The following is a 72,089-nucleotide window of genomic DNA, read 5'->3' as shown; positions in this document are numbered from 1 at the left end:
GGTAAAATCATATCTTCTTCTTCTTCTGATTTTATTGATTCTTCTGATAAATCTTCTAATTCTTCAGTAGAATTTTCTTCTATTATTTGGTCTAATGTGTTTATTTTGGGTGTTGTTGGTTTAGAATCTGTAGTTAAGTTTTGTAGAGCTTGAGATATTTTATTTAATAAATTATCTATAGTATTTGTTTTTTGACTATTAATATTTTGTACTAAGTCTTGTTCTTTTTCTCTTGTCAGGCTTCTAGGTTTAAAATGAGGTGCTGAAATATCATTTGGGAATCTTAATTCTGGTTTCTTTATTGTATCTATTTTAGTATTTAATACTTCCATATGTTGAGATATTGTATGAAGAATTTGATTTGTATAATTATTTTGTTGATAAACTTTTTTAAGATCTTCTAGATTTATTGAATTATTTGTACTTGATTTCGCTTCTCTTCCCTTCTTAAAAGGTGAGGCAATTATTTCTCCCTGTCCTATATTAATTTTTACTTCTTGTAATGGAGGGTGTATTGAGGTTATAATTTGTTCATCTTTTAACTTCCATTTTTTATATAAATTAATTTGAACATTTATTTGGGGTGTACTATATATATCATTTATTCCTAATTTTGACATATAAAATGTTAACCATGTAAAGAAAGGAAAATCAAACTTTTGTTTTTCTATTTCATTTTTCCATTCTATTATTAATTTTTCTTTATACTTTGGTTCTAATTGAAAAAATCAAATTCTCTTTTCTGTGTTTTCTTCATCTTCAAAATCTTCTTGCAAATATTTATGATTTATCTTATATGGTTTATTTATAACATTTATTTCTCCTTTCATTTGTGAATGAGTTGGGGAATAATCTGATTGATTTTGATTTATGACTTCTGGTATAGGTGTTTTATATTTAAAATTTGAGGTATTTTTTACAGGAAAATTAACTTCAGTTGACTCATAATTTGAACGTCTAGCTGGTAACCATGAATAAGATGATTCTGGTCTTTCTCTTAATGATGAAAATCTTATTAAAGTACTTCCATCTTGTTTTTCTATAATATCTTCTGCAGTAGTCTGTTCTGTATTTCTTGCTACTTGTGGATTTTTAATTTCAAATTCACTTGGTATTGTTATTTCATTCCATTTTAATCTTTTTGGAATATATGTTGTAGGTCTATCTACATCTACTTGTAATAAAGTTGTTTCGTCTTTAAGGGTTGGAGTCATTATAAATTTTGAATTTAAATGTAAAGATAAAGGTCTATAATATATTCTGTATATTATTGCAAAATTCTTTGTTTGTTTTTCAAATTCATTTCCTTGTAGATGAATATCTAATATAACTGAATTTAGAATATGTGGGTCTGTTAGATCTATTGAAAAATTTGGAGCACAGTTAAAATATATAGGTCCATTACAAACATTTGTTTGAATCATAGAAAGTAAAGAAGTTTTATATCTTTTGAGTCTAGTATCTCTTAATGCTAGATATATGGGAGCATCAACTCCTAGATGGAATAAAGGTTTTACAGCAATTTGTATTAATCCTATATGAATATAGCGATATCCTTTACTTAAATATCTTTGAATTGTACTATGATTTAATAATTGTATGGTTTGATATTCTTCTTGAATAGATATTGTTTCTTCATGAGTTTTAACTGATAAAGCAGTTTTGAAATTTAAAGGGCCAATTCTATAAATGTGTTCAATTTTTTCCTCTGGGATTGTCCAATCTGAATTGTTTATAGGCATATGATATTCATGACTTTGTACTACATTTTCTTGTTTTGAATTAGATCCTATTTTTAATTGTCTAAGAAATGCAGCCATGCTTAATATTTAATTAAATTTTTACTTAGACGGGAACAACCGAGCACTATGCCTGAAACATCCTATCCTGGACTTACCAACGGTCTAACAAGGCATCAAGTCTTACCAACGTTTTCAGTAAAAGTTTAATAAAATATGTAACATAAATGCATGAAATAGCCAAGTCAAAATAGAAACATAATTCAAATAAAGTAAATGTAAATGCAAAGTTTAAATATGCGTATGCACTTTAAACCGGGGTGTGGCTCTGATACCACTTCTACCCAGGCAATATAATATGAGCATGCAATAGTTTGCAATAAGGATATAAGCTTGTAATAAGCAAAAGAGTTGGACTTATTTTCAAATTCATCTCAACCACTCTCAAACACCCTTGACTTCAAGCAATCACAAGAAGATTCAATTTGTCATAGCTTCCGTGTGTAACTCAAGTTCAAAATTTCATTATAAGTCCATATCTTTAATTTCAATATAAGTCCAACTCTTTTGCTTATTACAAGCTTATATCCTTATTGCAAACTATTGCATGCTCATATTATATTGCCTTTTTACAGGAAAATGGAACGTGAAACCCACAAAGAATACATTCGAAGATTACGAGCTGAAAGAGATAATCCTTTTCTTCAAAGAAAAGATTCAGGTATTTTCCATAGACATTTCACTTATTATATTAAACATTCTGAAAAAGAGATTCAACCTATTCCCAATCATCAAATTCAAAACCATGATATAGTATATATTAGACATAGCTATTGGTCTGCCATTACTCCAAAAGAACAAGCTTTTCTTCTCAGAAGACAAATCAATTCTTATATCATTTTCAAAGAAATCCTCAAAAAAGCCGGTCACCCTCAAGAGGAGATTCAGTATTATAACAACCAAATCCAACAGGTTTGGGAGAAATTCAATAAAATTATTTGCTAATTTTGCAGGATTATGGATTCAAAAGCAGGAAACTCTAGACCAAAGACTCCTCAAGACTATGAGATGAGTTTTACTCCTGTAACTCAAAATAGATTCCAATTATTACAAGATTTTCCAGCATTGACTTATAGTCAAGCTGCTCGTACTCCAACTTCTTCTCAAATAAGACCTCTTCAACAAATTCCAAAAACCTCAAAAAAATCCAATGAAAATTCTTATTTCACAAAGCCATCTACTCAACATATCACTCTAATAAGATTTCAAGAAGTGCCTCTTTATAATACACTTGATTTTTTCACTCAAAGACTTTTTCCTCCAAAATGTTTCTGGCAACCAGATGATCCATCAAAAAATCTGGATTATTATGAATTAATTCTCACTGATACTCAATCTATTGAAATTTTTCCTATTCCAGATAAAAAGAATCCAGAAATCATCAGCCATTCAAAATGCATTATAAAGAATGTTTGTTCTCCTAATGAATGGACTTCTCTTTATTCAAAGAAATCTTTCTCAGTCAGATTCATTCTAGATGGATTTACTTATCAAGATTACAAAATGGCATGGTATCGTGTTTTTTTGTATAGACCATTCAATCATTCCTGGTTCTTCACATTCAAAGAAAGTTGCAGCAGAGAATTCCCAATTTGGTTCAACCATTGGTGGAAATGGTTTGGTCCTCAAACAGAAATTCTACCGCTAAATGTCCTCATAGGATTTCAAACTTATCTCAAAAAAGCAGGGGGGGAAAGAATATACAAGGCCAATACTATTCCACATGAAATTTAAAGTACCATGAATTTTTTGCTGGAGTTTCAAAGTTCATCAAGAATTGGAAAAACCACTTCTAATGTCACTAGTCCGAGAATTCAAAATCAAATGGTGGATAGGATTCAATCAAGAATTTTGTGACCAAAAGAATGTATTAAGATTCCTAGAGATGGGAGCAAAACTCAAATAGATAAATCCAAATCAACAATCTACCAAAGGAGTTAATTTCCCAACTACTCCACAGAAGAAAGAAAAGGAAAAAAGTTGCTCAACATCAGAAACAACGGCAAATGATTTCTTAATGAAGAAAATGATGCAAATTCCAAAAATGTTCAAAGAATACCTAAACCTATCCAGGCATAAGATTGAACATAAAATTGAAGAAAGCATATAAGACTTATAGAAAATCAGAGTAAAATTAATACGGAAGCTTCTTGAAACCAAATCAGACTTTGAATCTTTATTGAACTTCTTCGATGAAATTGGTACAAAATTTAAAAACTGAGAAAGGTTTACAGAGAGAATTCTATGATTTCTAGAAACTCGATGCCCTTTCCTCTCATTTTGAATCCTATTTATAGAGACTTCTATCATTGAATTTCATTTGCATTTCCATGTCGACACTTTCATTTGAATTTCATTTTCTTTTGTTGCCGAAACCTTATCTTCTCCTGATTGATTCTTTTGAGATTTTTATCTTATCTTGAAATTGGCATCTTTGAAATTGGCCGACAACTTTATCAAAAGTCCGTTGGGTCTTGAGCACAGGGACCACCAAATGGATCAAAAGTTGATTCCAATGCGATCCAGCTGACTCATCTTTTTTATCTTCTTCTTTTTTGTCTTGACTTTGCAAATAATTTAGGTATTCTTTGAGCATTTCTGGATTTTGCATCATCTTCTTCATTAAGAAATCATTTGCCGTTGTTTCTGATGTTGAGCAACTTTTTTCCTTTTCTTTCTTCTGTGGAGTAGTTGGGAAATTAACTCCTTTGGTAGATTGCTGATTTGGATTTATCCATTTGAGTTTTCTCCCGTCTCTAGGAATTTTAATACATTCTTTTGGTCACAAAATTCTTGATTGAATCCTATCCACCATTTGATTTTGAATTCTCGGACTAGTGACATTGGAAGTGATTTTTCCAATTCTTGATGAACTTTGAAACTCCAGCAAAAAATTCATGGTACTTTAAATTCCATGTGGAATAGTATTGGCCTTGTATATTTTTCCCCCCTGCTTTTTTGAGATAAGTTTGAAATCCCATGAGGACATTTGGAGGTAGAATTTCTGTTTGAGGACCAAACTATTTCCACCAATGGTTGAACCAAATTGGGAATTCTCTGCTGCAACTTTCTTTGAATGTGAAGAACCAGGAATGATTGAATGGTCTATACAAAAAAGCACGATACCTTGCCATTTTGTAATCTTGATAAGTAAATCCATTTGGAATGAATCTGAATGAGAAAGATTTTCTTGAATAAAGAGAAGTCCATTCATTAGGAGAACAAACTTTCTTTATAATGCATTTTGAATGGCTGATGATTTCTGGATTTTTTTTATCTGGAATAGGAAAAATCTCAACAGATTGAGTATCAGTGAGAATTAATTCATAATAATCCAGATTTTTTGATGGATCATCTGGTTGCCAGAAACATTTTGGAGAAAAAAGTCTTTGAGTGAAAAAATCAAGTATATTGTAAAGAGGCACTTCTTGAAATCCGGTTAGAGTGATATGTTGAGTATATGGCTTTGTGAAATAAGAATTTTCATTGGATTTTTCTGAGGTGTTTGGAATTTGTTGAAGGGGTCTTATTTGAGAAGAAGTTGGAGTACGAGCAACTTGACTATAAGTCAATGCTGAAAAATCTTGCAATAATTGGAATCTATTTTGAGTTACAGGAGTAAGACTCATCTCATAGTCTTGAGGAGTCTTTGGTCTAGAGCTTCCTGCTTTTGAATCCATAATCCTGCAAAATTAGCAAATAATTTTATTGAATTTCTCCCGAAACTGTTGGATTTGGTTGTTATAATACTGAATCTCCTCTTGAGGGTGACCGGCTTTTTTGAGGACTTCTTTGAAAATGATATAAGAATTGATTTGTCTTCTGAGAAGAAAAGCTTGTTCTTTTGGAGTAATGGCAGACCAATAGCTATGTCTAATATATACTATAGGGTTAAATACCAAAAATCCCCATGTGATTTGCCTAATGTTCACTTTACCTCCCTATGATTTGGAAACCTACAATTTGACTCCCTGTCGTTTCAATTAAAGTAAAAGTCTAACGAAAAACATTTAAACTAACGTCTGAAAAGAAAATGTCAAAATTGCCCCTCTATAAGGGTTTTGGGTTAAGTACCAAAAACCCCCCTATGATTTGTCAAATGTACACTTTACCTCCCTATAGTTTGAAAACATACAATTTAACTCCCTGTCGTTTCACCTAAAGTGAAAATCTAACAGAAATTCCATTAAATACACTTTAATTGAAACGGCAGGGAGTCAAATTGTAGATTTCCAAACCATAGGGAGGTAAAGTGGACATTAGGCAAATCACAGGGGGGTTTTTGGTATTTAACCCTATACTATATCATGGTTTTGAATTTGATGATAGGGAATAGGTTGAATTTGTTTTTCAGAATGTTTAATATAATAAGTAAAATGTCTATGGGAAATATCTGAATTTTTTCTTTGAAGAAAAGGATTATCTCTTTCAACTCGTAATCTTCGAATGTATTCTTTGTGGGTTTCATGTTCCATTTCCTTGTAAAAACTCTCTTGTCAAGAAGTCAGGAAGAGAATTATTTTCTCCTTTAATAAACTCTATTTCAAAATCAAATACTGATAAAATTGTTTGCCATCTAGCAAATATTTGTTTTGAAACTATATTTTGAACATCTTTTTGTAAAACTTCTGTTGCTGATTTATAATCTATTCTAGGTAAAAAAATTTTATTGTATAAATCATCTTGAAATTTTGATATACATAATACTATAGATAAAATTTCTTTTTTAATAGTTGAATAATTCTTTTGTGGACCAAATCATGTTCCTAAATGAAATCTAACTAATTCTTCTTTTGAATCATTTATCCTTTGCTTTAATATTCCTCCATATCCTAATTCTGATGCATCTGTTTCGACTGTCATGAAAGCTTTAGGATGAGGAAGACATAAACATGGTAATGACTCAATTTTTTCTTTAAGATATCTAACCTTTTGAATATGTTCTTCGGTCCATGGTTTAGGATTTTTCTTTAGTCTTTCAAATAATATAGCACATTCTTGTCTTAATTTAGGAAAGAAATCTGCAATGTAATTTAAACATCCTAAAAATCTTTGCAATTGATTTTTCTCTTTTATTTCATCTGGAAATTTAATTACAAATTCTAAAGCTCTATTAATTGGTTTTATTGTTCCTTTATCTATATCATGTCCTAAAAATCTTACTTTAGTTTGGAATAGTTTCATTTTTTATGCTAAAACAACTAATCCATTTTTCTTAACTACTTTTAGAAATATATTTAAATGTTTAAAGTGTTGTTCTAATGATTCTGAAAATATTAATACATCATCAATATAAACTATGCAAAATGAACTATAAGGATTGAATATGTCATTCATTATATTTTGAAATTCTGAAGGTGCATTTTTTAATCCAAATGGCATTACCTTCCATTCATAATGACCAAAGGGTGTTGTGAATGCTGTCTTATATCTATCTTCAGGTGATATTATTATCTACCAATATCCTGATTTTAAATCGAATTTTGAAAATATCTTTGCCTTATATAATCTATTTAATAAATCTTTTTTATTTGGAATTGGATATCTTATCCATTGTAATACTTTATTTAATGGTTTATAATTAATAACTAACCTTGGAACTCCTCTTTCTTTTTCAGCTTGATTCATAACATAGAAAGCTGCACAACTCCAAGGTGATTTTGAGGGTGTTATTAATCCTTTATCCATTAATGCTTGTATTTCCTTTTTACAAAATTCCAATAATTCGCTATTCATTTGTATAGGTCTTGTTTTAGTTGGAATATTTTTCTCATTAAAATCTTTTTCATAAGGTAATTTTATTATATGTTGTTTTCTATCTCAAATGGTATTTGGAATGTCTGCACAAACTTCTTTTTAATTAACTCTTCTAATTCTAAAATTTTTTTTCATTTTTATTTCTTTTAATTGTTCTTCAATTTTTAAATAAGATTTTTCTTCTTTTATATAATTTATATGTTGTTTTACCTTAGTAATTGAATTTATTGTTTTATATATAGAGGATGATTGTAACATTTGTAATTCTCTTTGTTTTATTGGCTTCAAAAATTTAAAAGTAATAGTCTTTCCCATGATATTAGTAGAAATTCCTTCTTGTCCTACTGAGAATGGATATATTTGAATTAAAAAGGGTGTTCCTAAGATTATATCATTACCTATATTTTTTACAATTAAAAAGTTATATCTAATGCAATAATTATCATTACATATTGATCCTTTTGTAAATTTATATTTTACTTGTAGATTTTTTCCATTTGCTGCCATTAATGTTTCATTTGTTCTTTCACAATATTTAGTGGGAATTATTCCTTCTTTTATACAGCTTGAATCTGCTCCACTATCTAATAGAGCTACATAAGTTTCTTTGAAATCTTCTACTATTATGGTAACTAAAGCATACCATTTTTGAAATGTTATTTTCTCTATTGTATTTAAATATTGTTTTTCATCTATAGATTTTTCTGAAATAACTATTTCTTCTGTAGTTAATGCTTTTGAAGTAGAAGGTTGATTTTCTATTAATGTCATTTTTGCTTCTATTTCTAAATCTTTAGTTTTTAATTCTATAATTTCTTTTTGTAATTGTTTTACTTGACTTTTTAAATTATTGATCTTTGTTTGAAGATCTTTAGTAGTTTCTTTTTTCATATTATTTATATTAGAATATTTGTCTAGTAATTTTGAAATGCTAAATGGTTCTATTATTTTTGGCATCTTTTCTTCTTGTATAATTAAACTTTTTAGTTTTTCTAAATATTCTTTTTTAGCTAAAGGGTCTTCAATTTTTTCTATCATATCTAACAAAAATTCTTTATCTTCCTTTTTTGTAATTACATTTATATATTTTGGATTATTTGAACAATTACAATCTTCTTCACTTTTTGAGCTACTTACGTCATTGTAATAATCATCTTCTGTACTTTGTTCTTTTTCATTTATTAATAAATTTATTAATTTATTCTTTATTTCTTCGTCTTCTACACAGATTTCATTTAATTTTTCTTTTAATTTACATTTATTTACTTTATGTCCTACTTTCCCACATTTATAACAAATAACTTTCTTTTTATAATTTTTTTGCTTTTCTTCTCTGCATAATTTTTATCTTTATTAGATTTTTTATATCTTAAATATTTTTTATCCTTTTTACTTTTCTTTTTATATGCTGATGGTGATTTAATACTTTTTATACCAAATGCTTCACAAAAATGATCATACTTCTTTTGTTTTTGAACCATACTTAATTTGAAGTTTTAATTCTGAACATAATATTAATCCTTCTTTTTTCACAAAAGCAAATAGTTGTCCAAAAGTAAGATTTTCGAATGAAATAACATCTGTTCCCATTTCCTTTTGTAAATTATCCATTATCCTTTGTGAAAATAAACTTGGTAATCCTGTAATAAATCTTTCTTTCCAAAATGAAGCATTACAATCTGATCTTCTTAATACATTAGTTAAATACATATCTTTATACCATCTAAAGTCTGACAAAGTTGGACATCTTAAATTTGTTAAAAATGCTTTATTTGCATTTAGTTCTTCTTTTGGATTTTCTACAAAATACATTACTATTGTGACAATTAAAAATTCTGCAGCATCTGATTGTACTTGAATATTTCCTTGTTCATCTTCGACTTCTTGTGTATGATCTAATATAGATAATTTATCTTGAAGAGTTAAAGCATTATCCCACCAATTTTTTAATTGTCTTGTGAATCCTGATACTAATAATGTTGCTACATTTCTTTCTTGAATATTTTTGAGCTTATATGCTAATCTAGCCATTCCCATTTCTTGTAAAGTATTTAATACCTCATATTCTGTTCTTCCATCTATATTCCATTCATAAATTGAATCTCCATCATATTTAGTAGTATGAAATTTTGATCTTTCTTCATATTGAATGTTTGGGGGACTAGGTCTTGGATAATAATTTCTAGTGCTTACTATTTGCCAATCTTTTTTATTACTTCTAAGAGGTCTTCTTCTTCTTATTTTATTTATTTGATTATCTTCTTCCTCTTTAAATTGCTCTTGTATAGGTGAAATTATATCTTCATCATTTTTTGAATAACTCGACTCTTCTGATAATATTTCTTCATTTATATTGTCTAATGTGCTTATTCTAGGAGTTTGAGTTTGAGCTTCTGTTGTTAAGCTTTACAATGTTTGAGATATTCTATTCAATATATTATCTGTATTATTTATTTTTTGAGTATTAACACTTTGAATTAATTCTTGTTCTCTTTCTCTAGTTAAACTTCTAGGTTGAAAATGAGGTGCTGAAATATCATTAGGAAAATTAGTAACTGGTTTTTTAATACTATCTACCTTAATACTTATTACTTCTATATGTTGTGATATAGTATGAAGAATTTGATTTGTATAATTATTTTGCTGGTATAATTTTTTAATGTCATCTAAATTTATATTATTGTTACTACTACTTGCTTCAGCTTCTCTACCTTTTTTGAAAGGGGATGCAATTATATCTCCTTGTCCTATATTAATTTTTACTTCTTACAATGGAGGATGAATTGATGTTATTACTTGATCGTCTTTTAATTTTCATTTTTTATATAAATTCGTTTGAACATTTAGTTGAGGAGTATTATATACATTATCTATTCCTATTTTTGAAATATAGAATGATAACCAAGTAAAGAAAGGAAAATCAAACTTTCTTGTTTCTAATTCATTTTTCCATTCTAATATTAATTTTTCTTTACATTCAGAGGATAATTGAAAAAATCAAATTCTTTTTTCTGTATTTTCTTCATCATCAAAATCTTCTTGTAAATATTTATGATTTATTTTATATTCCTTCATTATTACATTTATTTCTCCTTTCATCTGGGAGTGTGTTGGAGAATAATCCGATTGATTTTGATTAATTACCTCTGGAACAGGAGTTTTAAATTTGAATGTTGAAGTACTGTCTACAGGAAAATTTGTATCAATTGATTCATAACTAGATCTTCTAGCTGGTATCCAAGAATGGCTTGAAGTGGAAGGTCTTTCTCTAAATGAAGAAAATCTTAGTAAAACTTTTGTGAGGACTCGAAAAAAAACTATTATTTTTAAGCCCTAATTTTGGCTCGATTAATTATTTATTTGGATTTTTGCCACGAATAATATTTTCTAGTCTTATTGGACCTAAATATATTTTATTATAACTTCGTTATAATTTTATAGAGTCTTGTTTCAAAAATTAATTTCCGGAAGCGCGTTTAATGAAAATAATAAATAGTGCTTGGAAATTTTATCTGCTTGAGAGTACGATAAGCTTGGAATATTGGAGATTTGTACAATAGTCCTAAAATAGGTAATTTTATGTTTAAGTACTCAAGTGATAGTTAGTAGTATAATCGTTATAAGAATTTTCGAAGGTTTCGCGTCATAGCGTTCAGATGGACGGTACGCGTTTTCACACATGCGACTTTATTTGAGAGACTTTAGACCCTTATTTCGGGACAATTAAGAGTGAATAATATTTATATGATTACAAGTGCATTAGAGGTTTAGTGCACTAGTAAATCAAACGCGAGAGAAAATCGAACCCTAATCGTGCCAAACGCACCTTATGAAGAGTTGACTTATGGGTGATTTGTGGCCACAAGCTTGTAGCTTCTCAAGGAAACCAATTTTGATCAAAATCACTCTCCCTCCTCTCTCTCTTGGTTCGGCCAGCAGCATTAGAGAAACTAACATTTGCTCTCTCAATTTTACTTCACAAATCTTCACAAAAACTCATTCAAATCCCACCAAATTTGAACTACACCTAGCCTATCACTTGGAGAGACCTTTTAGCTAGGAAGAAGGAGAGCTTTCACGGTTTTCTTGGAGCATTTGAAGGGCCGAAAATTCTGATCTAAGAACACCAAGAAGGTATACCATGGTCCAACACCTTAAACTTGATTTATGGTAGTAGAAATGCATCTCTAAGCACTTGCATGTAAGTGGGTAACTTAATATTGTTGGAAAAATTGGAAAGTAGGTTCTATGAACTCCCACTCTTGGGTTGTTGCTGATTTTGTGATTGATGATATTTATAATGTTGGTTTAGTGTTTGAAATGGTGGATTAATGGCGTATAATTAGTAGAAACTTCAAGGAACTCATGGGATAGAAATTTCTGATTTTGCCCCTGCCTTGTTTGGTTATTTTAAGGCCAATTTTTGATGATCTAATGGCTTGAATATGATGTTTATATGTTGTATTAGTTGTGTAAAAATTTTCATTGGAAAATATTGAGGTTTGGTTGGGCAAATGAATTTCTTTGTGAAACTAGTCAAGCTGGAAAACTGTTTCCATGTAGCTCTGTCCAGCGATTGTGTTTTCGCCGTAACTCTGTCCTCCGACATCGAAATCAAGTGCCGTCAGTGGCATTTGAAACTAGACATCCACACCTTTCCAACGGTATAAAATACATGTTTTGGTTCCAAGTGTGTGAGCCAAACCAATCATTTTAAGAAGGCTGCCCTGTTTCTCTGTTCTGCTGGAATGATTTGATGATGCTGCAACTTTAGGCTTAATTTCGAGCCAGTTGCATGCTGAATCTTAAAACGATTTCTTTTGTGAAATTATAGCCCTATGAATGTATTTTCCAACACTATCAACCATGGTCAATTCCGAGTTAAATTGAGTGAGTCATGATCAAAATACGGTGACTGCCTTGTTCTTGAAAACCCTTGGATTTGGACAGATTTGATGTGAGACTCGTTGTGGTCTTACTAAATGAATTTCTTGGTGCTAAACACCTACCAAATGTACCATGTATGTTCCTTAGACTTTTCTTGCACAAATGAACCATGTTTGGAGGTTTTCCTTAGCCGAATGTTTGGAAACGGAGAGAAATGGAGCTAAAGGCAGTTTTGCCTTAGTAATTTCAAAACTTTGGTTGATTGGTTAACCACCTTTCCGAAGGTATTTTTCCACAAAATTTGATAGAGAGATACCCTTGATATAGGAGTACTATACTGAAAAATTTGGCACCAATCCAAGTCTGTTTCGACAGTTAACTAAAGGTCCAAAGTCGGAGATCCAAATTTGGAAATTGTTCAACAGTCTTGAATTTTCCCCAACTTTGAGCTACCATATCTTGGTGCTCAAAACTCTGATTCTCGATCCGCTTATTCTGTCCTAAACCTTACTTGCACCTCTAATTGAGTTATAAATTTCAAGGGCTGGTTTGTAATGAGTGAATTCTGCCGAATTTCCAAAGTAAAAAACCAACCCCAACTCAATCCTGAACATTCTGGAACAGTGATTTCAAGCTCATTTTTAGTACTTTTCACTTAGATTTGTGGAAAATTATTTTCTAAGAACTTTTAGTACTTTCCAAGAGGTTTCCAATGGTATAAATTTTTCTAATTTTTGACTTGTATCGAGTGAGATACGATTTTTCAAAAATCCATATCAAAACTAAAATTTTTCCAACTTTCAAGGAAATAGAGTTTTCCAAGAACTCTTTATTCTTTCGACATTATGCAAACGTTTTAACCTCGATTTCCAAGATAAAAACCCAAATGCTCCTGTACTTTATGAAACGCCACTCGAATCTCGATTTACAAGTAATTAAGGTTCCTTTTCACGAAATTCCCTAGATTATTATAGTGCATGAATTATTTCTCGATAATTGGGTTGTGTGAATAATAATTCACTATTAATTGCTCAGGCGCACACGAGGACCTTCAAGAGGATCCCACGGTGGACGCTTGAACTTTCCTTGACCCTACTTGCACTTAATACTTGGTGAGTGTCAAGTGTATGAGTACTTGATACGTGCTTAATTGTTATGAATGATTACTGATTTTAGGAATGGAGACGAGTGTGTACTTTATCTCACTTGTTCTCATTTGAATAAATGATATTGAATGATATTGAATGATATTGAATGAGATTGAATGCAATGGCCGCATACATTGCTGGAGTGAATCTCCTCGACACACAATGGTAAATGGGGGACGCCCAAACTCATAGGCTGACTTGGGACTCGAGCCGGCATAGGTTTGGTCGGGAATCTAGGCGTGCCATGAGACAAATAAGCTCGACCTATTGAGAGGTTTTGCTTGGCATACTCGTGGAGTATTGCCTCATACATGTCTTGCGGGCCCGAGTGGGTGTTCGGTGGACGGAAAGAAGTAAGTGTTGATCTATGGATTGGAAATACCGACCCAATTGACGGAGTGTCATCGGGGGAAGGTATACGAGTGACATCGTCAAAGGGAGTGGTACTTAACTCCCGAGAGCTACTATATTCTTGAATTTTTTCCTTAACAGGATTGAATCTCGGGGAAGTGTGGAGAAACCCTCCTGATGTACTTTTGTTTTAGGATTTCTATTATATTTTGGCGATGCCCTTGGTTTGGGTTTTACTTTTGGAATTAAAGTGTAATGATTTGGGCCTGACGTATATTTGGGATTTGAGTTGTATTTTGAACACCCCATGTATGGGTTGGATAATGGATGATTGTTAAATTTGAACGCTTCCGCATTATTGTGTTTATGTTATTCTATCTTGTTGTGACGTTCGGTCTGGCATTAAGCTTGAATGAAATTGCTTGAGTCCTGACGAGAGTTAGGCAGGCGCCCCGTGGATACCCTTTGGTTCGCTTTAGGGAGAAGTGGGGGTATCACAGTTGGTATCAGAGTGCTAGGTTAGAGATCTATATGGGGGACATATTAGATACTTTACCTTTAAGACTCGATATGGGATGACTTAGTCATACCTAAAATGATACTCGGGGCAAACTAGCAACTAAGTTAGTTTTACCTCGAGTGATACTTGGAGATGAATTAGTGAATAAGTAAGCATGCATTACAAGATATCCGAACTAGATAGTGATTTAAATTTCTAACCCGAAAAGTGCTATTATTTTGCAGGGATGGAAAACAGAAATGGAGTTCCGGCAGTTGACGGGAATGGCCATGCGAATGGTCATGTAGTGCCTCCTAAGCCTATCTACTTCCGAGCTTTAGTTGGGGAAGCTCGGGTACGCTACTCGCCTGATACTCGATACCCCCGATGTGCTTGTAGGGTGATCTTTGCTTACCCAAATCATGTTGTACTAGCCTTGGACGGCGAGCGTCGTCAGTTGGTGAATGCCAACTTGGACTTACAGGCTGAGGTGAACGAGTTTCGACAGATGGTTAGTGCTCAGGGCGAGAGGATCGCCGAGATCGAGGAGGTGCTTGAGGGTGAGGTAACTACGTCTGCTGTGGTTAATGAGGAGTTTCAGAGTACTAGGGCTCAGCTTGCTAGGTTGAGGAAGGAGGTCCGTAGTCAGGTTTCCGATATCGTAGCTGATGCCACTAGGCTAGTGGATGAGGCGATGGGTGCGACTTAGGACTCTGAGGAGGAGGATCCGGAGGAGGATCCTGAGGAGGAGGTTCTTCCTGATAGTCCTACTGTGGACTAGGTCTAGGCAGTTTGATCTTTCTTTTGACTCTTTTGACTAGTATAACTAGAATTAGCTGGGGTGATGCTAAGTGCTGAGACCATTGTATTTTGCATGACTGTGTGGCGTATTTTGAGGCACTTGCATTTACTTTAGTCTTCTGTGACTAAAAGTACTCTTGTGACACCTGTGTGCTATATTTTTTGTGACTACCCCATGACTTGCTAATTGTATGAACTTGATATGCTAATGAATGTAAATTATTGTTATTCCCGATGTTTTCTTGATTGGTTCCTACTCTCTACTTTGCACTGCATAATTTATTTATTTCTTACACTAGGCATGCCTAGATTATGGAGGGACTAAGAGGTGGTCGAGGCCGTGGTCGAGGTCGTGGGCGAGGAACTAGACAGGCCCAACTTCAAAGAAATGACCAGAGATCGGCAATTGGACCGACCCAAGGTCAGGAAAATATTGAGGGTAATCAAGTGGCGACTGCCATTAATAGGATGACTGATATCCTAGAGCGCTTAGCTGATAGACAAGGCTCTGGACCGTTTAACCAACTTGGGGGTCAGGAAAGAGGAGAGGATAGAGTCTTGGAAAGATTCCTAAAGTTCAACCCGCCAAAGTTTATGGGTGAACCGGATCCCGAGGTAGCAGAGAATTGGCTTGAGAGACTGACTAACATATTTGCTGCTCTTGATTACACTGAGGAGAGGCGAGTGAATTTTGCCGCTTTTCAATTTGAGGGAGTAGCTCGTGCTTGGTGGGATTTGACAAAAGGAAAATGAGAGAGAACTCAAACCCCCTAGACTTGGGACAACTTCACGAGGGAGTTTAATGAGAAATTTCTCCCACCCTTAATCCAAGAGAAGAGGGAGGATGAATTTATTAAGTTGAAACAAGGAACCCTTACCATAGCAGAGTACGAGGGGAAATTCACTAAACTTTTCAAGTATGCCCCTGAGCTAGTGGTCAATGAACGGAAGAAGATTAGACGGTTTGTTCAGGGACTTAATGTGGAAATCCAGGAGGGCTTAGCGGCGGCCCAAATCTCTACATTTACGGAGGCTTTAGAGAAAGCACAGAGGGTTGAGAGTGCAAGATCTCAAGTGAGAGACTTTCACAACAGAAAACGGAACTTTTCTAGCCGAACTTCTGGACAGGCTAGTAAGAATGTACAATCTTCCAAAACGGGAAGAGGAGATGGAGGAGCAAGGATTACTGGAGCTTCTAGGGGAGCTCTAACTAGAGGAGGCCGTAGTGGGACAACTCAAGTTAGGAAAGCACCTTCTACTGGATCGGCTGTGACTCCTCAAGTCACTTGTGGGTATTGTGGTAAATTCAACCACTCTGAGAACGATTGCTGGAGGAAGTTGGATAAATGTTTGTTTTGTGGTAATACTGAGCATCAAGTCGCCAATTGTCCAAAATCACCAAAGACAGGAGGAAATGCTCAAAGGCTAGAAAAGTCAACTTCTAAGCAGACCAATGCCGGAGGAAACCGATCGAAAGTACCGGCTAGGGTTTATGTACTGGACCATCAACAGGTTCCTGAGGCAACTGAGGTGGTGGAAGGTACAATTCCAATCTTTCATCGACTAGTTAGGGTTTTAATTGATCCGGGTGCAACTCATTCCTTTGTAAACCCTAACTTCATGAATGGAATAGACTTGAAGCCAATTAAGTTACCCTATGACTTGAAGGTTAAAACACCCACTGGAGACAAAAGCTTAATTGCTAATCTGGAGTATAGGAATTGTGAAATCTATGTAGGGGAAAGAAAATTGCTGGCCGATTTGATAAGTTTAGCAATTAAGGGATATGATGTGATTCTAGGGATGGATTGGCTAGCCCGTTATAATGCCCAGTTGAATTGTAGGACGAAAATTGTAGAATTGGGTATTCCAGGGGAAGTAACTCTGAAATTGGACGTAAAGGAAAAATTGGTTTTGTCTGCACTTATTTCAGGAATTCGGGTTAGAAAATTGTTAAGTAGAGGAGCTCGAGGATATTTGGCTTTTCTTATTAACACTCCTAGTGATAAGGTGAATTTGGAAGACACACCGGTAGTAAAAGATTTTTTAGATATTTTTTCTGAAGAATTGGAGTCTCTACCCCCGGAACGGGAAATAACTTTTAAGATCGATGTGATTCCGAGAGTGGCACCTATTTCTAGAACGCTATATCGAATGGCTCCAATCGAATTGAAGGAGTTGAAATTACAATTACAAGACTTGTTAGAACGGGGTTTTACACGGGAAAGTGATTCGCCGTGGGGAGCCCCAGTTTTGTTTGTTAAGAAAAAGGACGGGAGTTTGAGGCTATGTATAGACTATAGAGGCTTGAATGAGGTCACCATTAAGAATAAATACCCACTGCCCCACATTGACGAGTTATTTGACCAATTGCAAGGGGCGGTAGTATTCTCGAAGTTAGATTTGAGACAGGGTTATTATCAGTTAAGGATTTTGGAGAAGGACATACCCAAGACTGCTTTTAACTCGAGATATGGGCATTTTGAATTTACCATGATGTCGTTTGGGTTAACAAATGCACCTGTTGCTTTTATGGATTTAATGCATAGGGTCTTTAAACCTTATCTAGATCAATTCGTGGTAGTGTTCATTAATGATATATTGGTGTATTCTAAGAATGTGAAGGATCATAAGAAGCATTTGAGAATCGTTTTGCAAACTTTGAGGGAACATCAATTATATGCTAAGTTTAACAAGTGCGAGTTCTGGTTAAAAGAAGTGACTTTATTGGGATACATAGTTTCTAAATATGAGATTAAAGTGGATCCAGCTAAAGTGGAGGCTGTTTCGAAATGGAAACAATCGGAAAACCCTATCGAGATTCGAAGTTTTATTGGATTAACAGGGTACTACCGGAGGTTTATCAAAGATTTCTCTAGAATTGCTGGACCCATGACTGAATTGACCAAGAAGAATGGAAAGTTTCTATGGAGTTCCAAGTGTGAAGAAAGTTTTCAGAAGTTGTAAAGACGGTTGACCAGAGCACCTGTGTTAGCTTTGCCAAACGGAAAGGATAGTTTTGTGGTTTACACAGATGCTTCTAAGGAAGGACTGAGGTGTGTTTTAATGCAAAATGACAAGGTGATAGCATATGCCTCTAGGAAATTGAAATCGCATGAAGGAAACTACCCGACTCATGATTTGGAATTAGCGGCTGTGGCCTTTGCTTTGAAGAAATGGAGACATTATTTGTACGGGGTAACATTTGAGGTTTTTACAGATCACAAAACTCTTAAGTACTTGTTTTTTCAAAAGGAGCTGAATTTGAGGCAACGTAGATGGATGAAATTTTTGGAAAACTATGATTGCACTATTAAGTACCATCCTGAGAAGGCCAATATAGTGGCCGATACTTTGAGCCGTCAAGTGCAAATGGCTGGATTGATGATTAAGGAATTCGAATTGTTGGAAGAAGTTAGTCAGTGAAATTCTCGACTGGAACCAAGAAAAGTAATTTTGGGGAATATTGTATTGAATTCCACTTTGATGGAACGTATCAAGGAATCTCAAGGAAAGGACACTGAAGTGCAGAAATGGTTGAAAAAAGTTAAAAAGGGGGACAAGTCGGACTTTAACTTGGGATCGAATGGTGTATTGAGATTTCAGAATCGGGTAGTTGTGCCAAAGGATGAAGGGCTTAAAAACGAAATCTTAAAAGAGGCACACTGATCAAAGTTTACGGTACACCCAGGAGGAAATAAAATGTACCAAAACTTAAAGAGTCTGTATTGGTAGAAGAACATGAAGAAGGAGATCGCTCAATTTTTCCAAACATGCTTAATTTGTCAACAAGTCAAAGCCGAACATCAAAAACCATCGAAACTTTTGCAACCTCTAGAAATACCTGAGTGGAAATGGTAGAATATCAGCATGAATTTTGTATCGAGATTACCAAGGACACAGAGAGGCTATGATGCGATTTGGGTAATAGTAGATAAATTGACCAAGTCGGCTCATTTTCTGCCGATTAACATGAAGTACCCGTTAGAGAAATTGGTCAGGTTGTATGTGGATGAGATCATTAGGTTACATGGAATACCTGTAAATATCGTGTCCGACAGGGATCCGAGATTTATTTCAAAATTTTGGCAAAAAATGCAAGAGGTGTTAAGGACTAAATTAAATTTTAGTACTACCTATCATCCTCAGACTGATGGACAATCTGAAAGGACAATTCAAACTCTTGAGGATATGTTAAGGACTTGTGTTTTGGATTTTGGAGAGAGTTGGAGTAGGTTTTTGACTTTAGTAGAATTTGCTTATAACAACAGTTTCTACTCTTCCATTCAGATGGTCCCATACGAGGCGCTTTATGGTCGGAAGTGTAGGTCCCCGATTTGTTGGGATGAAGTGGATGAACGGAAGATCTTAAACCCGACCACAATGCCTTGGATTGAGGAAACTAATGAAAAGGTAAAGTTGGTACGACAAAGAATTTAAACCGCTCAGAGTCGTCAAAAGAGTTATGCCGATAATCAGAGAAAGGATTTGGAGTTTACTGTTGGAGATTTGGTATTTCTCAAGATTACACCTTTGAAAGCAAGCTTGATGTCCGGAAAAAGAAAGAAATTACAGCCAAGATTTGTAGGGTCTTACAAGATTATCCAATGTGTGGAGAGTGTAGCCTATAAGTTGGAGTTACCGCCGAGTTTATCTCGAATTCATAACGTATTCCATGTATCCATGCTTAAGAAGTACCATCCAGATCTCTCTCATGTTTTGCAACCAGAGAGTGTTGAAATTGATGAAACCTTGACCTATGAGGAGAAACCGGTAAAACTTCTGGATCAAAAGGTGAAGGAATTGAGGGACAAGCAGATACCACTAGTAAAAGTTCTTTGGAGGAACCACGGAGTAGAGGAAGTAACATGGGAAGTTGAAGAAACAATCGGAGAGAAGTATCCAGACTTGTTCGTCAACCAAGGTAAATTTCGAGGACAAAATTTTCTTAAGGAAGAGAGGATGTGAGGATTCGGAAAAAAAAACTATTATTTTGAAGCCCTAATTTTGGCTCGATTAATTATTTATTTGGATTTTTGCCACGAATAATATTTTCTAGTCTTATTAGACCTAAATATATTTTATTATAACTTCGTTATAATTTTATAGAGTCTCGTTTCAAAAATTAATTTCCGAAAGCGCGTTTAGTGAAAATAGTAAATAGTGCTTGGAAATTTTATCTGCTTGAGAGTACGATAAATTTGGAATATTGGAGACTTGTACAATAGTTCTAAAATAGGTAATTTTATGTTTAAATACTCAAGTGATAGTTAGTAGTATAATCGTTATAAGAATTTTCGAAGGTTTCGCGTCATAGCGTTCAGATGGACGGTACGCGTTTTCACACGCGCGACTTTATTTGAGGGACTTTATACCCTTATTTCAGGACAATTAAGAGTGAATAATATTTATATGATTACAAGTGCATTAGAGGTTTAGTGCACTAGTGAATCAAACGCGAAAGAAAATCGAACCCTAATCGTGCCAAACGCACCTTATGAAGAGTTGACTTATGGGTGATTTGTGGCCACAAGCTGTAGCTTCTCAAGGAAACCAATTTTGATCAAAATCACTCTCCCTCCTCTCTCTCTTGGTTCGGCCAGCAGCATTGGAGAAACTAAAATTTGCTCTCTCAATTTTACTTCACAAATCTTCACAAAAACTCATTCAAATCCCACCAAATTTGAACTACACCTAGCCTATCACTTGGAGAGACCTTTTAGCTAGGAAGAAGGAGAGCTTTCACGGTTTTCTTGGAACATTTGAAGGGCCGAAAATTCTGATCTAAGAACACCAAGAAGGTATACCATGGTCCAACACCTTAAACTTGATTTATGGTACTAGAAATGCATCTCTAAACACTTGCATGTAAGTGGGTAACTTAATATTGTTGGAAAAATTGGAAAGTGGGCTCTATGAACTCCCACTCTTGGGTTGTTGCTGATTTTGTGGTTGATGATATTTATAATGTTGGTTTAGTGTTTGAAATGATGGATTAATGGCGTATAATTAGTAGAAACTTCAAGGAACTCATGGGATAGAAATTTCTGATTTTGCCCTTGCCTTGTTCGGTTATTTTAAGGCCAATTTTTGATGATCTAATGGCTTGAATATGATGTTTATATGTTGTATTAGTTGTGTAAAAATTTTAATTGGAAAATATTGAGGTTTGGTTGGGCAAATGAATTCCTTTGTGAAACTAGTCAAGCTGGAAAACTATTTCCATGTAGCTCTGTCCAGCGATAGTGTTTCGGCCGTAACTCTGTCCTCCGATGTCAAAATCGAGTGCTGTTGGTGGCATTTGAAATTAGACATCCACACCTTTCCAATGGTATAAAATGTGCTTTTTGGTTCCAAGTGTGTGAGCCAAACCAATCGTTTTAAGAAGACTGCCCTGTTTCTCTGTTCTGCTAGAACGATTTGATGATGCTGCAACTTTAGGCTTAATTTCGAGCCAGTTGCATGCTGAATCTTAAAACGATTTCTTCTGTGAAATTATAGCCCTATGAATGGATTTTCCAACACTATCAACCATGGTCAATTCTGAGTTAAATTGAGTGAGTCATGATCAAAATACGGTGACTGCCTTGTTCTTGAAAACCCTTGGATTTGGACAGATTTAATGTGAGAATTGTTGTGGTCTTACTAAATGAATTTCTTGGTGCTAAACACCTACCAAATGTACCATGTATGTTCCTTAGACTTTTCTTGCACAAATGAACCATGTTTGGAGGTTTTCCTTACCCGAATGTTTGGAAACGGAGAGAAATGGAGCTAAAGGTAGTTTTGCTTTAGTAATTTCAAAACTTTGGTTGATTGGTTAACCACCTTCCCGAAGGTATTTTTTCACGAAATTTTATAGAGAGATACCCTTCATATAGGAGTACTATACTACAAAATTTGGCACCAATCCAAGTTTGTTTCAACACTTAACTAAAGATCCAAAATCGGAGACCCAAATCTGGAAATTGTTCAGCAGTCTTGAATTTTCCCCAATTTTGAACTACCATATCTTGGTGCTCAAAACTCCGATTCTCGATCTGCTTGTTTGCCCTAAACCTTACTTGCACCTGTAATTGAGTTATAAATTTCAAGGGCTGGTTTGCAACGAGTGAATTCTGCCGAATTTTCAAAGTTAGCGAAAAACCAACCCCAGCTCAATCCTGAACATTCTGGAACAGTGATTTCAAGCTCATTTTTGAGTACTTTTCACTTAGATTCGTGGAAAAGTGTTTTCTAAGAACTTTTAGTACTTTCCAATAGCTTTTCAACGGTATAAAGGTTTCCAATTTTTGACTTTTATCGAGTGAGATACGATTTTTCAAAAATCCATATCAAAACTGAAATTTTTTCAACTTTCAAGGAAATAGAGTTTTCCAAGAACCCTTTATTCTTTCAATATTATGGAAACGTTTTAACCTCGATTTCCTAGATAAAAATCCAAATGCTCCTGTACTTTATGAAACGCCACTCGAATCTCGATTTACAAGTAATTAAGGTTCCTTTTCACGAAATTCCCTAGATTATTATAGTGCACGAATTATTTCTCGATAATTGGGTTGTGTGAATAATAATTCACTATTAATTGCTCAGGCGCACACGAGAACCTTCAAGAGGATCCCACGGTGGACGCTTGAACTTTCCTTGACCCTACTTGCACTTAATACTTGGTGAGTGTCAAGTGTATGAGTACTTGATACGTGCTTAATTGTTATGAATGATTACTGATTTTAGGAATGGAGACGAGTGTGTACTTTATCTCATTTGTTCTCATTTGAATAAATGATATTGAATGATATTGAATGCAATGGCGGCATACGTCGTTAGAGTGAATCTTCTCGACACACAATGGTAAATGGGGGACGCCCAAACTCATAGGCTGACCTGGGACTCGAGCCGGCATGGGCTTGGTCGGGAACTTAGATGTGCCATGAGACAAATAAACTCGACCTATTGAGAGGTCTTGCTTGGCATACTCGTAGAGTATTGCCTCATACATGTCTTGCGGGCTCGAGTGAGTGTTCGGTGGACGGAAAGAAGTAAGTGGTGATCTACGGATTGGAAATATCGACCCAGTTGACGGAGTGTCATCGGGGGAAGGTATACGAGTGACATCGTCAAAGCGAGTGGAACTTATCTCCCGAGAGCTACTATATCCTTGAATTGTTTCTGATAAATTTCCTTTGGTGAATTGTCAATTATTGGAATATATTATTGTTTAGCTCGTAATTGAGATTGTTATTTGAACTACGTGCTTGCATGTGTGTTTTTGGCCTCACGAGCGTTTTGCTCACCCTATAGATTTGTTTTCCTTAACAGGATTGAATCTCGGGAAAGTGTGAAGAAACCCTCCTGATGTACTTTTGTTTTAGGGTTTCTATTATATTTTGGTCATGCCCTTGGTTTGAGTTGTACTTTTGGAATTGAAGTGTAATGATTTGGGCCTGACGTATATTTGGGATTTGAGTTGTATTTTGAACACCCCATGTATGGGTTGGATAATGGATGATTGTTAAGTTTGAACGCTTCCGCATTATTGTGTTTATGTTATTCTATCTTGTTGTGATGTTCGGTCTGGCATTAAGCTTGAATGAAATTGCTTGAGTTCTGGCGAGAGTTAGGCAGGCGCCCCGCAAATACCCTTTGGTTCGCTTTAGGAAGAAGTGGGGGCGTCACAACTTTTCCATCAGGTTCTTCTATAATATCTTCCAGATTTGTTTGTTCTATACTCCTTGGTGCTTGTGGATTTTGAATTATAAATTCACTAGGTATAGTAATTTCATTCCATTTTAATCTTTTTGGAGTATAGGTAGTAGGTCTGTCTGCATCAACTTGTAATAGTATTGTTTCTTCTTTTAAAGTTGGAGTCATAATGAATTTAGGATTTAATTGTGAGGATAATGGTCTATAATAAATTCTATAAATTACAGTAAAATTCTTTATATGTTTTTCAAATTCATCACCTTGTAAATGAATATCTAATATGACTGAATTCAAAACATGTGGATCTGTTAAATCTACTGAAAAATTTGGAGTACAATTAAAATAAATGGGTCCATTACATACATTTGTTTGAATCATAGATAAAAGTGATGTTTAATATCTTGTGAGTCTAGTGTCTCTTAAAGCTAGATATATAGGTGCATCTACTCCTAAATGGAATAAGGGTTTAGCCGCAACTTGAATTAAGCCTATCTAATATATCTATATCCTTTACTAAGATACTTTTGAATTGTATTATGATTTAACAATGGAATTGATTGATATTCTTCTTGAATAGAAATTGTTTCTTCATGTGTTTTAACTGATAAAACTGTTTTGAAATCTAAGGGTCCTATTCTGTAAGGGAATTTCGCCAATTTGGTCCCTAAACATTTTCACTTAAACCAATTTCATCCTTAATGAAATATTTTAACCAATTTAATCCTTGAACTAGTTTTTTACTTCAAATGTAGGACTTTTGACTACATTTTACTCCCTTCGCGTGGACCAACAGGGGTATAATTGTCACACTTGCTTAATCTGCTGCAATTATTCGAAAGACACAGATTACAGATCATTACACAGCGTCAGATTCGCCATTGTCCATTGCCTCTGATGGTTGCGTTCCGTGTTCAATTTAAAAATTGCAAAAAACACCTCAAACATTAATACTAACTAGAAGTGAAAAAAGTTAAACGATCACAAAGACACCAAAAGGGCAAACGTACCTGGATCTTGGGTATGACTCTGCCGCAGACAGTCTCAGAGTAGTAATAGGCAAAAGCTGCAGGCCCAAATCCTTGTCAACGCAGGGAAACATATTCAAAAGCTTCGAATCCGTCTCGTACCTCGCAGCCGCTCCAATCAACCATACTTTGTCTCCATGAATCTCCACCAGCCTCGTCAATTCGCTAATCACAAGCCTCAGAACATCAACTGGCGCGTCCTCCTTAGCCATTGCCCTTAAATCACCAAAATTCACCACCACCCCTGCTCCGACACAATTTTCCACCATTTTATCAACCTCCCGAAACCTCAACTTCAAAAAACTCTCTTCACACGTGCCACTGACGAACCTCAAAATCTCATTCTCCAGACAAACTACGCCCACACCAAACAGCTCCAGAGGAAGAATACCCGAGCCCCGCCTCCTCTGCAGCGTTTCGAAGAAAGTCCTCAAAGCGTCATAAGCACATGCGCCAACAAGCAGAGGATTCCTCCTCCCTTTGATATTATCCCTCGGTACCATAACTTCCGCAATTCTCCTAACACAGTTCTCCTCTCCATCTAAAACCCCAGAAAAACCCACAAACGGAAAGCTAAAAGCTCGACTCCCCAGCTCATCATCGCCGCCGCCGCCTAAATTACACAAAAACACGGGTAGCCCTTTGTATTTGGGGTATCGAAACATCTGACGATGAAGTGGCCTGAGTATAGCTAGTTTAATTTCGGGTGTATATGATCTGTAATATGTGTCTTTCGAATAATTGCAGCAGATTAAGCAAGTGTGACAATTAAACCCCTATTGGTCCACGCGAAGGGAGTAAAATGTAGTCAAAAGTCCTACATTGGAAGTAAAAAACTAGTTCAAGGACTAAATTGGTTAAAATATTTCATTAAGGACGAAATTGGTTTAAGTGAAAATGTTTAGGGACCAAATTGGCGAAATTCCCATTCTGTAAATATGTTCTATTTTTTCTTCAGGAATAGTCCAATCTGAATTATTTACGGGCATATGATATTCATGACTTTGAACTATACTTGATTATTTTGAACTAGATCCTATCGTCAATTGTCTAAGGAATGCGGCCATGTTAAATATCTCATTTATGAATTTATCTTAGCATTGGTAAGACTTAGAAGCTTTGTAAGTCGGTTGGTAAGTCCAGGATAGGATGTTCCACGCTTAGACTCGGTTGTTCCAGATAAGATAAAAGATTAAATTTATATATTTATATAATTTATAATTTATAAATATATAATATATAATTTTCAATTTTTATAATATACATAATATAATATATTATACATACTATACATTTATACATTATTACATATTATGTATATTATATATTATACATAACATTATTATACATCATTATACACAATAATGTACATAATAATATTATACATTAATAATGTATATACTATAATATAATGTACATAATATATTATGTATAAATATTTATACATTTATGTATACAATATTACATATTGTGTATATTATATTATATTATGTATAACATTAATGTACATAAATATTTTTATAATATATAAATATATAATTTTCAATTTGTATATTTCAATTTATAGTAATATAATATATATATATATATATAATATACATAATTGAAATACACATATGGAGTTGTTTTTGATATAATGTTTGGATATGGTGTTTTTGGAGTTGTTTTGAAAATACACATTTACTGTAGCATTTGGAATGTGAAAACCAGTTTTTCAAAAACAGAAGCAAAAATAAGGAATCCAAACAGACCCTATTTTTGAAAGGTGAGGATGCTCACCTCGGCCACCACCGCACGGCCGAGGTGAACCCATCTCGTCTCACATGCGAGCATAGTCATGTCCTGAGCATGACCCCTGAGTTCGGCTGGGTCCCTAGTCTACCTCGTAGGCGGCCTCTGCTCATCAGGCTTCCACCTCAGCTGCACGCTGATGATGTCAACCCGCCTGACATCACCAGGGACCAGTACTTTATCTGAAAAGCACTGGATGGACTTAATAGCTACTGCATAAAGCTCCTCGTCACCCTGCTCAGATGGCTACAGTGTCAGAGTCAGACCTCCTGACAAGGAGTAGAGCCGTAATGTCAAGACGTGGGTCTCGCCAGCATAAACCCCTCGTCCTGTCATCCACTCCTACTCTATAAATACCCCACGCATACTCCAAACAAGTAAGCGCACTGTTCATTCTCATATACTAATATTTCTCTCGTTCTCTTACTAACTTGATCGTCGGAGTGATCCCAGGGGAGAAGTCCCGCCATCCACTTCGGACAAGTGCATTCACCTCTCCTTATTTCAGAGAGGACTGATTTAGGTCGGACCAATAACCAACCAAAAATCACCTCTTCAATTGGCGCCGTCTGTGGGAACGAGACTACTGCTAAAATAAGATCCACGCGCTCCAGAAGCGGAAGAGTTCCCTCAACCGGAGTTGGGCAGACCTCGGGATCCCAGCAAGATCGCATCTCTGAAGACCAAGGGTCCCCCAGGACCCAGCCCACTAACGAGGATGCCATCGCCAAGATGGCCGAGTTCGTAGCAGATAACCCCAATATTTTTGAGGAACTAGGAAGGTACTTTAAGAGGTAGGGTAAAGAAAAAGCTGAATCTTCCAAGAGGAGATCGACGAAGTCCCCTGAATTACCTTCAGGTAAGGACTCTGACGAGGGGCACCTTTCTCGGAGTATTTCTAGGCGCGCCTCTTCCAAGGCGACCTCCAAAATTGCCTCTATTTTCCGGGCATTTTCCCGGGGACTACTAGGAAAACGAGTTGAAGACCCACCTCGGCGTCCCGGAGGTTTAGCAGCCGACTATATGAGGGCTCCGCCCTTTACTGATGACATCAATGGGGAAATTGTACCCCCAAATTTTAAACTTCCAGCCTTGCACTCCTACGACGGCCGAGGTGACCCCGAGAATCACCTTCGCGCCTTCATCTCTGCCTTCCGACTCTACTGCGTCCCCGACGCCGTGATTTGTCGAGTTTTCCCCATTTTCTTACAAGGGACAGCCCGAAAATGGTTTTGGGGCTTAGAACCGAGGAGCATTTCCTCCTTGGACGAGTTGATAGATCGGTTCATCCACCGCTTTGTATCGTCTCGTCCAATCACGAAAACTTCAGCTTACCTCTTGAACCTGCAACAGGCTCCTGGCGAGTCACTGCGCTCGTATGTACATAGGTTCAACGAGAAGAATGTGCAGATACCTGATCAAAATGAGCAGGTAACCATCGCTGCCTTCACCAACGGGCTGATTGCTGGGATCTTCAATACCGAAATACATCGGGATTACCCCCGAACACTTCGAAAACTCTGGGAACGGGTAGACCAAGGAATCCGAAGTGAGGACCTAAACCGCATGAAGCGAGAAGCTCAAGCTGCTCGTACTGGGCAAGAGTCCCGGAGGAAAAGAGACACCGGCCGAATCTAGCAGGGCCCCAGTGGCTCATCGAACCAATTCCGAGACCGCCGGAGTGTCTTCGATCGGATTGTAAAAGGCAGGTCGTCCACTTCGGACGCCGAACTAACACCGCTCAATTCCAGCAGGTCTCACGTCTTGGCGGTGATGAGGCAAAATCACCTCGGCCGAAACCCTCCTGAGATCCCGGGGAGGAGAGATAGAAGAAACTCCAGCCTCTATTGTACCTACCACCGACATGTCGGGCACGAGACCGAAGATTACAACGATTTGAAGCGAGAAATCGAGAATTTAATCCGCCAAGGATACTTGAAGCAATTAGTCCGCAAGGATGGAGCTCTCAACCTAAGCGCCTCCCACCGGGAGAGCCGGGGCTCTTGCCGAGAAGACAGGCGGGACACCAAGATTCATTGCCGAGGTCTCGAAGACCGCAGGGAGGACCAGCGCCCACCGCGTGACGGATCATCGGGCTACGGCCCTAACATCGCCGGGGTGATCAACACAATCGCGGGTGACCCGACGGGAGGAGACAACCAGAACTCCAGGAACCGGACATACCGTCAGGCCGGCATGGAGGCGGCCGAACTGAGCTCCTGACTATCCGAGGTGATTACCTACGGTCCCAACGACCCTGTCCCTAGACTCCCCTCGCCCCTAAAGGAAGAAATGATCTACTTGATAAAGGACCATCGAGACGTCTTCGCGTGGTCCGTTGATGAAGTGGTCGGAGTGCAACCTGAGCTCATGATCCATCAGCTCAACGTTAATCCACAGGCCCGCCCTGTGAGGCAGAAACGACTGCACTTCGGCCCCGAACGCAGCAAGGTCATATCCGACGAGGTCAAGCTCTTGCCCGCCAAGATGATCTATGAGATCCAATACCCCACCTGGCTGTCCAATCCAGTCATGGTCAAAAAGAACACCGGATGATGGAGAATGTGTGTGGACTTCACAGATCTCAACAAGGCTTGCCCCAAAGATTGCTACCCTCTGCCGAGAATAGACGCTCTCGTCGACTCGGCAATGGGACACGAGATCCTCTGCTTCCTAGATGCCTTCAGAGGGTATCATCAAATAGGAATGAGTGAGGAGGACCAAGAGAAGACGGCGTTCTACACCGACCAAGGTGTCTATTGCTACACTACCATGCCATTTGGGTTAAAAAACGCCGGGCCAACCTATCAAAGGTCGATCAACCGACTCTTCAAAAAGCAGATCGGCTGTAATGTGGAGGCCTATGTGGACGACATTCTCGTCAAAAGCTTAACCACTTCTGCCTTCCTGTCGGATTTGAGGGAGGTCTTCGGCGTCCTGCGAGACTCAAGGATGAAACTAAATCCCAAGAAGTGCGTCTTCGGCGTCACCTCAGGAAAGTTCCTGGGTATCTGGTTTCCCGCCGGGGAATCAATGCCAACTCCGACAAGGTCAAGGCCATTCAGGACATGTCCCCACCTCGGAACTTCCGAGAAGTCCAGAGGCTAAATAGACGCCTGGCCGCGCTGAACCGCTTCCTGTCCCAATCTGCTGAGAAAGCTCTGCCCTTCTTTAAGGTGGTGAAGAAGGCTGATCAGTTTGCCTGGACTGAAGAGTGCCAGGCTGCCTTCGATAAGCTGAAACAGTACCTACACCACCTACCCACTCTCGCTTCACCTCGGCCCGAGGAGAAGCTGTACCTCTACCTATCCGCAGCCGACGAGGCTGTTAGTGCTGTGCTCATCTGAGATGAGGGCACTCAAGTGCCGGTTTACTATGTCAGCCGAGCCCTTCGCGGGCCGAAAACTCGATACACTCAGGTGGAAAAACTCGTACTGGGACTAGTCCACGCAACTCGGTGGCTAAAGCCCTATTTCCTAGCTCATCCCATCTCCGTTAGGACAGATCAGCCGATCCGGCAGATATTGGTGCGTCCCGAGGCTTCCGGGCACCTCACCAAGTGGGCTGTCGAATTGGGGGAGTATGATCTGTCATATGAGCCACGCACTGCCATAAAAGCTCAAGTTTTAGCCGACTTCCTTGCCGATCTCACCTTCACGGAAGGTCGAGAACCCACCTCCGCCATTGCCGAGGTGTCCACCCCACACCTGTGGACGTTGTATGTGGACTCTAATGGGGATGGCAGCGGAGCAGGACTGCTCCTAGAGGACCCTCATGGGGAAGTGTGCTCATATGCCCTCCGCTTTGATTTCCTCGCCACCAATAATGAAGTCGAGTACGAGGCCTTGATCGCTGGACTCCAGCTAGCCCGCACACTCGGTGCCCAGCGGATCCACGTCCGCAGTGACTCCCAACTGGTAGTATGCCAAGTTCTTAGTGAATATGAGGCCAAGGATGAGACCATGCAGCGGTATCTCTCCAAAGTTCACCAACTCACCTCATACTTTAAATCTTTCGAAATCCAAAGAATACCCCGATCCCAGAATAGGCGAGCCGACGCCTTATCCCGGCTGGCTTCCACATCGTTCTCTGACCTCAACAAGACCGTCCTGGTGGAAGTGCTGAACGAGCCGGAATACATGGAAGAGGTGGCCTACCCCGTTCACCCTGGAGATACGTGGATGAACCCGTTCATCCTTTTCTTAAGTCAGGGAATCCTCCCCCGAGGACCGAGCCGATGCAAGAAAGATACAAAGCAAAGCTGCTCGGTACGTTCTCCGCGAGGGAAAGCTGTATAAACGCTCCTACCTCGGCCCGTGGCTGAGGTGCGTTACGCCTGAGGCAGGACGCCAGATCCTTCACGAGATCCATGAGGGCCTATGTGGGGCTCACGTTGACCACAGAATGTTAGCTAAGAAGACTTTGTTTCTTGGGTACTTCTGGCCCTCCGTTCGACAAGACGCTCAAGACCTTGTTCTCGGCTGCCCTTCCTGCAAAGTCCACGCCTCGGAGCACCACCAGCCCTCAAATTTCATGGTTCCCATCACCTCACCCTGATCGTTTGAGCAATGAGGGACAGATATCATTGGTCCTTTCCCTAAAGCTGTCGGGGGTTATACCTTTCTTGTAACTGCAGTGGATTACTTCACTAAATGGGTCGAGGCCGAGCCTCTAAGGACCATCACAGGGTTGGCGGTTCAAAAGTTCTTTTGGAAATGCATTGTTTGCCGTTTCGGCATACCTCAGGTCATTATCTCAGATAATGGGAGACAATTTGCCGAGAACCCATTTAGGATTTGGTGCGAGAATCTCGGCATCAAGCAACACTTCACTTTCGTAGGCCACCCCCAGGCTAACGGTCAAGCGGAGAATTTCAACCGAACTCTCTTGCATGGTCTCAGAACCCGATTACATCGAGCTGGATCATCGTGGGTGGAAGAACTGCCCAGTGTTCTATGGTCATATCGGACCATGCCGAGGTCAGCCACGCAAGAGACCTCTTTCTCCTTGACCTACGGAACCGAGGCTGTCATACCTGTCGAGATCCTTACACCCAGTCCCCGGTTGACAGCTTATGTAGTTGAGGTGAACGAAGAAGAGAGACAGCTGGATCTCGACCTCGTCGACGAGAAAAGGGATATTGCCTCAACTCGAGTAGCTGCCTACAAGAACACCCTAGCCCAATATTACAATGCTCACGTCAAACACCGTCGATTTCAGTCAGGAGACATGATCCTCAGGAAAAACTCAGTCAACCGAGCTGAACCACAAGGGAAATTGTGCCCGAAATGGGAGGGCCCTTACTGAGTTGTGGAATCTAATCTTAGTGGATATTGTAAACTGAGCTACCGAGATGGCTCATTAGTGACGAGAACTTGGCACGCTGAGAACCTTAAATTGTATTATGCTTGAACATTTCATCAAGTTATGACTTCAGATGTTACACATCCGTTATTAAAAAATAAGGGGGATAAGCAGGGGACGAAGTGAGAAATAAAAAGTGCCGAGATGAGAAAAAATAGATATTTCATTTAATGAAAAAGGCAATACAAAAATACATGACCGAAATCGGGAGTGCTGCTAAGCACCTCCTACCTCGGCGTCCCACCTAAACACCTACGAGTCTAGACCCCCGTCTCGGCTCCCTCATGGGCAGCCTTCTCGCTGGTTTCTTTCCCGCCGGGGTGAAGCTCTTCACCCCCTCCTCCGTGCTCTTCCCCGACCTTCTCGCCGACGTCTCCCCCAGTTTCTTCTCCTTCAACATCCTCGAACACCTCGTCGAGCTTGGACAGCCACTTGTTGAACTCGTCCCGGACTTCGGCCAAGTTCCTTCCAGTTTGGAGACTTTCGGCCATCCGATCGCACAACTCCTTGGAGTCCTCGTTGTAATTGGCATGGTTTCTCAAAAACTCCAAGGTTTCGGAGGAAAGGTGAGTTGCGGCCTCGTCTATGGCTGATGTAAAACCAAACATAAAGCTCGGCGTGATCAGTTGGCCGAGGTCCTTGGTGAAGGTCTCAGACTTTCGGAAAGCCTCCACCGCCGAGGCTCCAGCGCCTTCGAGGGCTTGTTCATGGGACTTTTTCACCTCGTCCCCCCTCTTCTGCTCTTCCTCGAGAGCCGACTTGAGGCTGTTGATGGTGGCTTCGGCCTCCTCCTCCTTCGTCTCGGCTTGTTGAAGCCGTCGTTGAAGCTCCGCCTTCTCGGACTCAGACACCACCAGTTTTTTCTCCAACTTGGAGATCTGATTTTGCAACTTGCCGGTGTCCTGCTCCTCGAGTAGGGCACAGTATCGGTACGCCATCTCGGCCATAAAGGCTGTATTGGAGGCCGTGGTCACCATCACGCTTTGAATCACCTTGGCCGGTGTCAGCTTCCTTGTAAACTCCACGTCCCTCGGCAAACTTGACTGCATCACCAACTCTTGTGCTATCCGAGGATGGGTACACCTATCATTGACCGAAAGCTTCCACTCCGGGCACCAATAATCGCCGGAGTGGGTCTTGTCTTTTCCAGAAAACACCGGGGGGCTGTGGAAACGGTTCCACAGGAAAGTCCCCGTGACCGCATTGACCGGAACCTTCAATTGTTTATCTCGGCCGTGAGGAGGCGGAAGTGCCGCGGTAACTCCGAGGGGCACCCCTTCTGGCACAGAAGAGGTGGATCCCGTGGCTGCGGCGGCCGAGCTGCCGTGGCTGGAGTGCTTTTAGCAGCCGAAGTTTTGGACACCTGCCCTTGGGTCTTCTTTTTCGGCGGGGGCGCTGAGGTCTCGCCGGAGCTCTTTCTCTTTGACCTCTTGGCCACCTCGGCAGAGCCCGATGTGATGATGTCGGATAGTTTTACCACTGTACAAAAAACAAACATTATTATTTGCCACAGTCGAAGTAAAAAGAAGGCCATGAAAGAAAAATTACAAGGTTTCGTAAGTTTAGTGGAAATGAAGGGAGGCTTGTCAGGGTTGAGTAAAGCTCGGCTAATCCCCCCGTCGACCAGCACGGCTTCGGGGTAGTCCCAACTGTACAGTCAAAATCCAAACCCCATCAACTTCTAGAAGAACTCCTCTTCGTGGTCCCCCGCTGAGGGGTCGGCCTTTTGATTTAATGGGGCTCCACCAAAAATCCCAAGGGAAGTCCACGGTTGGGACGAAGACGAAGTCACGCTTCCAGTTCTTTATCGAAGTGGGAGCACCGACCACGAGCTTCGGGATGGTGTTGTTCCGATTGCAAATGTAGAACCACCCCTTATCCGTCCCGTGTACCTTGACAGTGTAGCATCGGCGAAAGAGGTCCACGGTTGGAGTCACCTCCTGATGTCGGCACAACATCTCGAATCCCACCAAGATGCGAACCGCGTTTGGGGTGAGCTGAGTGATCCTCAAGCCGAAGTGACGGAGTATGTCCCTGAGGAATCTCGACGTCAGCATCCTCAGCCCGGCCTCCAACTGTTGGAGGTAGATAGCCACAGTGTCCATCAAGGACTTATCAGCCGAGTCATTCGGCCCAGGCAACGTGATGAGATACCCCGGCCTGAAGGGGTACTTCTTTATCATCTTTTCGGCCCTGTCTCTTCCCATGCGACTTCTAAACTTCAGCATCTTGCCGAAGTCAATTTTGGCGACATCCTTTGGGGCAACTGGCTCCAGTACGTCCTCATTTCGGGGTATTGAGGTTCCGAGGTCGGTAATATATTCGACCTCGGAACCATCCTCACTCATCGCGGATGACTCCGACCCCGAGGCTGTCCCGGTGACCTCCTCGGCTGATCCCTCCGCAGCACTGGCCGTCGACCCCTCTGAGCTGGACGAAGTCATTTCTTCCGGCTCCTCCTCAGCCTGGTAGCTCGGCCTCATGGTCTCCTTATGGATTTTAGCCGTTTTGGCCATATGCGAAAGAAGAAATGAAGAGAAAGATACTTACTATTGACTTCGAAATAGGACGAAGTTGATGACTTTGGCTGTGATCTCGGCTGACAGGACTGACCTCGACCACACTCACGAATTTTGCAAGACTCAGGCGAAACTAAACAAAAGTGATGGGCCATGCGATGAAAAAGACCCCTATTTATAGGGTTTCGGGGGAATCCGAAGAGGCGGCAAGAATGTGAAAAGGCGGCCACGATCGAATTCAAAACGCCGTGTCCCTTTCTCTCTTCATTAATGGCCCGTCCTTTCGACTGACACCCTCTCCGCTCACCACTCCTATCAACTGACTTGCCTACTTGTCATGCCCTCGCATCTTCCGGAGCAGTTTCAGGACCCCGGCCTTTGATGACTTCGGCACAAGGAAGCCTCGGTACTTCTCTGGCCCGGAGCTCCCGGGGCTTGGGGGGCTTATTGAGGATGCTCACCTCGGCCACCCCCGCACGGCCGAGGTGAACCCATCTCGTCTCACATGCGAGCATAGTCATGTCCTGAGCATGACCCCTGAGCTCGGCCGAGTCCCTAGTCTATCTCGTAGGCGGCCTCAGCTCATCAGGCTTTCACCTCAGCTGTACGCTGATGATGTCAACCCACCTGGCATCACCAGGGACCAGTACTTTATCTGAAAAGCACTGGATGGACTTAATAGCTACTGCATAAAGCTCCTCGTCACCCTGCTCAGATGGCTACAGTGTCAGAGTCAGACCTCCTGACAAGGAGTAGAGCCGTAATGTCAGGACGTGGGTCCCGCCAGCATAAGCCCCCCGTCCTGTCATCCATTCCTACTCTATAAATACCCCACGCATACTCCCAACAAGTAAGCGCACTGTTCATTCTCATATACTAATATTTCTCTCGTTCTCTTACTAACTTGATCGTCGGAGTGATCCCAGGGGAGAAACCCCGCCATCCACTTCGGACAAGTGAATTCACCTCTCCTTATTTCAGAGAGGACTGATTTAGGTCGGACCAACAACCTACCAAAAATCACCTCTTCAAAAGGCCTTATGAATTCCTCAAGCACAGACTTTTCTTTAAAGCATACCAAATGTTAGAAAATTTTCCTATACCAATCATCAAAATAATCAGTTAAAAAGTCCAAACCCAACATTTAGCAAAACTTTTAGCAGTCAAAAACTATTTCGAGGAAATAGCTTTAACACCTATCAAAAATCTCAGTCTTAACATTAGTCCTTCTTATTGGATCAACCCTAGCAAACGTTGCCCAAATAATCCTAAGCAGTGTAATCATTAGAAATTTAACAACCATTGTATTCATACTTTAGACTTTTTTATTCTCAGAACCTCTATAACACTCCATAGATATACCGTTCGAAAAGCCCTTGCAGTTAATGGAGAAAGATTTGTTCTCACACCCCAATACCTTATGGATTGTGGATTTCAAAAAGAAATTTGGATCACAAATCCTGATGATACTTTTCAATTGGGAACTAATCTTGGGTATTTTGCCTGTAGAATGTTAGATTACGGAGAATGGGTCAAAATTCAAATCACATCTGCACCAGCAGAATGGATTGGACTCATTGATTTAGAACCTACAATTCATAGAATCATATTAACAGTTAGCAATATCAGGCCAGCAGCACAGCTCCAGAACAGACTAATGATGGTAGAATGTCCCTTATCATTTCAAGAACAGATCCGGAATTCCAAGGCACTACACTTGGCCTATAAACATTTTAAATCTGGATGGACAGATTGCAGATTAGTTTCAGAAAATAAAATCCAAAAAATATATACTCTCTATCAATTTAATCTGGAAAAAGACTTTACAATCCAAACACACTATCCAGAATTATTCCAGCATTATCTTGACCATTACATAAGGGAGGAAGGAGCTCAACCCGTAGAAATCCAAGGAGAAGAAGAATATGATGACAACCATTATTGAGAAATTATGGGACCAGAAGAGTTCCACAATATTGAAAACATGATGGAAGGCTAATGGGACCCACACACTAAACCTTGTGTGCCACAATAGAATTTTCAGTTGAAACGCACTTTCTGGATTCAAAAATTTTGAAATTCGAAAAGCAAATTGCACATAATAAAAGACAACTGACTAGAAAGTAGCTTTTAGCTTTATTTAACAAAGTCCAGACTCCAAATTAGTTGAAATCCGTATAGTTTTATGTAGCATAAGAAAGTTACTTTTAGCTTTATTCATTGTAACAAAGTCCAGATTTCAAAGTAGTTGAAATCCGCATAGTTTTGTGTAGCATAAGAAGTCCGGAGTTTCATGTCCGAAATTCATATATAAAAACCTCAGAGTTCTCATTCATCAAGGACACGATGAAAACTTGTGAGAAACCTGAGCATTGAAATTCATTATAAAAAAAAAATTTCATCTCTTTTAGCATTAGCATTATAATTTTCATATCGGGGAAAGGGAAAATCGAGAGTAGAGATTAGTGCTGCGAACCCTAGATTTGAACATAAAAATCTGAATAAATCTGTAGTAAGCAGATCTCTAAAAGTCCGAAAGACGGTGTAGTATCCATCATAGCCGTGTTGCCAAGAAAGTGTTGAAGGCATTTAGGGGAAGATCTGGTGAGGCAAACCCTGCTGAAAGAACAGACCCTGCTCAGATTATAACAGCACACCTCCTTGCTTAAGGGAGGTTATAACATCACACCTTTTGGTCGAATGTGAATCATCGAAGAGGATTTGGTTTGATTCTGGCAGTCCCGTAGAATCAGCTCTGCAAGGATCTCATTCTCATCAGACTATAAAATATGCATCAAATGGTTGTATATGGATTGCGAGGAATGAGTATTTGGAAGCATAAACAATTTCACATTGCAGAAATGTTTAAAGAATCAAATTATCTGTTCTATTCACTTCAGCTGAGCATGATTCATCCATCCATCATTGCTGGATTCAGATACACTAGCTAGTTGATCATAAAGTATAACACTAATGCAATAAAAAGAGAATATTTGCAAAAGGAAGCAGATAGAAGCTAAATTTATCCAAGAATAAGCCCTCAGCCAAGAATTCTTTAAGATTCGTTAATGGATTACAATTTACCCTCATCGTTTCTTTTTTTTTTCTGTGAAAATAATCTACAGCGCGAATTTTACATAAGATTTCCTGCCAACATGATTTCCCCCTCAACTATCAAATTCCCTCCCTCACTCTTTCTTTCTTGCCCATCAACAATCTCCTCAGTCCTCGCTCACTCTTTATGTGATGTTGGCTTGAGCCTACTTTCTCAGACTCACAAAAATGACCCTTTCCTATTCCAGAAAGTAAATACTAGAAAGATGATCACCTTTTGATTCTGATCACGCTTGATTTCCTGTACTATTGTTTCTGTTCCGAGAACCATGAATCTGATCATATCTTGGTAGTCAATGTTCTAAATAGAATTTGTTGTGTCAATGTTCTATATAGAATTTGTTGCCAAGGATTAGTTGAAGTTTGTCTTTGATGAGTGTTCTGTAGTTTTAGATTCTCTATTTAATTGCATACAGGATGGTGAATGCATTTTTTTTTCTAAATTTATGGAGGTGAAGTTTATTAGAGAAAGTACAAAACTATATTGATTATATATAGGGGCAATTAATTGCCCTTGATGCATGTGGGGCTTTTGAATACTTCATTGTTTGACATTCTTTTGATGACTAGTAATAGGCACGTGATTATCATATTATAAAATATAATATTTCTTATACATTAAATTTTGTTTGTAAAAATTTTTAACAAATTTAATATTTGCAAATATTTATTTTCTTTTTTCATTTAATTTTTCATCTTTTTAAATTAATTGTCCTTAAAACCATTATTTTAAAAGAAAAAGGATCACAAAATATTTTATCTACAAATTCATATAAATTCTTCAGAGAATTTTAGCAAATGAGGATACATTCAGTCTCTTTCAATTTAAAATAATTGTTTTAAGGATAATTAATTAAAAAAGATGAAAACTTAACACTAAAAAAATAAAGATTTGACCACATATGAAATAATTTGACAAAAGCATCAATATTTTGAATGGTATATACAATATCAATTTTTCCAGTCACTTCTTTTGTTTTTTCCTTTTTCCATGATAAACAAATTATGATAATACCACAAAAATGTTTTGATTTTTAATCAGATATATGAACAATTTTTTTATTTTTCTTCTGGAGTTGGATGGCCTAAATTGGCATGGTAAGCAAAAATTTATTATTTGCTAATCATTAGGGCTGGCATAGTGAACAGAAGAAAGCTCTTAGAGTTATCTCCGATATCAGATTCGGGTTTCAAATTCTACGCTTAGGGATGAAAAGGGTGTGGGAAAGGTAAAATATATATATATATATATTTGATTGCATAAATATCGGTTGCATGCTCTACCATTATTATTTTTTATATTACATAAGTTGAATTTGTCAATATCTTAATGAAATTCCTCAATATAAAGTTATATGCACTATTTTTAAAAAATGATCATTACGTTCTTTGAAGTTGAACTCTTTCTATTATTTTGTGTATTATTTCTATTAATAATAGAGTATAAATAATCCACCATATATAAATTTTTTCTATCTAATTGTTCATTTTTTTAGAATTGAAATTTCATTGCCAGAGATAAATTGAGTTTTTTCTTTTGCTTTCTTTTTTTCTTTATGTAGAATCTAACATACAATACAAATCACAAAGAATCTATTGTACTAGAAGCACCTTGTTTTTGTATCAATAGTAATATTTTTGAAGATTTGAAAATTTAATTAGGCTGTGACTAATCTAGAATTTTTAATGAAAATAAAAAAATTGAAAATAGAATGTAAAGAGACACATTGGTCTGAAGTTTTACATTTCGTTTATTGTCTTCATAATTCAAATTTAATAAAGATTACAGTTTTTTTCCTAACTACTACAATTATTGCTATTATTAAAATGCAATAAATCTAATTATTAGGGAGAAAGATATTTTGGACATATAGACAACTAAGAACAGATCCTGCTTTGTTAGTCTTCAATTTTTGTCATCATAAAATTATATTTATGTGCGTGTGTTAACATACATATACGCGTTTGGTATACACTAGTATTCTAATTCCTGATATGTACAGGTTTACATCAAAAATAAAATTAATAATATAAATTTATATAAATAATTATAATAGAAAGCAAAGGCCTAAAAGTTCAAATAATGGCATTTCAATACAAATTTTCTTTAACATGTATTACTTTGAATAAGAGAAAAGTGTAAAAAAGCTTAATAGCATTCATTAATGAATTTCTATTATCAAGTAAATTGAAAATGTTAATTATTTGCTAGGTTATTATCACTTTACTCCTTTAACGTTTGCTGCCACTATCAATTTCCCCCTTGATGTTACTTTTTAGTCACTTTATTCCCAAGATCTTAAATTTAAGAGTTTACCTTTTTGCCATCGCAAATTTCTTAAGTAAATTAAGTTTCACATGAATTTCTTAAAACATAAACCCAAATTAGTAATTTCATAATTGATAAAAATATAATTTCTTTTTATATATGCATGCTACTCGATTAGGCTCGCTGAGCACTCGAGTAATATAATTAGTGTTCGAATACGACTCACTAGTCTAATCGAGTAGCTCGAGCTCAAATTCGAACTCGGTCAAACCGAGTCCAAGCTAAGTTTTTGACCAAGTTGCTCATAGTAGGTTGACTTGCCATCATTCTATCCAATTAAATCCATTTAATTGGTGGGTAGTAAATTGATTTGACCCACCCATTTATACCTATTTAAAAATAATTATATATTTACACTCAAATATTAATAAGTCTTATGGAGATATATTTGAATTTCCTTTCAATCTAATAATAATAAAATACTATTATTTCTTGTCAAAAATGTGCAAAAAAAATTTAAAAATAAGTAGAATTTCAAATGAATCAAAGTATACACATACCCATTTAAATAAATGAGTATAAATGGGTTAATCCAATTATACCCATTATCGAATTATGACCTACTCAAACTCACACAAATCACTTATTTTGACACTTCTACATGCATAAATCCTAACTGGGCCACTTTCAACATCCAGTTCCAAGGCAAATATCTATTGTTTGCTTTATTAAATATTTAGAAATAATATGTTCAAAGTTAATTAGCTTGGTCTTTGCTTGCCTCCACCGTCTATGGAAGTTACCTTGGTCTCCAATTACTTTGTCGTTTTGTTTTGGGTTATTCTAGTAGCCTCCTCCCTTGCGTTTCCTTATCGTTTGATTATTGGCTTTATAAGATTTTTAATTACGCTGCCATTTTGGGGTTATTTTAGTAGCTTTCTTATTATTTGATTATTGCCTTTATATGAGTTTTAGGAGGAGAAGATGTTAAGTGCACCTAAATCAATTAAGTCTCCTAAATCTTTATTTTTACTCATTATAAAAATCATAACAAACCACAAAAGGTTCATTTTTATTCATGTAGTGTGTAAAAATATAACGTGAAGAAAACCTAAGCAATTAAAAAAATAAACCACGTGCAGAAGATTACTATAACTGTGACGCTCCCACCTCTCCCTAAGGCGAACCCTAAGGTATCAGCGGGAAACCTGCCCAAGTCTCGTCAGGACTCACGCATTCGTTCAACCTTAATATAGGGCCACGAAACATCCAACGACTAAATAAAAAGTACATCGAATATACAAGTCTCAACTTCTAAGGTAAAAGTTATCATTATAATCCATCAACCAGAAGTAACAAAATTACACCTTAAGCGTCACCAAAAATTCATACAAAAATACTAACTTCCACCAAATCGCTAGTCTAGGTCCTCCAATCCACCTCCAAAGCCTGTTAAGAAAAACAAACTTAAAGGGGTGAGCGAACGCTCAGTGAGGCTAAGAAAACAGACAAGCAAGCACGTAATACCAATCAATCAAATAACGAGTTTAAAAACAACTTTAAACATGACATTTAATTCAAGTGCACAAGTAGGAATTAATACACAAGAACGATATAGGAGCTCTCAGGAGCTATTTCCACATCCCAATCAAGTTGAACCATCTAGGATTGACCCTCCGTTAACCCAAATAGTAACACGACCATATTGTTCCACTTACTTCTTCCATCCAACTTACACCCACTCGGATTCGGAACCAAACACACATGAGGTGGCGATACTATTCGAGTATGCCTAGCGCGATCTCAAAAGATCAAACTATAATATTTTCCAAGGATTACCAACCTCCTCGACCAAGCCCTTGTCAGCCCGAGTTATAAGGTTAGCCAATAGGTTGGGGTGCCCTCAGAAGTATAAGTGGTCGATGAAACATCGCTCTAATCGACTTAGAATTATTTATGGCTCTGAGTCAGTATGAGAGACACCTCCCACCCGAACAGGGTGTGGTACATTCTTCCACTCAGAGAATTGATCATGGCACTGAGTTAGTATGAGAGGCACCTCCCACCCCAATAGGGTGTGGTACATGCTTCCGCTCAATGCTCACGAGTTAAATATGTTCATGTACAAGTACAAGTCACATATATTCATTTAACAAGTATCATATAATCAAGAGAAAGAGAGGACGAAGGCGATAAAGTATACCATCGTCTCGGCAAGTTCACGTATCATATATAGTACTTGTACACATTATTTCAAACCTATAAGCATTTAACATGCACTTGACACTCACCACAAGTCAAGGGCAAAACAAGAGTGAAGCGAGAAGTCAAACGAGCTCTTCGACATTTTCGTGACCACTTGAGACATATACAATCACAATTATCTAGGTACTCAACCAAGGTTAAGAAGAAGAAATTTTCTCGCTACCCACTCTCAAGGTCACAAGTTCGAGTCAAGTTAAAGAAGCTTTTCTAGCTAAAACATTGGAATAATGCTAAAAGAGAGCTTGAAGGTCGTTTTTTATTCAAGTCATGGTAAGTAAATCTCAATCCAAGAGAAAGTACCATTTTCACTTTCGACACAAAAATCAAGGAAAAAGGGGTAGATGGTTTTCATCTCCCAAAAGTTCAAATCTCAAGTCTAAACTTTAGAATATAAAGAGCATTCATATTTTTTTCCAAACTAATGGAGTCAAACATATCCAAAACTCCACTTATTTTCATAGTAAAAGTCAAGGCTAAGGTTCCAAGATTCAAGTATAAAACTAGTGCAATTCACCAAGAACTACTCTAGTCAAAACGCTCCCATTTTATAGTTCAAACTCACGGAAATCGAGGCCATAAGAATAGGGGTTAAAGTCCCTAATTCGGGTATGAAGAGAAGTACCATTAACCAAGGGAGTTTTATGACCAAGAAAATACATCCAGAGAGGTCTAACCTTCGAAAACTAAGATTTGAAATGAAAGTTTAAAGTTTCAAAGGAACTGTGTATTCAACCATGAAATTACACCTAAAATAGCCCAATAATCGCAAAGGAAGGTGGAAAGTTCTTTAAATGTGTATTTGTTTGAAAATCAGAAATTCCCAGCTCAAAGTGACACGACTTGGAAAAAATAAAATCTCGAGTTCTGTAAGTCTAAAAATTGAAAACTTTATACCATTAGAAACTAGACTTAAAGCATTAAAACTTTCTAGAAGACACTTTTCTCAGGCCCCAACTCGACGTCATTCAAATTTTAGCTCAAAGTCACTGTTCTAGACAGGACAGAGCAAAATAGGCTTGCAAATTCAGTGAAGTTTGGAAATTCGATAAAATTCGTAAAAATGGAATCAGCCCTTGAAATTTATACCACAATTAAAATTCCAAACTAGTTTCAAACACAACAAACAAAACTCAATTCAGACCTTTCTATACCAAGATACAATAGTTCTAAGAAAACTGAAGTTTGGAACTTGTTTTACGAAATTCCAGTTCTGACGTACTGGATAGAGTTTCAAAATCTGATCAAAACTAGAGCTACACAACTTTAAATTTAGAGTGATTTGTGGCGTTGGAAACTAAATTCAAAATGCTACAATTAACTAGAAGGAACTGTCTTAAAATTCAGTTTGCAAGATAGGCAAAATTGAGCTACAAACTGCAGTTAGGACTATTTCTCGGATGAAAGCAGTGAGGAATTCAGTGATATTTCCCGGTTAACTACGGCTCATAGAAAATGAGTTAAGAGGTGCATTTTATACCAACGGAAAGATCTCAGAGTCTATTTTTGGATGCCACAAACGGCACTCAATTTCAACTCCCAGATAGAGAGTTATAACCAAAAACGTGAACACTGGTTGGGGTCATCTGATCAGAAATTTTCCAGAATTCAACCTCACTTTAACCCTACTTCAACGCAACCAAATGAAAAGCTTTTTGGAAGGTAATTCATACATATAACTGCCAACATGTATCAAGCATTATTGCACCAAAATAACCTAAAAATTTCGAAATTAACAAGAGAGGAACAACCAGAAATTTTCGGCCAGCATACAACTTTCATTCCTCTAGCTTTCTTTTCAACTTTGCAACTAGAACTAAATCATATCTCATCGAAACAAGTAACAAACAAGCAATTAAACACAAAATCCTCAAGGCCTCTACCTATCAAGTCACCTCAAGTCTACTACCTAATGTCAAGGTTCTTGAGAACCCAACAACTATTTTGCTATCACTAACTAATTACTAACTTACTACTATGAATTGAAGAGGAAAAGGTTTCATGGAGGTTTACCTTGCTGCCCAAAATGAAGAGTAAACACTAGGAATTTGAGCTTCTAAATCACCAAGTTTCTTCCTTGATCAAGTCCTCTTCCAAGCTTGTATGAAGACCCAAGATAAGAAGCAAGTGTGGAGAGCTTTCTTGGAGCAACAATGGAAGAAGCAAGCTGAAATTTTTTGTGAAGTGGGAGGGGGATGGCCGGCCAAAGAGGGAAGAGGGAAAAGGGTTTGGTGGCTTTTGGTTGATGTGATTTGATGAGAAAGGTGCCATGACATAAAGTTCTCTTCGGTACAAAAAGTCAACACTTGAATAGTGGACTATTAGTGATTCAAATTGAGCTTAATTTAACTCACTCACATCTAATCCCTCAATTTATTTTTTTTAGTTTACTAATAATCATCCTTAATTCTTCAAGATTATTGCACTCTCGGACCGAAATTACCTCAAAAAACGTGCATGCACTATTTCTCGCTAAACGAGTCGCAGAAAAATTAAATTCGCTAACGAAATGTTTTAAAAATATAAATGAGACATTTTTGCGTATAAATGGATTTGAAATGAATGAAATAAATTATTCAGAGTAAACGGATAAATAAATAATTAAATAAGTCAATAAAATGAAATAAAAGTAAGTAAAATAAAAATTCGGGTCCTCACAATAACACACACACGCATGTTCGTATGTATAACTTCTAATAGTTCTATCTTGTATAGAATATCAGAATTAAGTTTTTTATGGTACATTTTTCTTTTCTTTTCTTTTTGTTTTGACCTAGTGGAGTGATTAGCATTTAATTAGGTAATTTCTTAATTATAAATTTCTTATACTCTTTCTTCCCTACACTAGTAGATTTTGATGTAAGCCACTTGTGTAATGCATACTAAAATTACCTTAAATTTATTACCATATTATGTGTTGGTTAGTCAAAAAAAAAACTTTTTTTTCCTCCTAGGCTAGCAGCTTTAGAAGTAAGCCACCCGCGTGATGCATACTAAAAATACCTTAAATTTATTACCACAATATTATGTGTTGGCTTCTTAAAAAAGCCTTTATTTAACCCAAAAAAAAAATTGTGTTCTGCAAATCTAGGTTTGGGAGACAAGAAAACACTAATCTCCTAAGGTTGTTTTTCTTGCCAGAATTGTCCCTCTACTGCAGACAAAGGTGCTTTAGGTGAAATTTTGAATTGGGATATAATTGCTAGCATTTATTTAATCATCCATGTGCTTGGACATTCTTCGATTTTTTTATTTATCTTTGTTACTCTTTTTTTTTTTTTTTTGAATCACAGGGTTATTAGTATCTATTAACACAATGGTGGGGGTGTCTCCTAATGCTTCAATTGGGTTAGAGATTAGCAGTACATACGAGGTTGTTATATGTCTTTCTTTCTATATAATTCTTCTTATCTGATCCACAAATATTTATGAAACATTTTTTTCAGTCTCGATTTAATAGATAGTTTTGATCATCATGCTTTCATCCATGCAAAGTCTCAACGTTACGATAGATTTATAATTTCTTTGCCTCTTTGGTTGAATGTGTTAAACGTTAGAGAGATTGTATGCCTATATAACGTCAAAGAATTAGCTTGAAATATAATCAATCAGTCAAAGAATTAAGACAAAAAAACAAGTGGGATAAATCCTTATTACTATCAATGAGGGAGCTTGCAATTGGAAAGTTTATATTTCTCCGCTTATTTGTATTGCAATTGGAAGATTTCGTACCCTTATTTTTTTGTGTAATGTATTTTCATTTTGTTGGAGTGGGGGCTTTTTCGGAAGTTTGGGTTTGCTGGCTGGTGTTTATGTCTTTCTATAATTGATTTTTTTTAGACTTCTTTTCAAACCGCAGGCAGCAAAATCTTAATCATCATTATCATCCACAAGTTATTTTTACTTAAAACAATTTTAATATGGGATTGGACGGCTTATTGTTAGAGAATCATAAAACATCCTAATTAAGCTCCACCACTTAATTGAGGTTAGAGCTATTAGATGAATGAATGGCTCATGAGCTCAACTCGGCTCACACCGTATAAGGTCGAATTTGACTCATTCGTTTGATTAAATATGCCAAATTGGTTTGTTTTCTAAATGAACCAAATATGAAAGCTAACGACTCATTTACAGCTCTAATTAAGGTTTTCATGGATTTTGGGTTGGAAACTTCCAGCCTTTTATTTTTCTTTAGGTACTTTTGTTTTATGTTTATTTTGTAGGATCAGGCCATTACTATGGAAGACCTCAATTATACTATTTCCTAGTTAAAAATTTCCAAGATTTACTGTATTCTAAATTTGCTATTAATTTCTTTGTTGTATTTAATTTGAGGTGCACAAATTCTGATTTTCCTACACTAGAGGGTGATATGATCATGATACCTTTGCCCTGTACCTGTTTTGTATCTCCATGTTCCCAGCATTGTCTTCAAAAAAAATATAATAATAAATCAAAGCAAATTCATGCATATAATTCGTATAATAATTAAATTTATCAGTGAAAACATATGAAGAAGTTAAGGCCTAGCACACGAAGAAGGTTTTGAAGTTCAGATGCTCAGTAATTTATTGTGATTGATTCGATAATAAATGGTATAGCTAAATGTTTGGTTGTTGATTAAATGCTTCAGCTAGTGCGATAGTGTTGGTACGACTGTGAGTGATGATTACAAACTTTGGGTTGAACATGGCTGTATCAATCTTTTTTAGAGTACACCAGGCGGTCATGGGATTATTTTTTATTTATTCTAAACATCTCCTTTCTATATATGATGATTATTATGTACATTGTGAATCGTCTTTGCATTAGTTCTATTTCCGATTTTCAAAATAATGTGGCTTTTTTAATTTAAAAATGCCCTATATATTTTGGATTGCATGATTAGTGTTTTTGTGCACCTATTTGCGGAAAATAACAAATTTGATGAAGCAATAAATAACTATTAGACAAATGCAAGACAATATTCGATGCTGCCAAAATAGGTTTGGCTTCTTATCCTGCGTAATTTGCATTTATTAGGAAAATAAACTTGCCAAACAGGAAATGGTCATGGTAAGGTAAAAATATATGAATTAATCTTCTATACATTGACAATGTATACACTTGCATCATTAGATATATAATACATAATATGAATTTGAATTTGAAACCCAAATTTTGCATATGTGTCGTGCATCCAATCGTGATAGTATATATATTGTCAGTGTATATAAGATTTATTCAACTTGCATTATTATATACATGATACATAATTCGAATTTGAATTTGAAATCCAAATTTTACATATATATCGTGCATTCAATCGTGATAGTATATATACTTTCAATATATATTAGATTTATTCAACTTCCATTATTAGATACATGATACTTTATATATAGGCTAAATGTGCCATCCGTATGCATGCACTGGATCCCACATATTCTAAACTTTCATCTTTTAGTCCCCTCCCCCATGAAAGGGGGAAAAAAATGCCTGCAGATTTTGCACTATTTCTCATTGTTTCTTATCTAAAAACCAACTGCACCAACTTCTTAATATGTGTGATGTTGCTAACTAATTGTGATTTGTTGGTTACACTGGCGGAAATTTATAATATGCTCAGGGAAGACAAGATTAGTGAACTGCCTGATGACGTTCTTGCTTCAGTACTTTCTTTGTTGACACTGAAGGAAGCCATGCTCACCAGCTTATTCTCAACCAGATGGAGGTACCAACGGACACATATTAAACACCTCAACTTTCATCTATCAAGAAAAGAGACTAATGATAGAAAATATAGAGGCCATCTGTCCAAGAATGAGAAGCTACGCCATGTCAATCGGGTCAATTGTGTTCTGGATTTGCACAAGTCTCATTTTCTAGAGAAATTCAGAATTGCCTTGCCTCTTGATCAAGAGGATTACCATTGCGAACTTGATAAGTGGATCAAGTTTGTGCTGTCAAGGAAAGTCCAGGCCCTCGAAATAGACTTAACAGAACCCTCGAGGAGGAGGCGAAGGAACCGTAGGATACAATATACTTTGCCTTTGAATCGGACCAGCAGCAATTCATCATTTTCTGCTTCATTCTTCAACGCCTTCAAGTCTTTGTCCTTGAAGTTTGTTGGTGTGGATGATCAAATGGCTAGATCTTTCATATCCAGCTGTCCTATGCTCGAACATTTGTCGATCCAAGGTTCATCTCAACTTAAAAACTTGCAAATTACTGGACCATCACTCAAGCTAAAGTAGTTGGAGATTCGTGACATCCCTAAGATTTCCATCAAGCTATGCAACGTTGAATTTCTTGAATCATTTACGAGTCGAAATACCCGTTGCGATGAGTGGGTTCTTGAAAATGTTCCTTCACTTGTCCACATTGATGTTGACCCATTAATTATGTGCAGTGGAATACCTGATTTCATCGCAAGGATGTCAGAATGCTTCAATCAACTCGTGGAGCTTAATCTTAAGATTTCACAGCTTGACGTAGAAATTGTAAGAGAATAGAGAGATTTTAGCTTATTCGATGTTTGAATTTGTTACTTTTTCAGATCTGTGATAATGGCTTCTATGCTCTTTGATACCTTCAGGCCTTCGTAAAGTATATTCGTAAATTTCCCAAAATGGAGAAGCTCAGAGTTCTTAAGCTGGACGTCTTGTCTACATCCGAAACTATTCTTTTGAGCCTCTCCGCTCTATTTAATGCATCTCCATATCTACGTGAATTTGTGATTCAGGTAACCTTTTATCATGATTCAAGTATTCAACCTTGGTATTTATGAACTACTCATGTGCGAATCTTTTTCCTTTTTAAGTTGCGCCGAAAAATGCCATTATCTTGTTTGTTGTTCAATTGGTGCAATCCAAGACACTGAAGTAATGCGGACATGCTGATAACAGTCCTTTTGTTTTCAATTAATTTAGTACCAGATTGTTGGCTTTTGTAGCCCATGTATGTCTAAATCCAGCTATAATTAGTTTTGCTCTCGTAGGGATGTAATGGAGTCGAGTCGACTATTCGAGCTTGACGAGCTTTCGAGTTTTCATATATTAAATTCGAACTTGACTCATCAAATAGCTCGAATTGCATGAACTCGAGTTCAAACTCAATCAATACGAGTTCGAACTTGAGCTTTGATTGAGCAAGCTCGTGAGCTACTCGATTAAACTCGAGTCGTTTGCACTCTAACTTTCTCTCTCTCTCTCTCTATCTCTTTGTAAGAATCAAGAGATTTCTGTAGATTTAATCAGTTACTGCTGTTGGCAGATTGAGTGGGCTGCATATGAGTCGACAATAGACTTGAACAGGTTAACATTTCAGTACGAGTACTATCCTAAAAATGAACATCTCAAAACTGTGAAGTTTGGAGGATACTCTCACCGTTTATCTGAGTTCGAGTTTGTTGTTCACCTTTTGACATATGCAGTTGCACTTGAGGAATTCATTGTTGACACTCGTACGTCTGAAGGTCCAAATAAAAGGCAAGACATAACAGGTCATTCTCGCAGGCAGTTTGAAAGAATAACCCCTCAAGGAGTCAAACTGGTCATCCTTTAAGCATCCAAACTCTTCTTGATGGATCTTTTTAGCTTCTCTTTCAGCTTTTGGCAACCTAACTGATTTCAAGTTCATTTTGAAGTTTTTCATCTATGACATGCATGGTTATGGTTGGAGTATTCCTCAACCTCTTAATTCATAGTTGCGTTGCGCATTTTGTAGATATTTTAAACAATTTCTTTATGGAGATGAATGATCAGGAAAAAAAAACACACGCACACACATCATAGGAGAATAGTTAGTAAGTAATACATGAAATTAATCTTCAGATACTTTGCCTTTGAATTTCCAAGAGAATTGCTTTGTTTGGATTGCTATTTTTCAGGAGTTTTTGCAAAAAAAATCTACTATAATAATTTAATATATATGAGATAAAAATATGATTAAAAATATGTTTACGAAAGACATAAAAAAATTTTCGGTGAAAAAACCACAATCCAAATGGAAGTGGTTTTAGAATGAGTCCTAAGGCCTTTGGCAAGTGCTTATGTGCGACTATTGACTAGGTCCCATTTGATAAAACTCAATTCTGAAATTTGAAAATTGAAAATTGAGATGGTAAAATATTAAGGGGCTGCTTGGTTAAAGGGTTTGGGAATCACAAAATGGAATAAACCCCTTATTTGTTGCTTGGGTTAAGCCTATTGGAATGCCATTTTTGGAATCATTTCTAAAAAATCATTGCCGAGCAAATTGGAAGGTTTTGGACAAAACCCTCAACTCATTCCCTCAGACAATATTTATCACAGATCTACCCTCTCTTTCCTCTCCATCACACGCTGCACAAAACCAGAGTCTTCTTCTTCATCAGTTTTTCTATCTCTTCTTCTTCAATCAATCGCCACCCATCACCTTCATCGGACATCTTCTTTCTCATTTCAAAGTCCCAAATTCAAGTTCACAAATAGTAGCAATAGCTTTCCAAGATCTGAAAGCCTAAACGAGAAATTAGACCATGTAGTAGATGATTTGCTTGAAAAGGTTGAAGCTTCCAAGATGGAAATTGGAGAAGAGAAGATTTTATTGATTGGGCAAAACATTCCTTAGAATCAAACAATGTCATGAGTGGTGAAGTTCTGGTGAAATTTTTTGATTGTGTTCTAGTAAATCTGAAGGATCTGCTTAAGTTTGAAAACAATTTGATTCTGTCTTTGAAAGAACAAATCTCAACCCTTGAAGTGAATCTACGATTCTTGAGAAACTTTGTCATCTTCACAAATAGGCTATGCAGTGGGTATGCGAATATCAGACTGTTTTTTACTTCTATTGAAGATGCTGCAAATAATGGTATTTCGTTCTGGTGTTGAGTGGGATGGAAGAAATAGGGAGTCAAAAGTTGATAGTGATAGAAACAGCAACATTGTAACCCTTCATTCTAAAGCCATAAAGAGCTGGTGTTTTATGGGAAAATAGGTACTCTGTTCTTATAAAGGAGGAAAGCCATAAAGAACTGGTCTTTTATGGAAAAATATGACTATTGTGAAAGTGACCGCAATTTGGTTTATGAAATTATCCCAAAAAAAATTTAGAATGAATTTGTTTGTTTTGAAAGTTGTATAACGGTCGTTAAACTTCAAATATCCCTTCCTTAAACTTCAAAATCTACAAAATCTCATATTTTTGTTAAATACAAAACCTACCAGTTTTTGCAATTATCCCTTTGTTTTATAAGATTTGTTATATCAAGGGTAAATTTGAAATTTAATTGCATTTAATTTCGAAACACTCGTCAAACCAAGCATAAAAAATTGGAATGGTGCTAATTCCAATGTGTGAACCAAGCTAGATATTGAAATGAAAAGTTTAATTTCAAAACCAGAGTCTATGATTCCATTTTTATTTCCGATTCCAATATGTAAAACAAGCACCCCCTAAGTTATTGAATTGACAAAGTTATATATTTGATAACTAACTAAATTGTTGCACTGGGTTGAAATATAGCACAAATATTATATTTTTATCTTTAAAAAATTTGTCTTTATTTGCATATTTGAAGAGAAAGAAAAGTATTTTGTGCACGAGAAAATAATTAAATATCCCTTTGTTTTTGCAATTATCCCTTTGTTTTATAAGATTTGTTATATCAGGGGTAAATTTGAAATTTAATTGCATTTAATTTCGAAACACTCGTCAAACCAAGCATCAAAAATTGGAATGATGCTAATTCCAATGTGTGAACCAAGCTAGATATTGAAATGAAAAGTTTAATTTCAAAACCAGAGTCTATGATTCCATTTCTATTTCCGATTCCAATATGTAAAACAAGCACCCCCTAAGTTATTGAATTGACAAAGTTATATATATTTGATAACTAACTAAATTGTTGCACTGGGTTGAAATATAGCACAAATATTATATTTTTATCTTTAAAAAATTTGTCTTTATTTGCATATTTGAAGAGAAAGAAAAGTATTTTGTGCACGAGAAAATAATTAAATAATTGAGAGATAGTACTTAAGTGTGTGTCTACATGTGCATGTATATGTGTCAAATAGAATGAGAGCATATGTATACGATGTACAAAAGCATGTGTGAGAGTATGTCATATGTGTGATCAATTCAGAAAATTCAATCAAAAATTTTCACTTAAAATTTTGTATACAAATTAAGCAGTGCTTAATCTATTAAGTGGTTAGGCATTTCAGTTACCAAACATGTTGAATTCAAAAACTTCTGAATGAATTAATTTTCAACATTAAGTTGAATTATCTAACAGGGCCTTAGGGTCTGTTTGATAATATAAAAAAGTGCTGAAACTGAACCTTTTCAGACATTCAGATGTTTTGAGTATTTGATAAATGAAAATCTTTCTGCTGAACTTGTTAAGCAGTGCTGAATTTGTGTGTATTTTTTTCAGCACAAGAATCCTAATTGAATACTTAATTCTGATAAAAATTAATAGAATTATTTCAACTATCTTATCTTATCTACCAAATCTACCCTTATTTGTTAATTATGTTCAAAATTCTTATCTAATTAAACAACCCAATATTCTCTATCTAATGGTTTTCAGTTTCTCTTTTCTCCCTTTTTAATGACTTTCACATCTTCTCCGTATTCCTCATATAATATATTTCATCTTTTATATTAATTTGATTTAAAAATATATATTGTCATTTTCATACCTAACTATTTTAAGCTAATTAAATCATAGGTTCTATTTCTTTTTCGAATGAAAAGATATAAGGGCAAAATTGTCAAATTAAACTTATTAAACATTCAGTTATAAAAATTTATCAAATGGTATAAATAGATTTAGTGTTAAAATTCAGACATTCATATATTTCTTTTCAGTGCTTAAAATTCAGCAAATTAATTGTTTCAGTATTCAGATTTCAAAATTCAGATTCAGTTTTATCAAACGAAACCTTAGTCTCTAATGCTTATTGTCATCAACTATTATTATTTTTTCTCTAAATCAATGGAGATGATATAATGAATTTTAATCATCATTAAAAAAATTTAAAAAGTATAATATGAAACTTCAATCATCAATTAATAAAGCATAATTAGAATAACAAAAACTAAGATTATTTACACTTACCCTCCAAAGTACCAAAACTCGTGGTATTTTTTTTTTATAGGAAGAAGGGTATTTTGGACAATTAGAAAACTAAGACCACATCCTATTTAGTCTCTAATACTTATTGTTATTAACTGTTATTTTCTTCTAAATCAATAGACATTGATACGAATCCCGTTGATGACAAAATTCGCGAACAATCTAACTCTGGATCGATGGTGATTATCAGAAGCTTGGAATTGGTGGAATTTCCTACTTGGACCCCTCTAATCCCTATGATTGGAATTTCGATACTATCTTGACCCTCAATCCTACAAATTAGCTAACTCTAGGAATGTTAGACAGCGCCATAATCAAAGATAATGAACTTAATTGATAAGTCAAATGAACACTAGACGATTCTAGACGTTCAAGAAAGCTCATTGAGCCACGAAAGCAACTTTCAAGAAACGATGTTATGAAAATATGTCATAATCTATCATTGAAAAAGGAAAAACAATGTATTTATCCTTTCTTACGTTGTAATGCAAAAGACACAACCAATGGACCTTTAAACCTTGCCCATAAAACCTAACCTAAGACCATGGATCCAAGTAGAAGGGCTGGACCATTTATTTAGCCACTAACACAAGCCTACATAATATTTAACTATGGACTAAGCTAATGATATTAACTAATAAAAATAATATAAGCTGAAAAATTCTGTCCATAAAATCCTTCTTCCAAACTACCTTGAGCAGCCCTTTTAGTGGAGAACTCCGAGCTCATATCAGATATGATATAATGACTTTTAATCATCAAAAAAATTAAAAAGTGTATAATATGAAACTTCAATCAAGAACTAATAAGGGCATAATTAGAATAACAAAAACTAAGACCACTTGCACTCCAAAATACCAAGACTCATAGTACTTTATATACAGTAATGATAAGTTGTGAGATCTTTTTATTGGTACAAAAAAGGGTTTCGATTAACCAGGGAAATTTAGTTCTTTAAATGTGGAGCAGTTTGATCTATCTCTCTCTCTCTCTCTCTCTCTCTCTCTCTCTCTGTTGGATACCAATGGGATTGGAGTTTGAACCTGGAACCTTCTGATGATGGTATGATTTGAGATGGCCTGATAAGCTATCATGCTAAGTTTAAACTTGGGAATTCTCTGTCAGTCAGGTTAGATAGGAACTAATTTGTTTATGGCTTAGTTGGGAGCTTATTTATAAATCTATCTGGTAAATGAAGAGTATGAAGTAAATTTTAATGCAAGCATATATGCCTGTTTGTCTACTGAAGTAATTAGCATTGAATTTTCATTCAAGGTGAGGAGAAAAGATTTGGAAGATATTGACGTAAAGGTTGTTCTGCATTGGAATGGTGGACTAAAGGAAGGACAATGTGGTGTTGAACGTGATTAGGGCTGCAAATGAGTCGAGTCGAGTCGAGATTTGAGCTAATCGAGCCGAGTCTCGACTAAATTTTACGAAGCTCGAGCTCGACGAGCCGGCAAATTTCGAGCTCGAGCTCGACTCGAATCAAGTAGAGCCGAGCTCGACCTCGAGCTCGACCTCGAGCTCGAGCTCGGAAAAAAATAAAAATAATTATTTTATTTTTAAAAAAATAACTAAAATAATAGTTTTTTCTTAATAAATAATAAAATGTTAAGGATATATACGTAATTTTACTATGAAAATAAATATATATATATATAATATACGTAATTTTATTATTAAATAAAAAAAATAAAAAATATATATATATACCCAAGCTCGCGAGCCTAACGAGCTTAATATTCTGAACTCAAGCTCGAGCTCTAGTTTGACTCGAGCCGGCTCGAGCTCGACTCGAGCTCGATTAATATCGATTCGTTTGCAGCCCTAAACGTTTGCAGCCCTAAACATTTAGGACTCGACTCGATTCGTTTGCAGCCCTAAACGTGATGCAAGTCCTAAATGAATAATCAAGTTGGCCTGTAGAACATCAATTGTTGAATTGCTTAACAAGTTGAACACTGTGACTGGGAATGGGATAGACAAAAATAAGTATCGAATTAAATTGAAATGTCAATATCCCATGTCTTATACAGTCAATTGCATCAAGTATTTTGCTATTCCAGTTGAGGATGATGAAGGGTTGGATATCGTGTCGGATATGCTGTCAAACTTTCCACCTCAAAGAGTTGTTGAACTGTATATAGAGAAGGAGGCCATCAAAATTGCTGTGTCTTCTCATCAAGGTGCAGTTGATGAGACTGAATTACTGAAGAGATTTAGGGTGGATATTTCCTACAAGAAGGCACTGATGGAGGGGCAAAAAGCTTTTGTCCTGTTAAATGGAAACTGTATAGATATCTAAATGCATTGCAACAGTACAACCTCGCGACTGTTGTGGAGTGGAGGCATGATCAATGATGGAGCCAAGGGGGCAGAAGGGGGCCATGGCCCCCCTAAGTTTTAAAAATTTTAATTCATAATATGTAAATATGTGTGTAAAATAAAATTGCCCCCCCATAAATTTTTACAATTTTAGTTTATATTATGAGAGTTTATATATATATATATATATATATATATATATATGAATTAGTCATCGAGTGGATATATTTCTTGCAACAATTGATTATCAATTGAAAGAGTCACATAGCAGATTTAATGATCATACCGTGGAATTGCTTATTTTGAGCACTGCTTTAGATCCTAGAAATGGATTTATGCTGTTCAAAATTGATTATATTTGTAAACTTGCAGGAAGCTCTATCCGAATGATTTTATGGAGCAAGAACTAGTACATCTAAGAATAGAACTTCAACATTTTGAGCTCGGCATTCCAAATCATCCTGAATTGCAAGAATTATATGGTATTCATGAGTAATGTCAAGGCTTGGTGAAGATAAGAAAATCAGTGATATATCATCTTATTGACAGATTGATTAGACTTGTTCTAACTCTTCCTATATCAACTGCAACTACAAAGCAGGCATTTTCAATTATGAAAATAAGGATAAATTCTTAGTTTATGATGAAAAAAAAAAAGGAATTCTACAACGAGGGCGTTTCTTGGAAAGTATTCTACAAATGGGGTGTTCGCATTCCGGGAATGCGAGCTCAGTGAGAGCTCACCGAGCTCGTACTCAGGAGCGCCAAGACCCCATTTCGAAAAAAAAAAAAAGAGAAAAGTGAGTCAAAGAAGCAGAACGCAATATCGAAACATAGCTGTCGAACAGCAAAACAAATAATTCGGAATACTCGAACAGCAAAACAAAGAAAACAGAGCTGGGTTCTGCACATCGAAGCATCCAAAGACCGGAGCTGACCGGAGCATCCAAAGACTGGTTCCGTGAGTGCCGCTTCCCAAAATTTGCCAGCATTCCCGTCCCATTGCGACTCTCAAACAGCATAAAGGTGAGGCTTTTCCACTTGCAATGCCTCACATATAGCATTTTAAGTTTAATTAATACTTGAATGCTTGAATCCAAGGGCAAGTTCAGATTTGTTGTGAAATTTGGGTTTAAATTTGATGTGGGTTGTGCTTATTTTTGCAATTTTTGTGGTGGATTTGAGGATATACGTTACATTTTTCGAAATCTTGCAATTTTTCTATTTCCAATTTGTTGCAGTTTATTTGCAGTTTCTGCAATTAGTGCAGAAAAAACATGATCCGAGGTCGGATCCGACTCAACACAGACAGATCCGACCTCGGATCCTTTGAGGATCAAAGGCGAAATTGGGTGATACGACCTCGGATCCATAGTTGTTCACTCAGATCCGAAGGCTCGTCTGATCATCTGTTGAGACGGATCCGAACCCTGTTGGATCCGAAGGATACCAAAAATAATCCGAGCTCGGATCCTCGCATTTCATAAATACGAGGTCTGGTTTTTTTTTATTTTTTTTTGGATTTCGTTGTTCGAAAATTCGAACTGCGTGAGTTCGCATTTGCTAAGTGCGAAGACCCTTTGGACGGAATCCCATGCTCAAAATGCCCCATTTGTAGAATTCTTTTAAATTTCATCATAATTTTCGAAATTTCTCTGTCATCATAATTTTTTTAAAAATGTCTATTTTTTTGTGTTGAAGAAGATAAAACAAAAAAAAAAGAAAAAAGGGGCAAGTTCCATTTAAAATAGAAAATGTGTTCTAATTAAGGGAATTAAACATAAGATGCAAATGAGAAACGAATCTGTCTAGGGCAGCTATGGGTAAATCGTACATTAGAGTTGTATTCCTAGAAAAGATTTTAGAAAAATAAGGGCCTTGAACTAAGATGGAAAAATAAATTTTATTGAAATTACAATATATGTTAGCAAGTTCCGAAATTTGATGCCGAGCATTGAAGTTGTCTTGGATGCATTTCCGTTGCTTTAACAGTCTTAACATGCCATTTAATTTTTTGTTATATACATTTAGACACTATTGTCGTACTTTAACAAGTGTATATAAATATATTTGACAAATACTTATTTTTTACTAATGTAGTTATCAAAGCCATTTACAATAATTAGTACTTTAATACGCCCTGTATAATTTGAAATGATAATTTTACAATAATTAGTACTTTAATATGTCTTGTGTAATTTAAAATGATAATAATTAATCATTTCTTACTAGTTTAATGTACAAAATAATTCTCTAAAAGGCTAAGCACATAGTAAACAAAGTCTCTAATACTGAATGTGGGGGGCAAGGGTTATGTACCAAATTTGGGTGGCAAGTGCCCACCCAAATTCTCTAATTTCTCTAATACTGAATGTGGGGGCAAGGGTTATGTACCAATAATTCACTAATTTCCGTTTTTGTTTTTAAAATTTATTTTGCAGCTATTATTTTTTGTCGAAACACTATCTACATTGAACATTGTATGTTTTGTAATTGGAGTTTAGAAATTTTATTGACATTATGTAGTTTATAGATTGGAGCTTTTGAATTTCATGGATATTTGGATTGTTTGACAGGGAGTTTTAGCCCATTTATAAGGGAGACTCTGTCAAATTTTTTGTAGAGTTTTCTTTGTGAGGGCAACTGACTATTAAATGGATAAACCCTGTTTGGATTGGTTGGCAGGGAGTTTTAGTCTATTTTTAGGGGAGATTCTGTCCAAATTTTCTAAAAATTTCGTTCGGAGGTTTAGGCTATTCCTATCGTCATTTATAGCATATTTCATACCTGTTTTCAATTTTTTCATAAACATTTGGATCGAAATTAGTCTATTTAATAGTTCCAATTTCGACCTAGAGTCCACCCTCTTTCATTTGTTTGGGCTCTTGGACTACTAATTCTAATTTATTGTCTCCAAAATAGGGATTCATTTCACAGACATGTCTGTATAAAGACTTCTGCGGGTAAACCTATACTGAGGAGGAGAAATACATTACGAGGGTGACTTTGTTTGTTATTTGCCTCGTACTTCCAACCGGACATTCACTTTGAGGCATAGAATTGGATACGGGGAGTTGGTTGACAGAATTTACCACTATATTGGGGTCGATAAAGGGATGTTTAAGCTGAAATTGTTTCTTCGTCAACCGTTTGAGAGTTCCAAATATACTGTTTCCTCAGTGGTGGATGATGAAACTCTTGATGTAATGTATGATCTTTGGATCGAAAGAGTTTCATACATGGCGGAGATTTATATCGAGAAGGAAGAAATCGTCCAAATGCCTGTAGTTAATAGCGTATTCACTGGACCAATAGGTAATGTTGGTCCAATGATGTCGCTTCTACATGCATTCATGGATCCAACAAAGTTTAACTTCGGTTCTAGTTCAGTCGTTCCAGAGACTTCATCGGCATGTCACTATATGCATGATGATCAATCTATGGATTCATTAGAACCAAGGCTCACATCATGGTCCATGGGTGCCCAGGAATATTTTCATGGCCTGGATTCGATTCCAAGTTTTGGAGATCCAGGGCCATCATGCCATATTTCTCCACATGGGATCGAGTCTAACCCTAGTCTAGGTTGCCGCAGTTCAGCTGAAGATGATGTATATGCTAGTGGGCATGATAGGCTCCTTGCCTCTGAAGAAGATGATCCGGAAGAAGATGACCCGGAAGTTGATGTGGAAGAGATTGAAGACTCGGAGTCGCAAGATGTGTCTGGTAGTGACTCGGATGATGAGCATAAAGGTGGGGGTTTAAGAGTAAACCTCGATACCCAACAACCCTTTATTGGGTATCGAGTTGCCAACACAGAATGTGGAGATATCAGACGCAATAGCACAGCTGGCAACTCTGCATATGTTCCAAGAGGAATGACATTTTTCTCCAATCTTGGGAGTATAGATGATGATGATATAGAAGATGAGGATGGATTGGAGTGTATTGTAACATTCAGTGAGGAGAATAATAATATACGTCTCCATATGAGATTTGAGAGTAAGAAACAGCTCAGCCGGGCAGTTAGGATGTAGTCTATCAATCAGAATAGAGAGTTCAGAGGTATTGAGAGTAAGAGTAACACGTGATCTGCTAAATGCAAATCATCAATTGAAAGAACTCCTTCCACTTCAACCGCACCATCGTATCTACCATGCGACTGGTGTGTTAGAACCGTAAAGAAAAAAACTCATGGAATGTGGCAAATTACAAAATGGGTCAATGACCATAACTGCTTGGGCGACATGATTAGAAATAACAATACAAGCCTGACGGCTTTTATTATTTCATGGCACATCCTCCGTACCATTGAAGATGACCCTGGATTAAAGGTCAAGAGCATACTAAGTTTCGTTAAAGAAAACTTGAAGGTTGATGTGTCTTACAAAAAAGCCTGGTATGCCAGACGTAAAGCAATTGAACTTGTATTTGGATCTTGGGAGGCGAATTTTGCCGAACTACCACAGTATCTCGATGCCCTGGTGCAATCCAATCCAAGCACCGTGGTTGAGTGGTCACATCATTCAGATAGTTTGGATCGAGTTAAGACTTTTAAGTATGTATTTTGGGCCTTTGGACCGGCTATTGAAACATTTCACATGTGCAGGTCGGTTATATGCGTTGATGGCACTCATTTGCGTGACGAATACAAGGGCAAACTCCTTGTTGCAGTCACTCAAGATGCGAACAACAAGATTCTGCCAATTGCTTATGCCATAGTGGATGAGGAGACGATTTCCAGTTGGTCGTGGTTCATGGAACAATTAAGATATAATGTGGCACTTGATCGACATCCTATCTGTGTCATTTTCGATCGTCACAATGGTATAATATATACCATGACACACTTTGACTATTGGGAGGAACCTTTAACCTAACATAGATTTTGCCTGCGACATGTTAGGAGCAATTTGATGACACACTTCAAAGGTTTACAGCTTAAAAAATTGTGTTGGGCAATGGGAAGGGCAAGACAATTACGCAAGTGGCGGATGTTCAGAAGAGAACTACGAAACATGTTTCCAGATGCTTGGAATTATCTGTCAGCCATTAGTCCAGAAAAGTGGTGCCTAACACACGACGATAGCCGTCGTTGGGGTATTCTAACTATCAACATATCCGAAAGCTATAATAATGTTTTGCGCGGAGCACGTCATTTGCCAATTCGTGCATGCATTGACATGGCATTTCATCGGACAGTTGCATTATTTAGAACGAGAAGGGAAGATGCTTCACATTGTCGCAATCCTTTTCCCCCAAAGATATGGCGGCGTTTTAAGAATACTGAGCTGAAGACAGGTGCCCACAGAGTCATTGAGTTCGATGGCCCATCGGGCGTATACAAGGTTATCACAGGGCGGCGTGTCGATGGTAAAGGAGGCAATACGCAAACCATCAGGTTTTTTGATAAGACATACTCTTGTGGAAAGTGGCAGAATTATCGGCTTCTTTGTTCACACGCTTTGGCGGTATGCAGGAATAGATGTGACAATTCGGGATTGCTTGTGGATCAGCAGTTTCCAAAACAAGGTGGGTCGTGCAGTATTCAGGGAAGTTTAACCTACTGCCGCATCAAGATACTTGGCTCCATCTTGGGTGGGAACTGCAGGCAGACAGGAGCAAATTTGTTGCACGTCGGGCAGGGCGGGTTCGAGCTAGCAGAATTCGGAATGAGATGGATAAAAGGGATCCAGACGAACGAAGAAGATGTCGAAATTGTCATCAAATGGATCACAATAGGAGAAATTATCCGAATTATATGTCTTGATTTGATCGAGTCCCTAGAAATTTAAAACTCATGTCAGTGCATTTTTTTTTTGTCGTGGGGTTCATTCTAGTTCATTTCTGTTCGATTCTGGATTTATTTTAAACAATTATATTAGTCACTTTCAATGTTCATTTGTCAAATGTATGTTTCGTTCTGTACTATGATAAGTAGTGAAATAACCGGTTTAAACGTGCATGCTTCGTTCTGTACTATGATAAGTATTCAAATAACCAGTTTAAACGTGCAGCCTATCAGTTTTATTCTTTTATCGCTAAATCTCCTATCCATTGATTTGGGAATATATCTGCTAAAGGAATGCTCGGATGGTGTGTTATATGTGTTAATGCTCTTGCATATGCAGGATATGGTATTTTTTATGTTTGATTGACAGGGAGTTATGGCCGCTTTATAGGGGAGACTCTACCAATTTTTTTTTAAACTTTTAAAATATGACTACAAATAGATTGCTGCAGTATATGAATACATAGAGGGATAACAAATGTTTCTCAAAAAAAAATAACTGATAGGCATGGAGTTTTAGTCGATTTATAAACTACATATATGGTCAAAATTTGCTAAAAAAAAAAGTCGTGACCGCGATTTATAGGTCAAAATTGTATACACAAACTTTTGGGTTTTACTTATGCATAACTCATGGAATTTAATCAATGCAGATATTTGCTTGGGATTATGACCGACACTCCTATCCCTGCAGGCCTACATTCAGGACAATACGTGCACGACATTATATTGGCCGGAACTGCACACCGGGCACATTCCATTTTTCACGAACATATTGAGGGTAATCAGTTAGATGTCAGATGGTGTGACAGAGAATTTTGGGAGCATACGCCTATTCCTGATCGGGTTTGTCATTATATTGCCTTGGCTGGATTTGAGGGGGTGCTTGAGAGTGGATATCAAATGGTTGATCATTCTTTGATCACAAGTTTAGTGGAGAGATGGCGGCCCGAGACGCACACATTCCATTTACCTGTTGGAGAGGCTACCGTAACATTACAGGATGTAGAGGTGTTGTGGAGGTTGCGCATCGATGGTCCACCGGTTATAGGGGTAGACACATACCGCAGCATTTAGGAGTAGGGAGTCATTTGTGAGGAGCTCATTGGATTTTCTCCTGCAGTTGGATACTTTGATGGACAGAGGCTAAAATTAGGATGTTTAACAAGAGCCTTGGATACAGAGTTGAACTCAATGCTTCAGATGCCAAATGTAGGCAGCGTGCGCGCATCTACCTCTTACTGATATTAGGTGGACATTTATTGTCCGATAAGTCCGGCAACAAAGTCTCTTTGTTGTATCTTCCATTACTGCGGGACTTGGAAACTGTTGGGCAATATAGTTGGGGTAGTGCGTGTTTGGCGACTCTCTATCGGTCACTTTGTGATGCCACGAATCCTGTCAAATTGGCTATTGCCGGTCCATTAGTTTTGCTACAGGTACATTGCACCCAATAGGGACTCACATCTTGGATTTTTTGCATTTTATCATTTTTGCAATTTTAACATTGATTCTAATTTTCTAACAGCTCTAGATTTGGGAACATATACCAACCATGCGTCCGGACCGAATCGCGCCGTTGGAGCATTACCCTGGTCCATATGGAGCTAGGTGTGCGTTTCGCCCTTATTTCGGTCGTTTTAACGACATTTGTTATCGAAACAAGTTTAATTTGTTCTAAACAGGTTCCTACTTTATTAAATATATGTGGAATAATGACTTGGACGTACACAGAGTTGTTAGGCATGTTGTGCCCGCATTCCGAAATCAGTTGACAGGCCTGCGTCCTGAAGAGGTATTGTACATATGTCCGGACAATAGAAATTTTTGAAATAGGTGCCAGTAGTCTTTTCTACCAATTTCTTGTCAACCCAAAGCATAAGTTTGTCATATTGCATTTTGTGAATGGAAATTGAGTTTGTTGGCAAGGAGTTAACCTCCAGTTATAGGGGAGACTCTGCCGAATTTTTTTTAGAAATTCAAAAATTTTTTAATTGACCGCAGACTAGCACTTTTTTCATGAAATTGTCCAATTTGAATATTAGGAAGTTTTATTATTTCTTAATAGAAAAAATGGAACAACTTTGATTTTATATTTTTTTCAGTTCATATGGCAGCCATATTCGGAGGACGTTCTCGCTTCTCTTCTTGCGTATTATACTGCAAGTCGGGACATTTGGAGGTCCGTAACATATCTTATTTGCTGGGATGTAGTTGAGCCGCACCTCCCTCATCGGGTTATGCGGCAGTTTGTGTTTCATCAATCCCTGCCTGATATGAGGTTGACGGATAATCAGGCAGCTCTACATTCTCTAGATCGTCGTGATAGGGCGAATCAAGACTGGAGCACCATGCATAGACAATATATTGATATTTGGACTGATCGACATGTGCATGTACAAGATGGCACTGTAATTGAAGATACTACATATCCATCGGATGAGTATGTTCAGTGGTATCGGGAGCGGACGGTGATTTATATTTCAAATCCGAGTCGATTTCCCGCTTTCCCAGAGGGCTTTCAGGGTGATAGCGCTAGGGCACAATATCTTGTAAGTTTATTTCCAACCCACTTTTAATAATCACTTTGAGTTTGCTCACTTTTTAAACTATTTTTTACCACAGTATCTCCTTCTTATTCTTATATTTGTTTCTCCAGAGCGATGCCATGTCTTGCATGTATTTCATGGCACAGGATTCTCTTGTAGTTAGTGATGAACAACACAGCGAATATTTTCAAAAGTTGAGGGACTTTGCATCCACATCTTTGCATCATGTAGGAGAGTCACGCCGACTTGCATTTCGCCCTCCACACGTACCACAGGAGATTCCACTATACCCTGATCCATGTCGTGTTCAGCGAGCTCCTAGAAATACCCACGGAAGTCAGCATGGCGGTGGGCGACGTCGTAAACCCCGATCACCAGAACCCGCCATACAAACTGGATTCCATGGAGGTTCGATGGCTACAGTTTACCAAGCTGGCGCATCTACTTTTGTCACACCTCAGACCGAAGTCATGCATGAGAGAGGTGTATCGATTGGCCATTCTAGGTCCCCTGTGAAATTTCCAGAGTTTACGCCCGATAGGGACTCACATCGGCATACTTCTGAGCAATGTCAAGGAGGTGAAGGCACAAGCACTCAAATTCAAGATGCTACACTGTTTACACATATTACTCAGGTCCATACAGTAGTACCAAACCAACCATGTCAAAACCAAAGAATACCCAAACCAACAACATGTGGTACTCATGGAAAACTTGGGCAGCATTGATTGCACGCTACTTATATTGTATTGTATAAATAACCTAACTTATGGATTACATACTTTTTTTGTGACATTTTATATATATTCTAAAATTTCGCGAATACGAGTGGAACAATGCCATCGCGTATATCTTAGTTCTCATTTTATATGAGTACTCTTTTAAACAAAATAAAAAATGTAGGTTATATGAGTTCTCACTTTATATGAGTACTCTTATGGATTATACTAACCTCTCCTCTATTTTATACACTGTAAATTAGTTACATGTCGGAACTTCCATCTTGAAGGTGCAATTGAAAAACAAGTGTAAAAAAAGGGAGGTTTTATAACCTAACTTCGCTCTTCACATTGTTTAGAATTGCCAAGCATACATACAATGTTGCATTTTCAGTATATTCAGGTGAGTTTTGATGATAACATGTTTATAAATGCTCATGAACTCATTTGATGTGCATAAATGCCCAAAAGTGCCATTTTGGTGTAACAATGCAAGAAAATGATCAAAGAACCTCACCCCCCGATTTTCATTGAAGATGTGTTTGATGTGTTTTGAGAAATTGGATATTGTATTTTGGGTATATTACATATGCGTGGGAGGTTAGAATTGATAAAAAGTTAGTCCAAAGCGTGTTTTGGAATTGGCCGGAAAAGGAAGAAAAAGTTTGAAAAATTGCGGTTTCTGCAATTAGTGCAGAGAAATACAGATCCGAGCTCGGATCCGAAAAACCCAGATGGATCCGACCGCGGATCTTTTATCCGAGCTCGGATCTAAGAAATTCCAGACATATCCGACGGCTCGTCTGTGCTTCTGTCGGTGAGGATTCGAGCCCCTGTCGGATCCGAGGGCTTTCAGAACGGATCCGTCCTCGGATCTGTTCGCGATATGAATGGAACCGCGGGCTCGATTCCTCACTTTTCAGCTTTCTTCTCCTTCTCTGTCACCGAAACCCTAACCCTCCTTCACCAATCTTCCATTTTGCCCATTAATCCTCTGAAATTTTACCACAAAAAGGGAGGAGCGCACTCCTTCGCCCTCTTCAAACAACAAAAAGGGAGGAGCTCGGATCTATATTCAACCCTCGGATCTGTCTTTCTCTTCAGCAAGTGGCACAGCCGTTTTCCTGTACCTTTCTCACAACTTTTCCAGCTATTTTGAGGTACAGAAATCGGTGGCACATGCTTCTGCAACAAAAGAGAAGACCAAATGAGTTGTAGACAAAAGAAAATATCATATCTTTGATTCGGCTACTGACAATATTAGAGATAGCACTCAGGGTTTGAGGCTTTTAGGATTCAGGATTTTAGGGTTTCAGAGATCAAGAATTAGTGTTTTAGGAGAATAGCACTTTCGGGTTTATGGTTGTTGGATTTTAGTTTGACAATAGTGTGTCTTGATTAGAACTTTAGATTTTTAATTAAAATAGTAATCCTATCGTGCAGCAAAAATATTTTTTAATGGATTTTAATAAACTCAACAACCTTGATTTAATGTTTTAGGGTTTACAAGAATTTGGTTTCTAAGATTTACGATTTAGTGTTTTACGGCTTTAGCACTTAGGGTTTTAGGACTTTTGCATGACAATAACTTTGTCTTGATTATCGCTTTATATTTTTAATCAAAATAATAATCCTGCCAACAATTGTAAAAGGTAAAACACGCAAGATTTAATCGCTAGATCTTTGATTTAATTTTTTTTCTTTTCCTTTTCAACTACCAAACAAATAACATGCACTTCATAAAAATAACTTATATAATTTTTTTAAATAACATTGCGTTATGAAATTTCTAAAATTACAGTTGAAATTGTAACATATATTAATGACTATTAACTATTAGATTCTTATAACTAATATTCATCGGTGTCAACAAATAAATACGATTCATTAACAACAAAGGAAAATTAGAATTTGATCAAAAAAATTTATTTGATAAAAAAGGAAAAAAATTAATATTTTTTTCATAAAAAATAGTCAACATCTTACATGTTAACAATTTCATTCTATTTTTACATTGATCTATGAAATAGAAAGAACTATGCATGTGTACTTTTTCCACCATTTAAATGTATTATAATAAAATAACGTATTTCCAACCGTACAATTACCAATTTTTTTATTATAAAAGAAATATGCATGTGTAGTAAATTATATTAAAAAGATTATTGTGAATATGATTTTTTTTTTTGAGCACATATTTGATGACTTTAGGCACATGCAAGTTTTAAAATAAAAAAAAAATTATTCCTCTGCTAATTACAGATTTTTAAATAAAATTTCTCTAACATTTTTCCGAAATATAAGATTTTAGTAGAGATTTTAAAATAAGATTTTACTACCAACAGCATTTTAGTAAAGGCAAATTCTACAAAACAAACAATATTTACATTTAATTTTATATTTTTTATGGAGCTCGTAAATTTCATTTTAAAATTTTTTTCTAACAAGTTTGAATTTAATTTTCTGCAAGTCATACTTATAAATGCGAAATCTAACAAAAAAGTTAAATACAATTTTGGAGGTCAAATTTATCAAATGCGAGCTATTTGCAAAATTTAAAAAAAAACATTTAGGAGCTCGCATTTAGCTCTTACTATTTTCTGGAAAAAATTCTCTAGCTCCCAAAAAAAAAGGAAAAAAAATTAAATTAGAGCTCGCATTTGCGGAATGCAAGCTCAATAAGTAGAGCTCGCATTCCGCGAATGCGAGCTCTATTGTAACCTCGCATTCCTCAAATGCGAGCTCAGTGGAGCTCGCATTTCACAAATGCGAAGACCCCCGGACGGAATCCCTTGCCAAAATCACCCCTTTTGTAGAATTTTTTTTAAATTCATCACAAAATTAGAAATTTCTCTGAAAATAATCAAGACAAAGCTCCGAAATAAGATGGAAGATAATTTCTTGAATGATTGTCTAACTGTGTATATAGAAAAGGAAGTTGCTGAAAATTTTAGCAGTAATTCAATCATAGATGAATTTAGTTCTATGAAAGAGCGTATAGCTCAATTTACTTCTAAGAAAAGATGTTGAAATTTCAAAGTACGTTAACATAACTTTTATCTTTTTTCAATTGAAAATAGTTACATTTATATTACATGGTTATATATATATATATATATATATATATATATTGCACAGGTGACATATTGGAGAGCATCTTCTTATAATGTGCAAATTGGATGGTTTGTGATGTTATAAGATATTTAATCAAAAGTTATTTTTTTGTTAGTTTTTGTTATGACTGTACCGCATATTTATGAATAGACATACCTTTATAATTAAATTTAATATTTGATATTTTTAGATGTCATATATTTAAATAGAAGAAAATTATTTTGAACATAATATATTAAGATAATTTTATTAGGAAAAAATTTTGGCCCAAAAAAAAATCCTGACTCCGTCACTGCTCGGGACTGTTGTGGAGTGGAGGCATGATCAATGATGGAGCCAAGGGGGGCAGAAAGCATGGGGGATTTCAAGGTGTTTAAATCCGTGTTTCGGGCTCTTAAACCTTCAATAGACGGCTTCACACACTAAAGTCTAAAGTAAGAACAGCTGCTTCTTTAACGTCGCATTTGGGATGCCATACACTTAAAACAACAAGGAGTATTGATAATCAGAGGGATCAGGCAAATGTGGTGAAATTGAATGAACGATCTTGTTCCTGTGGGGAGTTTTGATATTTACAAGATCTCATACTATTAGAATTTGCAGGATTCTACGAAAATGTTCTTTTGATTTGATTGACTGTTTCTATACATCTACTGAGATGTTTCAAACATATTCAGGGTGTTTTAACCCAATCCTTCCAGAGGGACACTGCCAACTTTGATGGTCATGAGCACAACTGTGCTAACTTTGATGGATGGAGAAATACAGCTAGGTTTTGCATGGTGTTATACAAAGGCAATCTTGGGTACTTTTGCTGTATGTTTGTGGGTGGTGGTCTTTGCTAGCTTGAAGCCTTGAAATGAATACTTTTGTCATGTAAAGCAAGTATTGCAAAAGTAGATGAAGCTTCACATTATGTAGGTAATGAATATTATTACTGCATCTTTTTGTGTTTATAAAATCATGTCTTTCCCCACACTTAGTGTTTATTATTGTCGTTGTAGAAGCTGTGTTTCTAATTTTTAGCCATTTGTTTATCCATTGTTATGACAATACTGTTTGGATGCAGAACTCACACGTATTTCTGAGCATCATTCATTTCTCACTATGCTTTTATGGACCTTCAGGTTTTAAAGTGAACTACCCAAGCCTTCCATTTTTAATACTCCCTCCGTCCCATTGATAGTGTCATACTTTTCTTTTTGGGCTGTCCCAAAATATTTGTCATGTTTGACATTTCAAACTATTTTAAGCTATGAATTTCCATTTCTGCCCTCCATTAATAGTGTGATAATGCATGTGCTAGTTGGCCCACAAATTGATGTGTGGTCCCAAAGGACATCCAAATATTCCAACTTGTATCATATTTGACTTTCGGCTCCAGCAACAAAGTTCCGACTCCAGCCAAATTCATCATCAAGAATGTGCACATGGCTCTTTTAAACTTCAATTGCAAACTGATTTTGTTATCAAGAGGATCATTTCGATTTTTTGCAGGAAATAGAATATCGAGATGATTTAATTAGTGATTTTCTTTTGAAAGCTTTCAATTTTTAAATTATTTTCATACGCACTAATTTGTTAAGAATGATCAACTTTCACAAAATAAATTCATATTGAAAGCAAGAAAATAGTGTAAAAAATAGGTGAATAATTTTAGATTGACCCAAAAACTAAATGAGCAAAATAATAAGGCATGTTACTCTACTTGGAGAAAAAAAACTACACTCACTACCAAATTTAATTTAAACGTAGTCTATGGAAGTGTCAGTTCCTCTCTTTTTTTTTAATGTTTCAAAACTCAAAAATGCAAAAACAGATATTCTACCACCAAATAGCAAAAGAATGCAAACCAATATGCACTATTTCCCCTTTATAGAATAATGCTATTGACAGTTTCAAAAACTCCAACAAAGTAGTGTTTCAATGTTTATACATGTAGGGGTGTTTCGCGAATCGAGCCGCTCGCGAGCCGATCGCGAGCGGCTCGAATACGAGCTCGACTCGAGCTCGTCAATATCGAGTTCGAGTCGAGCTCGAGCCAATTAAATCGATCTCGAGCTCGAGCTCGAGCTCAAAAACATTAAGTTCGTCCGCTCGCGAGCTCAATTATATATTTATTTTTTATTTTTTATTTTTTATTTAATAGTAAAATTACATATATATCTCTAATATTTTATTATTTGTTAAAAAAATTATTATTTTATTCATTTTAAAAATAAATATTTATTTTTTATTTTTTTAAAAATAATTATTATTATTATTATTTTATTTATTTTTTAAGCTCGAGCTCGAGCTCGAGCTCGACTCGAATTTGACTCGAGTCGAGCTCGAGCTTGATATTTTGAGCTCGTCGAGCTCGAGCTCGAGCTCGAGCTTCACAAAATTAACTCGAGCTCGGCTCGTTTAGCCAAAGCTCGGCTCGAGCTCGACTCGTTTGCACCCCTATACATGTACATAGCTTCACTCAGCATTGCACATTTTCCCTTTTGTACAAAAATCAGCACTACTACTACTAACGTCAAGCTAACTTGACTGAGCTATTCTAAAATCTTGTAAAGTGAAATAAAAGCAGTCAATGAAAAACCACTAGTACATAAAAGTGCTTCTATATTCTTTGCCCAATCAAAAGCTTGCACCACAAAATCAAAAGGGTTGGATTGCTTGACTTCAACCATCTGCCAAAAGATGAGATAGGACACAATTTAGTGATAAACAACAAATAAAGATGCTCTAGAGCAAAGTGAACAAGAATAGCTAGACAAATGAACATTGAGTACATGTACATTTTGCACATTAGAACACCCATACCATTTTGTTCAAAACACATGATTAGTAAAGTTTAAGTACCTACAAATATGAAAATAAGGAACACTAGTTAGTTTAAACAACCATACACACAAGAAATTAGAGATAAAAAAATCTTTAAAAAAAAAAGCTTTATAAAATCTTACCTGTCCAATGAAGATAATCATGCTTGCATATGACTTAGAACTTGATTCACAAGTTCTTTTTCACATTCTATTTGCAGTGGAAGACAACTTTCTTTCATTAAATGGTGCTTCCCAATGTGTGGCACTTTATAGTTATTTCCCCCAAGATTTTTCATCACCTCTACCATACATGATTGCAATGTTAAGAAAACATTGTTTAGACTTTCACTTGATAATTCATCAAATGACTTTTCCACAGCAAGAATTAGCTCATCAATTGACAAGGGTGCTTCTTGATGTTGCAAGGATTGTATAGCTCTAAAATATCCCAAGTCAAGAACATTCATGTCCGGACTGTTAGGAGGCTGAAATGACAAGTGAATATCAAATCCATCTCTAGAAGCAGCTTCAATAAATACCGGATCAGTGGGATTAATATGTGGTTTTGCATTATCCTGTTTGATCAAAATTTCAGTAACACTACCACCATCCCGTGGCCATTTAGCATGTATTGCAGGTAGGGGTGCAAACGAGCCGAGCTCGAGTCGAGCTTTGGCTAAACGAGCCGAGCTCGAGTTAATTTTGTGAAGCTCGAGCTCGAGCTCGACTCGAGTCAAATTCGAGTCGAGCTCGAGCTCGAGCTCGAGCTTAAAAAATAAATAAAATAATAATAATAATTATTATTTTTAAAAAAATAAAAAATAAATATTTATTTTTAAAATGAATAAAATAATAATTTTTTAACAAATAATAAAATATTAGGGATATATATGTAATTTTACTATTAAATAAAAAATAAAAAATAAAAAATAAATATATAATTGAGCTCGCGAGCGGAGCTTAATGTTTTTGAGCTCGAGCTCGAGCTCGAGATCGATTTAATTGGCTCGAGCTCGACTCGAACTCGATATTGACGAGCTCGAGTCGAGCTCGTATTCGAGCCGCTCGCGATCGGCTCGCGAGCGGCTCGATTCGCGAAACACCCCTAATTGCAGGCAAAACCTGTTCAATTAAATATCTCCTATATACTTCCTTGGTCACTAACAATATTGGCTTAGTTTCTAATGTACCTGCCATACGATTTTTACTACTCCTCTTTGCTGGTTCTTTGAATACAAAAGGAAAAATCCCAATTTTCCCATCAAATGTTGGGTTACCAGAGCAGTCAAAACGTGGTCGAGCAACAGCAGCTAGGAACATAACTTTCACAATGAACTTTTTGCTCTTACATGTCCTAAGAGGTTCTTCTTCTTGAG

At 36.7% G+C, this 72,089-nt stretch overlaps 4 protein-coding genes across 8 annotated transcripts in view; 3 read left to right on the top strand and 1 right to left on the bottom strand.

Annotated features, from left to right (window-relative positions):
- Positions 1-29,316: 29,316 nt before the first annotated feature.
- LOC140035756 (uncharacterized) lies at positions 29,317-32,068 on the top strand. The gene is made up of 4 exons (XM_072077119.1): positions 29,317-29,451; positions 29,650-30,056; positions 30,144-31,029; positions 31,508-32,068. The coding sequence occupies exons 1-4, from the start codon at positions 29,317-29,319 to the stop codon at positions 32,066-32,068; spliced, it is 1,989 nt and encodes a 662-aa protein (XP_071933220.1).
- Positions 32,069-47,892: 15,824 nt separating this feature from the next.
- On the top strand, positions 47,893-49,837 carry LOC113724540 (F-box/FBD/LRR-repeat protein At5g56420-like). The gene is made up of 4 exons (XM_027247433.2): positions 47,893-48,524; positions 48,684-48,774; positions 48,870-49,016; positions 49,547-49,837. Exons 1-4 carry the CDS (start codon positions 47,893-47,895, stop codon positions 49,835-49,837), a joined length of 1,161 nt encoding a protein of 386 aa, XP_027103234.2.
- A 10,137-nt stretch (positions 49,838-59,974) lies between these two features.
- On the top strand, positions 59,975-60,607 carry LOC113724539 (uncharacterized). Its single transcript, XM_027247432.1, has one exon. The coding sequence runs from the start codon at positions 59,975-59,977 to the stop codon at positions 60,605-60,607; it is 633 nt and encodes a 210-aa protein (XP_027103233.1).
- A 9,780-nt stretch (positions 60,608-70,387) lies between these two features.
- Positions 70,388-72,089, bottom strand: part of LOC113727506 (uncharacterized) — a 3,164-nt gene continuing 1,462 nt past the window's right edge. The window contains exons 3-4 of one of the 5 annotated variants that reach the window (XR_011839569.1): positions 70,687-70,750; positions 70,388-70,578 (exon numbers count right to left, since the gene is read on the bottom strand). Coding sequence is in view for 1 of the 5 variants with exons in the window: in XM_072076187.1 (XP_071932288.1) it covers positions 71,674-72,089 (416 nt within the window). In the remaining 4 variants the exon portion in view is untranslated. Of the gene's footprint in view, positions 70,579-70,686; positions 70,751-71,658 lie in introns of those variants that run through there. The other 4 variants (XR_003457835.2, XR_011839568.1, XM_072076187.1 and 1 more) reach the window with 4 other exon arrangements.

The sequence above is a fragment of the Coffea arabica genome, chromosome 2c, assembly GCF_036785885.1.
Source record: "Coffea arabica cultivar ET-39 chromosome 2c, Coffea Arabica ET-39 HiFi, whole genome shotgun sequence".
Taxonomy (NCBI): domain Eukaryota; kingdom Viridiplantae; phylum Streptophyta; class Magnoliopsida; order Gentianales; family Rubiaceae; genus Coffea; species Coffea arabica.
Note: the sequence above shows the minus strand (reverse complement) of the source record. Positions and strands in the feature narration are given on the sequence as shown.

Coding starts and splice junctions, on each gene's coding strand:
- LOC140035756 (XM_072077119.1), top strand. CDS start 29,317: ATGGAGAATGTGTGTGGACTTCACAGATCTCAACAAGGCTTGCCCCAA. Junction 29,452..29,649: donor TTCCTAGATGCCTTCAGAGG/GTATCATCAAAT, acceptor TCTCGTCAAAAG/CTTAACCACTTCTGCCTTCC. Junction 31,030..31,507: donor ATACAAAGCAAAGCTGCTCG/GTACGTTCTCCG, acceptor GGCATACCTCAG/GTCATTATCTCAGATAATGG.
- LOC113724540 (XM_027247433.2), top strand. CDS start 47,893: ATGCTCAGGGAAGACAAGATTAGTGAACTGCCTGATGACGTTCTTGCT. Junction 48,775..48,869: donor CACAGCTTGACGTAGAAATT/GTAAGAGAATAG, acceptor TGATACCTTCAG/GCCTTCGTAAAGTATATTCG. Junction 49,017..49,546: donor TACGTGAATTTGTGATTCAG/GTAACCTTTTAT, acceptor TGCTGTTGGCAG/ATTGAGTGGGCTGCATATGA.
- LOC113724539 (XM_027247432.1), top strand. CDS start 59,975: ATGATTAGAAATAACAATACAAGCCTGACGGCTTTTATTATTTCATGG.